The 72,089-nt window shown below is 40.6% G+C and overlaps 2 protein-coding genes across 3 annotated transcripts in view; one reads left to right on the plus strand and one right to left on the minus strand.

The window, feature by feature from the left end:
• Nucleotides 1-6,716, plus strand: part of zgc:63972 (protein CutA homolog) — a 13,224-nt gene extending 6,508 nt beyond the window's left edge. Inside the window, exons 3-6 of the mRNA XM_036529852.1 lie at nucleotides 5,582-5,641; nucleotides 6,118-6,163; nucleotides 6,268-6,317; nucleotides 6,546-6,716. Coding sequence (XP_036385745.1) covers nucleotides 5,582-5,641; nucleotides 6,118-6,163; nucleotides 6,268-6,317; nucleotides 6,546-6,648 — 259 coding nt within the window. The 3' untranslated portion in view covers nucleotides 6,649-6,716. The remainder of the gene's footprint in view (nucleotides 1-5,581; nucleotides 5,642-6,117; nucleotides 6,164-6,267; nucleotides 6,318-6,545) is intronic.
• A 7,682-nt stretch (nucleotides 6,717-14,398) lies between these two features.
• On the minus strand, nucleotides 14,399-52,419 carry phf19 (PHD finger protein 19). Of its 2 annotated transcripts, none has more exons than XM_036529749.1 (15): nucleotides 52,254-52,419; nucleotides 44,342-44,545; nucleotides 42,262-42,343; nucleotides 41,917-42,012; nucleotides 38,834-38,928; nucleotides 33,383-33,531; nucleotides 31,285-31,380; nucleotides 29,580-29,648; nucleotides 26,437-26,557; nucleotides 24,163-24,230; nucleotides 23,568-23,717; nucleotides 21,978-22,059; nucleotides 21,257-21,342; nucleotides 19,029-19,124; nucleotides 14,399-15,237 (listed from the first exon to the last, which is right to left on the minus strand). In XM_036529749.1, the coding sequence occupies exons 2-15, from the start codon at nucleotides 44,519-44,521 to the stop codon at nucleotides 14,904-14,906; spliced, it is 1,704 nt and encodes a 567-aa protein (XP_036385642.1). In that variant the 5' UTR covers nucleotides 44,522-44,545; nucleotides 52,254-52,419; the 3' UTR covers nucleotides 14,399-14,903. The 2 variants fall into 2 exon arrangements, with proteins under 2 accessions (XP_036385642.1, XP_036385641.1); XM_036529748.1 differs by having other exon boundaries at nucleotides 44,342-44,549.
• Nucleotides 52,420-72,089: the final 19,670 nt, after the last annotated feature.

Below are 72,089 nucleotides of genomic sequence, written 5' to 3' on the forward strand. Positions count from 1 at the left end.
AAGGATCCAGTACAACACATGACTAACACCACATTAACACTGCAGTCATTCAGGGGACAGGAGAGGCCTATTCTTCCACAAGGGGTAAACTATTTCAGTTGACCACATAACCCAGAAGACGGAAACCAGAAGTCTTCCTGCATCTAGCTTTGGTTAATCTTGTATTCTCATTTGTATGTTTTCACATTGCAAACCAGAGGCACAGGCAACAGATGTATGCTATTTACCCACAGTATGCAATGTTTGGCTGAATGAACAGGAAATGGCTTCATTTTTTAGACACAGTTTGTGTCAAAGAACACAGGCAGTGGTTGTTTTACTTGTAAACATGTATTTGTAAGTGCAATAAGGGCTTTCTACACTGCCCATCTACCACAGTTTCCATCTCGGTGAAGTTCCCAATGGACTGTTCTTGATGAAACTGTCTGCTCATGTCCTAGATTGATATTTGCATTCAACATTCAACATTCAAACAGTCTTTCTAAAAATTACTTTAAACTGGAATTAATTTGCATCTTACATTATTACAATATACACAGGCTGCCAACACCTTTTCAAATTTCCAAACCTTCCCATGACTTTTCATTGCACAAAATTTCAATCACCATTTCCTTGCAATCTTGCTAACCATAATCTATAGATAGAAAAGTGATAGTCACTGAAGACACATTATCCCAACTAGCTAGATAGAAGAATTTTAACTTCTGCATCAATACACAGTGGAAACGGTAGGCTAATGTTACAGTTAATTCCACCACAGAGAACACAATCAAATTCCATGACTTTCTAAAAATTTTGTGCACAACATCTTACTGTAAAAGTATCAGTAAGACCAGTTAGTTCATCAGATCATTATTATCTAAGTGAAAATAGGAGTGTAAAAAAGCTTAATAAACTAAAATTAAACGAAGCCTTGTTCCTATGAGAGGCAAGACAAAAGACCGCAAGCTAGTTCCTTTTCATTAATTAATGTTACAGCTAGGAAATGGTCAAACTAGCCTGCACTACCTAGCCATGGTGTAATTTGAGTTGCTCTGATATTCTGCTCAAACCAGATTTCAATACATGCTAGCTTGCTTGACAGTTTAACTCGAACTAGAGCTTGCCAGCTAGCTTAATGTAACAGTCAGCTAGCTACCAAAGACTGGATGCAACCTGCCCCAAACTATTTTGCATTAACGTTAAACTAAATCGAAACATTGTTTAAGCAGAATATCAGGGCAATTTACATTTTGTTATTATCAGTTTCTGACCAATTTTTCTCCCTACCTTGCCATCCACCTATCACTCTCTGCCATCTGTGCTGTCTGACTGACTGACAAGTGACTGAGGTCGCTGATCTGCTAGGTAGCCTTTAAAGCTGTGTTCACACGTAGCGTCTTTTTTATGAAAAACGCTGGCCAGAGCATTTTTTCAAGTAAAAAAACGCCGGCAGTGTTGAGCAGTTGAGAGCGTCTTTTGTTGCCATAACAACAGCTACTGCAACACCTAGCGATCTTGCTGGCTACATTGTTGCATAGCTAACGTTAGCTAACAGGCTAGTTTTGCTAACGACATGCAGTAAACACAAACACCAGAAACTCCTAGGATCCGTCCAATTTTACTCCAAACGGCCTGTTTATGATGAACGTTATGAGACAGTTTAACTGTCAGACTGTACAGTTCACTGTGCTCAGAAACTAGCACAATTAACTTCTCCACTGCTACCTTCTTTTTTGGTGGCTGTTATGGGAAACGACGGGTCTCACCACTCTGCTTCTGATGGGCCAGCTGTCAAAAAAGCGCTTGACGCAGGGCGTTTTTTTCTGAGAAGTTGAATTTTTTTTCAACTGAAAAAAATAAAAAACGCCCTGAGCTGCAGAAAAAAAAAAACGACGTCGTTAAAAAAACGCTCAGGATGTTTTTGAACAGTCTACTCCACAGGATTGTTATGTAAAACAGACGCTGACAGCTTCAAAAAGACTCTACGTGTGAACACAACCTTACGTGCGAGGGTAAAGAAACCCATTGACCAGTCGTGTACAGGCCATCGGGCATACCGGCGCAAATCCCGGTGGGCCGCCGCATTGGTGGGCCAGTGGAACGTCGAAAAATCCATTAAGTTTTTTTTTTTTTTTTTTTTTTTACCGGCCCTGTCTGTGTGCCTGCCAAATGGTTCAATTGGGAGGACTGAGAAGTTTAAGTTTAAATTTAAGTTTATTTCAATAACAAGATACCAACAAGATAATTTCACGAATGCTTTCACTGTTATGGCACGATGCACAGCAGTTTTCAGTGACACACGTTCGTATGTAATTCTTTACTTTGACACTGACAAAGTCACGTCACGATTACTTCAAACAAAGCTTAGTTGCGTAAGCTTACCAACAAAGCGCTCATCTAACCTAAGTAAAATATTGCATTGTCACCGCTGGTTTTTTAATTAACGCTAAATAAATCTAGACAAATTCAGCTGAATTTCTTTTCCAGTACACCCCTGCCATTGACAGAAAAAAGGGAAACCCCTTGAAAGTTCTGATGTTCGCAAGTTCTTACATCACCTCATTTATAGTCGCTACAGCTACGAAGGAAACGTGTTTTAGTCATTGTTTGAATTATTAAGAACGTGAAAAGTGTAAAAATATATACATTGTTGAAGATGTGCGAGGCTGAGCGTCCCCTGATGACACAGAAGAGCGTAGGCCTATGTGCCTGATTTAACCCCTGCTCATTCCTCATACTCAAGTGTTTCCTTTGTTTTGGCAGTTACCTGTATGTTGTGTTGTGAGAACATTATCTTTGAGCTGAAAAACTGTGAAAAATAGAACAGAGTATAACTGTAAGAAGAAAAAAAAAACATCCTCCTTGAGTGTGCGCATCCATAGCCCTCTGAAAGGTGGACAGATGCCCATGAGCCTTTTCACCACTGCATTACATTTTTCTGTGTTATTGGGGTGGGGGTTCAGTGGTGAGTTTTTGTGTTAGAAATGGTATAGCACGTGGCATTGGATGTGCATGTCGTGTGTACTGTGTACATCTGCACGTTTTCCTATATGTCTCTTTCCACTCAAAATTTTAATGGGAAGGTCCCTGCCACTTACCTTGTAGTATCTGTATCTATCCCTGCACTCCGTAATGTTGTAAAAGGGAACTTTTGAGTGACAGTTCTTTATTGCACTAGGTTGACTCCTCTTATAGGTCCTGTTTTTCCATCCTTCATACCACATCCATGTCAGACAGCTGAAGCATAATATAACAGTCCTCTGTTCACTCATGGTAGATTTCTGGCTGAGTAAATAGAAATATGGTGTGAGAAACCCAATGCCCTGCCATATGCTGAACCAAAACCTATTGCTCAGGCTTTTGAATTTATCCATATAAATGACATTTTTTAGGAGAGGATTGCATTTCGACTGCTTTGACTTTAGTGCACATAAGGTAGGCTACATGTTAAGCGGGTGCAGCTGAACTGACTTTTCCTGCTCTACAGTCCTCCAGGACAAGTATGCCTTGTCAATACACATTCTGTTTGGCACCAGAGGGTTCAGTGCACAACCACTGTCTATACAGTTTGTATCTGATGATTTTTGGATTCTAACATGTTCTAACATATTGTCACTATACTTGCTAGGGAAATTCTGTAAGCTGACATATGGCTTTCCAGAGAAAGACAGTACCACACAGCAGGCTACCCTACTCCATGCCCAGCGTACAGGTCCTGAATCAGTTTTAGCTTTTCCACATAATGTTTAGTCATGTTTAGGGTTAGGTTTAGTGCTGTGGGAGCTGATCCTGCATCAGAGGTTGTAGAAGGAGCATAGTCAGGGCATTCATGGTTGTGCAATAACATCACTGAATATTTTGAAAATCTCCTGAACCTCCATAAACCTGGAGGACCACTGTTTTCAAATGAATATGCCCCAGCTAGAACTCTGTGCCTAACCCCGAACAAGAATTCAATCAAAGTGGATTGCAAAGTGCAATCAGGGTTTAAGTCGAGTTCATCATTAAATCTTAAGAATTTACCATAGCAGAATTTTAAGGAGCCACAGCTGATAACAGGCACTACATGGTTCAAATTTTCTACAAATTCCTGCAATGCGTCATGTATTCAGACTTTGCGAATATTGTCCAGTTGTATTATCCAGTGTTAGCCTGTCACAGAGAAAGCTTGTGGAATGCTTTCTATGCTCCGGAAACCAGTAATTTCATTCTAATTCATTTCATTTCAAACAGGAAAAAAAAAAAAAAAATGCAAAGCTTGTGAAATAATGAGCCGTTGATTGTGGGTGCTGGGTTCTTGACGGCTGCAGTGGCTGACAGCTGAATGCAAATGAGTGCTGTTTCTTTTCGCTGTCTGTTAAGTGAAGGACTAAAGGGCCGTTACATCTGGGGCAACTGTATGTCAACAGCCAGGAGAAGGAAGTCGACCCCATTTCTGTGAGAAGCACTGGGGTACATATCCACAGCCTCATGAATTCATGTAAAAAAAAATGTTGTGTGTTTCCCTCTCATTTCTAATTTTAATTGAAACACAGCATGCCATATGTCAAATATGTACACGATTGCCTGCAGCCAGTTCCCCTTAAGAATTGGTCATGTGTTATGTCACAACAACTGCAGTATTGTGTAACCAGCTTGATTCCTCCCCTTCTGTGTAGCTAAAACACAGGGCATGAAGTGGGTTAGGACACCAAGAGCCTTTTCCCATGGAAACACCTGACAAAAAAAGATTGCACATTGACCCTTGAACCCTTTGACTACTTACAGCTACTCTCAGTTGGCTTACTTATATTTACAAGGTTGGCACTGTCCTGCAAAAGTCAGTAGTGTGTCAGTTATTGAGGTGAACAAATTTCCTCTTGTGTCACACAAATGCACAGCATATCAGTTAACTCATGTTGTGCAAAAAAAAAAAATCCTTAATCTAAATCCACTATGGCCTGTCCTATATGAAAATGAAATATATTGTGGTATATTAGGAAATATGTTGTTCAGCCCAAGAATATATTGTGAATACATTTAAAATATATTGGTGCATATAATATATTATATATTATTATAATATATTATACATATATTAATCTCTTTCCATCTTTAACTTTCCTTGTTTGTCATCGTCCCACTTCATTAATTAGCTAAAAACAAAACAGCTTCTATGAACACACTCAAAACGCCAAGGAGTAGCAGCAAAAAAGCAGAGCAAACAGCACTACAGAACATCTTGCATATCATGATTAATATAGCTAAACATGACACAGACTCATAACTTACTACAGAGGGGAGTGCTCACTGTCCTGTGGAGTTATTATCACCATATGCAACAGTTATTCTCTCTAAAAACATCAGTATTTCTATAGAGTAACTATTTCTATAGAGTAAACAGCCATGAAAACTGCTCCTGTAAAGAAAAATACAGTTGTTATAGCTTGAAAAATACACCCGCAGGGAAAATGGACAATGCCAAAGTAAGCAGGTATGTCAGAGGGTAAAAAGTTTAATTTTACATGCACATTTACAATTGCAGAGTTTATAAAAATCTAATATAATGGGGATTGAGAGAGCAAGCTACTATCCCTTTTTCTTCCTTGTTCACCTCTAGAGCCATAATGGAGAGGAGACTGGCCGCTTGTGTCAACATTTTCCCCAAGAGCGTCACCTTGTAAGTGAGGCAAGACCCGTGCCGTCTGAAATACAAATCTGTGAAGTTAAACACACTGAGCTTCCTGAGCATGCCCAGTTTCCTTGGAAACCACCCCCCTGTTCCACTATCAGAATGTTAATGATTTTCCAGTTTCTAAACTGAAACGTTAATATTAATTCAAAATGGGAAAGAGAGTTGTTTGAGATTCTTCAAAGAGGGGGTAGATTTTTTCCCCTGGTTTTCTCAAAGTTCGATCGTGCCAAAAGTAAATATCTATTGAAGTGTAGGACACTTGAATACAAAAGGGAAAAACAGAAAGAGGTTCTTGCCATGATTGTTGGTCTTGTACAGGAAGTGTTTATACTGCTGCTACCACAGGTGGCTGCCGTAGAACAATCTGTGTGGAGGTCAAACAGGTCACAGAATGCTGTCACAACAGTATTTTCAATCCCAAAACTGGATCAGCCCCTGACCCTGTTTGCTGTGTGCTGTAGGTACTTCTGGAAGGGGGAAATCCAGGACGCCACAGAAATCTTGCTGGTAAGTTTAAATAGCAGCCCCACCCAGACCTGGAGTCTTCAGAACTATATTTTTGTCATCACCAGCCTGGATGGACATCACAGCTGAGTCTTCTGTCTTTGCAGCTAGTGAAGACAAGAACGTCCAAAGTCCAGAAGCTTACAGACTTCGTGAAGTGGGTTGTTCTTGATGTCTTGGCACATTTTAGACATAAAGCAGCTTTAATTTAGCAGCGTTAAATTTCCCCAAACACTAACTGCCAGTTTGTCTCCGACTATTTAATACTGCCCAGTGGGCTGAGAAAGTCATCCATATGGTTGGTTTAATCATCCACATCTGCCTGAAGTGCATGTTGTTGGTCATTTTGGTGCATTTTTAATTGCATGAATATCCCCTCCTTCAGGTCTCTTCACCCGTACGATGTTCCTGAGGTACTGAGCTTCCCTGTTGAAGATGGGAGTCTGCCATACATGAAGTGGATGGATGATGCTGTCCCAGACGACTGACTCGTGAACAGTCCTCTGACACAATAACACACTGGATTTGGAACACGGCGCTCGGGGTGTGACTGCTCCGAGGGGGGCCCGTTTCCTGAAAGTGGATTATCAAAGTCAGGGCCTGTCTCAGATTATTAGGTTTGGATTGTGCAGTCAAGGATTGCAGGATAGCCTTGCTTGCTGGTGTGTCAGTTTTATGAAAGTTTTGTTTTTTTTTCCTCCATGAGCTTTTGACCCTCCATTTGTTACCCCTCTACAATGTGCTTCGTTTCCACACATGATGCCACCACTCTCTTCCTTTACAGCAAGGCCTACTGCCAGCAACAAACCATTTAATAAACCTGAAGGCTTTCTTTCCTGATTGAAGTGTGGCAATGTGTGAATTAAAACCATTCAAAGATTAACAGATTTAGACATTCACAGGTGTGAAATGCTTTCAGGTGATCAGCTGCACCAACCTTACACTCCTCTTTGCCTGACATAAAAAGCTACATTACAAACATTTTCACCTCAAGCTAAATTTACCATCGTGTTGAATAAAGATGTACAGACATGGTCTTAATGTTTCATTAGCTATTTTTAGGGGGTTTCTAAAAATGTCTTTACAATACATTTTTCAAACCATACAAATGACTGTTTTTGCAGGGTTGGTGTCGACTCTTTTAGTTTAATAATACTGAAAGCAGTATTTCTAAAATGGGACTTTGGCTTTGGATGTGCATTGAACCAGTCATGATATCTTTTCCATTTACTTGATTAGTTTTTCATTCATTATGTTCAAATGAATATTGCAATATAATTACTGGACATTTTTTACTGAATGTGTGGCTCAGTTAGATAAACCCCAAGATAAAAATGGACAGAAAGGATTGCCTTACATGCAGTATTCATTTTTCCTTTCACACCCCCTGAAACAGTTGTATATTACAATTTTCACAGTGACCAAACAAAGACATGAAAGTGTTGCAGATGTGCTGTCATTTGAATGCTTCACAATGAAGCAACTGTTGCTTAACAAATACTCTTTAAATGGGTGCAATGAAAAATAGCAAACTATATTTTGCGTAATATGATAATCCAATGTAATGGAAATGAAGTGATATTACATTTTTCACAAACACTGCAGTCTTTTATTACAGTTTAGTAGAGATGAGAGCAGAGTGGAGACAGTGCTGTCTTAAATAGTGCTCCTTTCTAACAGCCTGCAGAGACTTACTCTGCTGCAGAGAGGTGGAATCACTGTTTCACATCCTCATTTCAAAACTTTCCTCCCATGCTTCACAGCATCACAGTCCTCTGCTGTATTCAGTTATCAATGCTGGTTATCATATTTATGGATTAAGTAAATCATTACTATATTGATACATACATAATAGTATGTGCAATTGAGATTTATATGTATAAGGAAGCATTTTCTTTCATGAAAGATGACTAAACAATGGTAAACTGCAGCAGAATTAATTTGATTCATTATTAACTAATGCCACTTTAATGGAGTGGGGCCAAGAACTGGAAATCCAGACCACTTTGAACTCCGGTCAGCCAACTGCACAGATTGACTTGAGATCTTCTGGGTCCTAACTGCAGCGCCTGCCAATGATTCCTGCCCAAGTTCTCCGCTTTGCGGCCTCCAAGTTTGCCATATCAGAAATAACTAAAGCACTCCCCCTCACTGTCTGCCCACGGTCATTTAAGGCAAAAAATAATCCACAGGCAGATGGGTGAAGAGGAAGCTCGTATTGCACTGGAAAACCTTCTGTAATGCTGCACCGAGTTAATGGTGACGCTCTGTGTATTTCTACATGTTTATCCTTTTGTTGTTGAAATATGAATGTGTGTAAATATACCTTTATTAAAGTTATGGCTTTAAGTTTTAAAGAAATTGTGAACTTATTGAAACCTTTAGATTATCACTTGTACCAGTTTGAGTGTTGACACAAACAAGTAGGAGAAACCTCATTATAAATCCTTTTTGTTTTAACTCATGGCATTGTAGGCTGGTAAATTTTTGGCTAATAAATGTATGTAAAAGTGAGGAAAATGAGACGTTAGTATTGGGGAGTTCCCTTAGGTTGGTGGTGCTGGATCACGGATCATGGTTCACCGGTTTGCGTGGCTGGAGAGAATGCCTGTGTGCCGACCACAGCCTCTGTCCCAGGGCTCGCTCTCACTGGCTCTTTGTTACTGGGGAGCGGACACGTGCAGCCCGACTGCGCAGGCCCCTGGCTCAGACGAATAAAGCCACACCTGTTCTCAGCACCGACAGACAGGGCTCAGTGAAACCAGACCCAGTAACCAAGGCCAGCAGAAATGCCGGAGGGTCAATATTTACCCTACGCCGACTGACAAACCCCGTCCCAAACACGCTCTGTTCATTCACCACCCGGCTTCAGGGGAGGGAAGCTGCCTTCTGCAAAGGCACAGTCATGCATTCAGTTTCTGTGGAGGTAATGGATGATAGATTGGAAATCTCATTGCGAGTGTTTGCAATGTTCTCTTGAGTCAAAGGAGGTTAGCCTTCAAGTAGGAGTTTATTTTTTATGATGTCAAGAAAATTGTTTTAGTTAGCTTTTCATAAGTTTCATATTCACCACAGTATATTCAAGAACAGTGCACACCTGAATGTTAAGTGGTTAAACATTTTCACTTCTGTTTTGACCTTTTAACATCACTCTGAGTAATGCTGTACTGGTAAATTATTAAAATCTGACATCTACTTTTTTATAATATCTGCACAGCTGTACCTGAAACTGCAGTATCTGAACATATTGTACCGGCAAACACTCCCTTAAATATTTGTTTACCACACACAACAGCAGCAGCCCAGTGCCTGGTTAATTCGCTCACAGATTAGTCATGTGGCCTGATTTACTGGATGAGGAGCTGCTGTTGCAGGATGATGCAGCATGTCATGGAGACAGACACAGTGCTCCTGTATCAGACTGGACAGGGGCAGGAATGCCAAGCATGTTGCTGCTTGTGGTGTAATCAGCTGTATTGTGCAGTGATCTCACAGATGTGTGCGATTTCCTCATCCTTACAGGGAGACGGTATATATTCTGAACAGAGCTTGGCTGAATTATGAATCAGTATTACCAATGAAGACTGAATTCACAAATTCCATTTTGAGAATTAAATGAAATGGACCAGAATGGCAGAAATGGAAACTGAACCAGACGTTTGAAGGGGACTGTGGTGGTGAAGGCCACCTCTATTGCTCAGTGCGATCTGCCTGACCGTGCAGCCCTGGAGTTTAAACTGCCCTGACAACTGGTCAGTTGTGGGAAGCAATTTCCATTCCCTTCGATTTAGGATGCCACAATGGGCCTCACAGAGAAATGTGCAGACACGGGCAAGAGTGTTTGTTCATGGGAATCTGCAGCAATCCCCTGCCTGGCGCCAAACAATGTGGAGGCGGGGCTGTGTTTTTAACCTCTCTCCAGGAGCGGGTGAGGGGAGAGAGGCAGCTTCCTGCACAACAGCGTCCAGCATTTAGAAATGATGATTTTATTATTGACAGATATTTTACTTCAATCGCTTAGACAGTGACCATTTGGGTGAATAAAATTAAATAAATTATGTTTGACTGCAATTTTAGCACAGCAAAAAATGGAGGCATAGGCATAAAAGCAGATTTTTTTTCAGAAGAAGACAGTGTGCTACTAATTCTGTCCAAAGAGAACATGGCATGCAGCTGGGAGATACGGTAGCGCTTTCTGAAGTGGTTTAAATCATATCAAGGTTTTTGCTGACAATAATTAAGAAACCATGTGTTAACCATTAAAAACAAACGTTAATCAAAAATTTACCATCAGCATTAAACTGTAACCGCGACCACTGAAGATGCTTAGTGAGTCAACCACTTCTTCCCTCTCACAACATGCTTTACACAAAACATCTCCTGGTGGGCATGCTTCTTCCTAGCTTTCCTGTTGTGCTGTTTTTCATTGCCTCCCTTTGCTGCCTTTTAGTGCCTAACACTAACATTAGTGCCTTTGTTCAGAACCAGATGGGAGATGGGCAAGTCTGCCATATTTAATGCACATATTATTGTCCCTTTACCTCTTTGGGTATTGGAACAATGCATAGCAGTATTCAATGTTGCATTCTGGTGCCCCCTGGTGGCTATATCTACAGATGACTTCAGGGTTCAGGTGTAGCTCTTAGTGCAGACCCAATTCAGAACAGCCCCCTCAAGAATGAATTATATGCATATTCTTTAGATATATAATTTATTGATACACAATTTATAGGATTCTTTGCCACATAAATAATGTTCTTATTGTAGTCTATGTTTTATGGCATCCCTCTGTTCACCATTTCATGGTGCTATTAATAGGTTATTTTTATGCCAACATACCTACATCAGAATACCATACCATGCATTTCAAGCAACAATTAAGATCCAGGCAGAAAATAACCAAGAGAGAAATAAAGGAAAGCTCTGAATGTGAACTTTATTTGTGACTTGTGATAATAACAAAGGAAGACTACCTGAATAATAAACTAGTGGTTCTGTGATGACTTTTGAGCATATTTCACTGATCTTTGAGGGAAACCTGCATGAAAGATGACCAGTTATCAACTGCCATGTTGATGTGATAATTGTTAGTAATGGACAGAGCTGATCAGAAAATGACATTTTGTGAATGATGCAGTATTAAAAGGCTAACGCGGGCAGTTGTCAGAACATGAATATCTATACCTACTCATTAACTGTCAAAATATCTGTTAAAATAACACCGAACAGTATGTAGAGACAGACCTTTGGCAAATCTTCATTGATTATATTAAAATCAAATGTGTGCCAATGTGTTCATTTTTTTGGGAAAAAAAAACAAAAAAACGAAATTAAAAACTAACAATAGTAAGGTTGTTTTTGATGTGAAGATCCCATTCTTTTTTACTGCCATGATACAGACAGACTGAGGCTCTACACATGAGAAAACTGACAGATGGAAACAATTGTTTTTTGGCCAGGACTACAATGTAAATAATATTACACACACATAATATTACATGTTAGATCTTAATGGAGATCACTTTTGATTGACAACTACATGAGCTCCAACCCTATAGAATATCGGTTATAAATGAGAGAATGGTGTAAACAGCTAAATATTTGGTTAATTGTCTATCATAGCTAATGATACACATGTCCATGTCGGCATAACCGCTTCTTTTGATCAATACCCAGAAGATAGCATTTCAGGAAAAACATGCATCAAATAATCATTTGGATTTTCAATTGACAAGAGAGTTGCACAACGCATGTTTTCAAAAGTAATGGTTCACATTTTTTGAACAGTGCCAAAAAAACTATCAACAGTAAAAGAAATGAACATTCTGACTCAGCCAATCAATAGGTGTAGCATGGTTGCTAGAGGTTTAGCGAAGGTGGCAAACCTGTGAAAGCAGATGAGAAGAGTGGCACTCATATCATGGATAAAAAGTGCAAGGCCATCACTACACTGAACTTTGAACAGAAAGACAATGGGATGGCAATGAAAGGCAGACATAAGCAAACACTATGTTGCTTGTCAGATTGGTTGTATTTGATTGTGTCACTGGGCATGGCTGATAAACAAATAGAACTCTGGCTGCTGTGACCATAATGCAAATGTCTTTGTACACAAAAATACAGTCAAATCATCTCTGATGCACCAGGTTTGTCGCTTTCAATTAAGCTGTACTGGAGAGCGGTGTACCCGTCCCTGATTGGCTGTTGTAAGAATGCTCATAATTTTAGCTGCTGAAATGAAAATATGGTATGAAAAAAACTTCCAGCATTAACACTCCATATATAGCACTAGCTAATTTATTAAAAAGATAAAAAAACCCCAAATGAAATAAAGTAGAAGTAATACCTTTTGATCCTAATTTAAATACAACAAAACAGAGTTGAGTCAACGCTTACTGTGGACCCTGTGGAGTTATTCAAATTCAGGACTTACATCGCAATACTGCATTTGAAGGTTTTTCATCAAACACTGACCGACTGAAATACTGTATATCTGAAGAACCTTCTTAAGATGAACAGAATGAGCTCCTAAGATGTATTTCTACACTCTTTTGCTTTGAACAGTTGTACTGTCTTTTTTTTTGCAAATTAAGTGCTTACAAATTTTCAAAAGGAAAACTGCATCGCCATAGATGCACCATCATCCACCATTTTGAAAAGATATATACTGTATACATTTATTAATAATGACTTTGAGTCAACGCAGAGCTTATAGTATTTATACACAAAATAGTTTTGGTGCTGATTTAAAAACATACTAACAGCATATAATACTTTGGTCGAATAAGTATCATCAATTTACAAAACGATTACAGATTGCATAGATGAAGGCGTTTTGTTAATAGTGCAACAAAGCAAGAGAGTGGCCTGGTAAGAAAACGCTCTAATAACGTAACATTGTTAATAGGAAAAGAAGTATACCTTTAATAACGTATATACATCATATGTAAAATAGAAGCAGATTTCAATCTGGCCATTGTATCAACTCAAAGCTGAGCCATTCATTTTACAAAAACAGCGCCATCTAGGGGATCTGTCAATCTGCACCAGTCTTCAAGGGGACTCATCACAGCTAACTTGAGGTCTGGACCATAACTGTTAGTTTGAGGATGAGCGGGAAAGTACACACAGCTTCAGCCTATAATATTATTTCTGCCTGTAAACCACCGGTGGAATTTCCAGGACAAGGAAAGTCATTTATGTGAAATGTAGGAGGAATGACAACAGGAATGCTATCCTTACACATAAAAAAAACTGCTACCATATGAAAATTAAAACATTTCTTTGGAAGTGCTGGACGGGGGAAAGTTTAGATTAAAACTGATCTCTGCTGAATTTGTTCAGGAGGTGTCGTTTCTTCTTTACAAAAGAAAAAAGCATACAACAATCGAAATCAATGAAAGCAGAGAAAGAAACAGAGGACAAGCTACTATGGCGTCTATGTGTCATTTTCGTCTGAGACACACGACCTGCATGACATTAAATTATGCTACAAAGTGTACACTATAGGTGTGCTGTAAATGTCACTCCCCTGCACACACTGTATGAGGGAGGGCAGTCTGCTCTCTGGCACTAACAGACTGCTTTTCTGCTAACCTGACAAATCACTCCGGGAGGCTGGCTGTGAATTGTTTTATTGGCTACTCATGCCCTATCACTGCTGACCCTGTCCTGGTGTGAACCGAGGCAAATCGCTGACTAGCAGTAAATAAAAATGCAGATTCAATTCTCAACAAAGCAGCAATGGGGTGTGTGGGATTTTTGTTAGGGAAATAATCCATTTAGGAAAAAAAGAGAATGAAAGAAACAAATAACCACTGAGAGAGTAACCGCTGGTTACCTACACCTAGACTAAAGTGCGATTAAGGAAGAAAGCTACAGTACATTAAGCAGGAAAAATGTGCATGTCAGGTTTGTGGTGCAAGAAATTTGTCTTATGCGTGGACAGCAGGTCTGTTATTGTTTGGATTCATTATGGAAGTAGAATAAAGATGAATGAGAAACATTTTTTCCCCAAAAGTTCAATGCTCAACCTTTTCCAAAAACCAGAATGTACAACCTGGCTCCTAAAAGATGTACTTTTCAGAGCGGCTGAACCATTTAATGGGAGCAACCAAACTTTCCTTCCTTTGAAAAGTGCTGGTAACATCCTCGTAACCTCATCCTCATGTTGGTCAAGAGTCTAAGCTAATAGGAAAATCCAACAAGGTGAAACGTGATTCTTCACCCTGTTGCCCCTTTATGTACCGCACTGAAAGGTATGACTGGGATGCTATAAGACTCCTCAGAAATGGAGCATCCATGGTTTCTCAGAACACCAATAGTCCTTTTCAGGTTTATGCTGTCACTGTGAGAGAATGTGACCAGAGAAGGACAGGAAGGCGTGGAATGGCGTGCTACCGGAGAGCTCTGCAAAGAGGAGGTGCTGAAACTTTTCAAGGACGACCTGCTAGACCCATTATTGCTGCACTGCTCGTTTACCACTACAGTCGCTGCATTGATTTGAATTCTCTATGTGTAACTAAAGGCAAGCGCTTTCTAAACTTTTGTGCTAGGATTGGGAGGAAATGGCACTATGAGGAGAAAGACAGAGAAAGTGAGAGTGTGTGAGAGAGAAAAAGAGAGAAATAAAGACCCTGTCTGGCCCTGAGGACAAGAGTCAAGGAGTTTAGAGTGGTGAGCAACAGGACCCATACCTGCTGCCCCAACCTTTCCTTGCCCTCACTCAATCCTCCACTCCTGGTCAGTAGGGGGTGGTGCCCTCCCATTCCACCAGGTACTGGACCTTGCCCTCTGGCGTAACCCTGCGGGCCAGCACCTGGTACTTCTCCCCGCAGGTGAGGCGTCCAGCCGCCCCAAAGTAGCTGGTGATGGAGGACTTGAGGTGTGAGAGGGAGGAGTCGTCCTCGTTGATGCTCTCAAAGGTGTGGCTGTCGATGCCGTTGTCCAGCGTTTCAGGGGCCTCCTCCGCCTCCAGGCCGCCCTGTGCCAGGTCGCTCTCCGGCGCCACTGTCCTGCTCGCCAATGGCGCGTAGGTGGAAGTCCGCAGCTTCCTCTTCCGGCTGCCCACGTTCTTCCTGCAACACAGTTCCAGGGATGTCATGCCTCTGCACCTTTCAATGGCACCTAAAGGCAAGCGCATCCCAGTCACCCAAAGACAAGAGCATCTGGTCACCTAAAAACGAGCAAGTTTGAGTTAGCTAAAGGCGAGCGTACCCCAGTCAACTAAAGCGAGTGCACACTGTCACCTAAAGGCTAGCCTACTCAAGTTATGTAACGAGTGCACCCCAGTCACCTAAAGGTGAGTGTCATGGATTTGGTCGCTGCTTCCTGAGGTGACCACCAGATGGCCTCATAACTTCCTGTGTTCCATGTCTCGTTTAGTTAATGTCCCCCACCTGGGTTAGTTATTAGTTTCACCTGTGTTTTCTGTTTTAAGCCCTGCCCTTGGTCCACATATTTGCTCAGTCTTGAGTTGCCATGCCTGTGTGTGAACTCTTATACCAAACCCATTTTGCCTTTTCTTGAGTCCTGAGTAAAGAAAATGTTACCTTCTTTGAACCAAGCTTATATTGGTGTTCTATTTCTGCACTTGGATTTACCCTGCACCTTGTAATGGTGAGTGTACCCCACTCACCTAAAGGCTAGCTTTCCCCAGTCAACTAAAGCCAAACGTAGCCTGGTCACCTAAAGGCTAGCCTTCCCCAGTCACCTAAAGACAAGCGTAGCCCAGCCACCTAAAGGCTAGCCTACCCCAGTCACCTAAAGGCAAGCGTAGCTCAGTCACCTAAACGCAAGTGTACCCCAGTCGCCTGAAGGTGACTATGCCCAAGTCTTAAAAAAGAAAAGTGCACACCGGCCACTGTTTTTCAGTAAAAATGCCTCATGTCCGAAGCCTCCATCCCTTCGGGACCCTGGTGCACCTCTCGTCAGATACGGTCAATAACAGCACATCTATCATCGGCGTGCGCTTGTGTGATCACACCCCCAAGCTCTGGGCAAAAGTCTGCACAGCTGTTAATGGACTCCCACAGCGCAGAGACCTAGTGGGGGCCATCTCCAGTTCAGCCCCTGAGTGTTTCTGCAGCTTCCCAACAGCTCCAGCAAAACAATCCCACTACCTGCCTGCAACAATCAGCAAAGGACCCCCATCCTGCAGAACAGCAGTTCATGCAAATACACAGGCATCGCGCATCAGCGTGCTTTAGGAAGGCAATCAGCCTCTAAAAAACTAGAATTTCTCACACAGGTTCTTCCCTGTGCCTCAGCCTGTCATTTCTCTCACGCTGCCGATCGATAGATCGATGTCAGCCCCTCCTCCGCCGATTCAACCACGTCATCTGACACAATGTGCAGCCGGGTCGATGTCCAATTACTCTTCAGAACATTATTACACAACGCGACGCTGCGAGCCTCACTCCTCAGAACGTTCAGCTTGTTATGAGCGCTGGGATACGCATCACAGAGCAGAGAGTGGATACTCTGAGAGAGAGAGAGTGGCTTCTTAATCAGAGCAAAACACTTCCTGTATTCATAAAGACTGCCTCTTCTTCACTATGGACCACTTCCCCAGCCTCTGGCCAATCTGTGCTACAAATTTGCTGAACACCTTGTCCTGCTGGAAGACTTGGAACATAAGGCATTCTGTCAGCCAGACTGTTTGGTGATGGCCCTAGTTGACAGAAGGCAAAACCAGGTCAGTGTGAAGATGAGTTCACTGGTACCTGGACTGATCTTCAGCATGAGAGAAAGGATACAGTCAATCTTCCCTGCTCTTTATTATATTTTCCAAGCCTGAAATAACTGCAAGCAGGTACACAAACAGCCACTGGTATCTGAATGTGAGATCTTAGCTGTATTTCTCTGTGAAAAAGATGACTACTATGTTATTAACAGACACTAGATGGTGCTGTGGTTTGTCTTCCTATTTGAATTCACTCCAATTGTGAGCGCTTCTGGTCAACCAAACTTGAAAAAAATCCTCTTAAAAGCTGAAATAAAACACACACTAAAACAAACTAGTGTAACCTTCCCATCTTTGGTTCCAGAGGAGTGTTTTCCCCTGTGCAGGGGTTGGCAATTCTAATCCTTCAAGCAGTTCCCCCTAGGCTGTGACTGCGCAGATCAAGCCGCTCGCAGCAGGGGGCGCCATGGGGGCCGTGACCACAGAACAAACGAATTTATTTTTTCCAGCATTAGGAGTCTTCATTTGAGGAGCCATTGGAAATCCCAAATAGACACTTAAGCCACGGCGCTGCGACATGAAAGGCGAGGGAGAAGAAGGCAGGGAGAGGAGTTCAAGCAGCGTGTTTGATCTGCTCCTCGGCGGTGTCGCGCAGTGGGGAACGCTCCCCTCGCACAGGGCTACATCCGCCTCCCTTGGAATTCTTATCCACACAAAAAATATGTACTTATTTCTTCTTTTTTCCCCCCTTTTACTCCATGCTAGCATACTTTGAGATGGTAATGAGAACACAATGCTAAAAATATAAATATGGAGGCGAACGGAGGGGGGCTGTGAGCGGCGTTGGGGAGTTCGGCTGAAGCCGCCCACGCCCCTCGGTGTTGCGCCGGGCCTTTCTTTCCCTCCAGCGGCCGGTCAGAGGGTCAGTCAGCTGGGTCAGCAGCCCTAATGAAAAGACTTCCCTGGCGGTGATTGCAGCTGATACCCCCGGCGGGTCCCCCTCAAAGGTTAATTAAAGAGCTGTTGCTGGGAGTTTCTATCAATCCCACGACCTGAATGATGCGCAGGGAGACAGGGAGTGTGGGCGGCGTACATCAGCCTGTCTGTCAGCCTGTCTGGGGGCGATCTGTCCACTCACAATGCAGGCCTCGGCTTTACTGCCTTCCCGGAGAAGACCCCCGCCCACCCAAAACGTGAAGGGTGCAATTTATCACTTTGTATACAAGGGAACCTGTGAATAAGGCCTGGGGCTGGACCCGGGGGACTGGAAGAAGGGACTGGGATACAGGAGAAAAAAAGGAAAGGAAAAAAATCATTGATCATAAAGTAAACCTTCGTTAATAGGCTTAAATCGAATCATGGTCGATCGGCAAAGCAGTGAGAGGCTGGGCTGTAGATCCACAGCTGCCAAAATGAAAAATCCATAATCTCTCATCACACTTCCGCAGTGCCAGTGTGACCAGAGGCTCTGTTCCCCCCTCGCCCCCCCACCGCTTGCAAGTGGCCCTGTCGAAAGGTAAGCATGATGGGAGAAATGGCCTCTGACAGCAACTGCTGCAAAGTTTTCACTCTGCTGGGTTATTGATCATTTGCAACGTAACTCTGGGCAGTTGAGTAAAATGAGATAGAGGGGGAGAGAGACCTTTCTCACGTCTTCATTCCAGAGTTAACACCTCTGAAATGCAGGGAATTGGTCAATTCATCCTCTGCGCAGATTCCAAACCCCCCACCCCCACCCCATCTGAGCAGAGACACACGCACACATTCACTCACATACATCCACACTCTCTCACACGCTTACACGCACACACACACATACACACACACCACAAGATTCCTGACGTTTTAACACCTGCGCTGCAATGTCGCAAAAGCTCTCGTCTATCCAACCTCTGTGGCTAGCGCACATTTGTTTGTGTGTGTGTGTGTGTGTGTGTGTGTGTGTGTGCTGTGTGAGACTGCGTGTGTCTATGTGTGTATGGTGTGTGAGACTGAGTTTGAGTGTGAGAGAGTGTGGATGTATTTGAGTGACTGTGAGTGTGTGTGTGTGTGTGTGTGTGTGTGTGTGTGCGCGCATGTGTTTGTGTGTGTGTGTACATGTTCGTGCCTGCCTGCATGTGTGTCCTGTGTGTCCCTCATCTGTGTGTGTCGGTGTGTTGTTGGGGCCCTCGTGCTGGATCGTACCGGAAGTCGTAGGACACGCTGGTGGTGGCGGACCCAGAAGTGCTGGCTGCATCTGTCGAGTCCTGGTCCAAGCTGAAGGTTCGTCCCGAGCTGGTGCTGTGGAGAGAGGGAGCTCGGATCAGCCCCGGAAACACGGACCCCAGAGCGCCGCTGCACAGATGGTGTCCCTTTCTAAACCTGCGGAGTGCTGCATGGCCACATCAGCTGTTCTCACAAATCCACTTTAGCCCTCCTTCTGGCTCCAACATCAAACACCATGTCCACCAAAACCATGCTAATCAGAGTCTATAAAATCTAAAGTAGTGTTAATCAGTCGTTGTGAGCCCTCTAGCACAACATGTGGCCAGGCTGAGCCTCGAGAAGAGCTCCAGCTGTGGGGGGGAGATACGGCAGGGCCTCACTGAAACATGCCATAACCTCTTGTAAACACTGAACTGGCATTGCGCCCTTAACTTTTCTTATAATTGGCCATCAACATTGATTCCAACAAAGTCAGGATTCCCCCTCTCTAATTATCGCCCGCCTCTGGAAATGCGCTGTTAGCTCTGGGTACGGAACTCATGGACAGGGGGGTTAAGGATCTGAGCTGGCTGTGAGTGCCGTAACCGAAATGACTGTGCCAGAAGACGCACCGCTCATCGCCTTGAGCCCACCCGAGGCACTGGGCACGTCCCTTTCCATAAAACGTCACCCCAAGACTACCTCACTTTATATAAAAGCCTTTTTCTAGTTTTAATTGTCCCCAAAGTGGCGCATTTGGCATTCACTTATTATTCAAACGGAGCTGTTTAGGGGCTGATAACCTTTCTGCGGTGTATAATTAAAACACTTCACCTTCCTCTTTGAATGAAAATAACTTTAGAGGGGGTGGAAAAAAACGGGAATCGCTGCAGGGCCTTGCGTAAAGTTTTTTTTTTTCAAAGGGAAATCAATGCAAATGCGTGTGTTTGTTCTACAGCCAGCAACAAGAACATCGCCCACAGAGAAAGCAGGCATCAAAACGGACAAGACAGAAAAAGACAGAGCCACAGCTTGGACCAAGATACAGGGAGAGATGGCATTAAGATACAACTAGCACCGGCATTTGTGTATCACATACTCTGAACAGTTAAAGCTGTGCCGGCAAATAGCTACAAAACTCCTATCAGGTGTGTAATCTGTAATAAGTAGATCTGGCAAATATTAAATTATGTAAGGAAAGATACACAGGTACGATGATTAATAAATCCAATTTTAACTGCGCCGTCGTGAAATACTGCGCAAATAAATTTGCTTGACTGTAACTATCTTTAAGCACAAGATCTTAATACAAACGGAGCAAAGCACACGAGCTGGGGGCGGGGGGGCGGGGGGGGGACACCAAAAAAGATCAAAAGATTTATTTCTGTTGTTACGGGATATAGCGCTCATTTCTATGCTATTTTCTCTCAGCCGTCCGGGAATTGTGCTCCAGATTTCGATATCCTTTGTATTTGTTTTTTACTCCTGCCCTTTTGAAATATTTATCGAAAGAGGGTCCCCTCAGCTTGGTGGAGTATTGTCTTGAAAGACAGCATGACATGAGACACTAACTGCATCATAAATAAACAATGGGAATCAAGAGGGCAACTGGAACATTTAGGACAGTGTTTTTCTGAGTGATCCTCTTAAGGGCGTTTGGACATGTCTAATGGCCTTCCCTTCTAGATTTCAAAGGCTTGACCCAAGAGAACTACATTCAGACGGGGGCCTGTAGCTCTCTGTATCACCCAGAACGGCCTTCCCTTTCAACCTGAACAGGCCTCTCTACTTCCAGTAAGCAGTGAAATAAGTGCTTTACGAGCTTTTAGACTATTACTGGCACCGCTGTTTTTCTAAGCTAGCTGACTCACCAGAGGAAATGCCAAGATGTTTGAAAAGGGGGGAGTGTTGCCTCGCCAGGAAAGTCGGAATCCAGAAATGAAAGTGGAAAAAGAAAGTGAGGAAACGGGACCGTGCAGAGAGGGTTAAGCCTCAGAGTTAATGACCACATCCTTTCTAGCAAACCGACTGCGCGGGATGCCTTTCCCGTTAACACTGAGCCAAGCACAATATGGTTTGACCAGAGCGAGGTGGATTTGAGGTTCGTATTTGTTGACTTTAGTAAAACCAAATGGTGACAAAGTAAGATGTGTGCAGGCAGATGGAGCCAAAGGAACTGTTCTGGTTACAAGGAAAAAAATATATAGTCCAGAAATAAAGAGGCTTACCTTTTTAAGCTCTGTAACTCATCCAGGGTGAAGTCGAATATACTGGCCATGTGGTGGTTTGTGCTCCAGGAAGTAGTCAGGTCGTTCTGCAGTGACAGCACATATTGTTATTTTTCCTGCCTCTCACGATAATCGCATGTAAAACAATGACACATAAAAAAGGGCACTGCCATCTTCCTAACTCATTCTACTGACATCATTACTGTATCATTTGTGTGTTGGGCAGATGCCTCTTTCTGGGGCCAAACAGTTGCTCTTCCTCATTCTGAAACATATCAGAGGTATGTTGTTGTGAAATACGATCAGGTCTGGAGACCTGACTGCTGGGAGGGATCTGTCAGTTAAAGGCCTCTGTGGCAGAACAGAAGAAAAGAAGGCAAAAGAGCAATCCCTTTGAGTGGAAGCAGAGAGCGAAGAGCAGAGAGCGGTGACGCACAAGGGCCAGCTGAACCTACAGGCTGACATGCTGCCTGGTGTCACACAGACAGACTGAAGTGCAGGACAGACAGTAGGGAATGTAGTGCAGGACAGGGGACACATGGTGGGGAAACTCAGATATGGGGACAGACAGGAGCATGTAAAGATGCAGGAACAGGCCTCAATGCTGAGACTGTAGTGGGGGGGGGGCAGATGGACATGCAGGCTGACAGGTATCAGTGTCAAGTATGAGAGAGGAGTCTGGAGATGAGTACTACGTGGATGCTGAGGAGGCGGGGCTTACATTGGGAATGGCATCCTCCAGCAGCCACTTGGACCTCTTCTTTTTCAGCCTTTTCTGGGGCAGGAACTCCGGGGGGAGAGAGCTGTGCCAGAGAACAGGACACCAGGTCAGACAGGACAGCTTCATCAGGGAGAGGCAGTCGGTAATGATTGCGCTGTGACACAACATCAAAGGGCACCGATTCATACAAACGTTATACCTGATACAAACTATATATTCATACAAACTACTACATTAACAGATATGTGTAGTTACCATGTAGACACGACACACTTTCACTGCACAACGCAAACAGATGATGCATGTTTTCCTCATGAGAGGTAATTCTTTTTTATAATCATCTGTAAGAGGATAATGACAGAGAGGCATCCCTTTCCCTGAGATGGGGTACACGTGTCTGCTGATGATATACCAGGGCACCTTAAATCTCTGCATCCCGGCTGCTATTTCCTTCCTAGAAAGATCAGCCTCAACTATTTACTCAAAGGTTAAACTAACATCACAACGGAGAATGGCAGTCTAGTTAAATTTGCAGTAAATTCCCTGTAAATTAACTATGATATTGCATCGAATTACTCTGGCCAATACCAGCCTGGATTTAATTTACCCATCCAACGTTTGGCAAACAAACACCCACGAAGACACGAATCATCCCTCCTAAGAATGCTCTACTTATGTATGCTCAGCGTGAAATGAAAAATGAAATGCATGCCAGACGTTCAACACACATAAATACTGCACTCAAAGCTGTAGGTAGTCACAGACACACAAATACTGCACTCAAAGCTGTAGGCAGTCACAGACACACAAATGCTACACTCAATGCTGTAAGCAGTCACAGACACATAATACTACACTCAACAAACAAATGCTGCACTCAGTACTGCAACCTTTCACGGACACACAAATACTACACTCAACACTGGAAGCAGTCACACACAAATACTGCACTCAACACCATAACCTGCCACAGACACACAAATACTGTACTCAACACACAAGCGCTGCACTCACAGCACTGAAACCTTCCACGGACACACAAATACTGAGCGTGCATTGTCAAAGTTTTTTCTCACACGATCTCTGCCAAGATAACTCAAAGCCAAAGATGCTAATAAGAGATAAACTTGAAAGCTTTCTCCAGTGCTAGGAGCTGTCTGTAAGTCACAAACAATGATGAATGTGAATCTGTCTTGGGGTGGACGCCTTCATAGCAGAATGAGCCTGTGGCAATGTATCCATAAGGTTGCAATTTGAAATTTTATTTTCAATGACATTAATATCATCCAAGTGAGTTATTGTAAAAATAAAATTTCCATACTGAGTAAGATTGGGATATTTCCATTTTTGGTTGCAGATTGCAAATAATAATATAAGACTTGGCTTTATGACTGCGTTAGCAGTAGGAACTGCATGGTCCATGTGCTTTTTATCCTGATACACTCTGTACTGTGACCCTGTGACCCCTGTATGGTAACTCATAGAACTGAGAGCAACATGCTGATACACGGGGGGTGAGGGTGTGGGGGTGGTGGGTAGGGTCGTGTCGTCAGCGAAGGCGTGAGAATGATGCCCAGACAGTACACCGACCTGTTCCTGCCCCGGCCCCTCTTGCGCCCATCCCGTCCCTCGCAGTTCTGCGCCCTCTCCGGGAAGAGCTTGGACGGAGGGTTGGGGGGAACCCTCGACCTCAGCCGAAAGATGCATTTCCTCTTTTTGATCTCCTTCCCGCAGAGAAACCTGAACAGATTTAACAAGAGCAATCTGAAAACGCATCTGAGTGCTGGGAAGAACTGAGCTCTCTTCATTTATCATTCACCACAGCGCTGTTCTGCAGTCAAGCCGGCAGGATTACCAAACGCAGAGAAATCGGAGAAACGTCAATTACTTTGCAACACCTATTTAAGTTCCAGACAGTCCTTAAAATACCCCTCTTGCAGGAACATTCTCCAGGGGAAACACTAGCAGCAATATATATATATATATATATATATATATATATATATATATATATATATATATATATATATACACATATATATGCATATATTGCAGGATATCTACTGAAAGTGGAGCAATCCATTAGGGCAACAGCTCTTTAGGCAGAGAGAGCACCTGAATAGGCTCTCCCCATTACTGCCCTCAATATCTCATCTAAAATCTGGGAGGAGAGAATTTGTCTTACTTGCTTTTGTAGTTGTTGAGAGCATCCAGGAGGTACTGGCTCCTCTCTTGAAGGGGCGTATTGAAGAGCTGTGTGGAAGAAGAAAGAAAACTTCAGCGGGCGGATAACAAGCTACAAACGAGGGAGAGCCTTTGTTCTCGGCATCGTGCAAATTGGCCTCCTTCGATTGGCCGGACCCCCAGACCGTCTCCGCTGAATGAAGATGAATGAGGCTGGGCACTGGTCCCGCTCTCCGCGGGTTTGCAGCCTTTTCTGCAGGAATGCCCGTTTAAATGTAGCCATCAACCACAATATTTTTCCGGCGCTTCTTGGGGACATGAGGACAAATGAGGGGTAGGGACAGGCATCTTCACTGTGCAGGACAGCCACAACAGAAGCTGACTGTTTATCTGCCCTGACAACCCGCCGTTACTAAGGCAGATATTAAAAACCCAGGGGCCAAGCACTTTGGCTCTGCAAACCAGTCACCTGTAACCATACCATCTGGGGGTATTTCCCAAACAAACACAAATTTACAGCTGGATTTTTACCAGGCAATTAACTCAACGTGCACTGGACAAGGTTACAACACAGGGACGAACAATACGGTTTAAAGTACCTTTTGCAATATGCAATCCATTAGTCCTTCTGTACAATAATGCTTACAGTGCAGTTCTGGATCACAGATGTCTATGCACTTAAATACACATCAATACCCTGCATTTTCAAAGTGGGTCGACCTGACACAGAGAACCCATACAGAATGCTTAAACTGTGTAATACTGTGCCAGCACATTCATGAGCAGAGTGCATTTTATCAGTATAACATCTGCAAGCTGCCATTTGCTGTAACAGAGCGCAGCCTTTGAACTCGAGGATTGACGCCTCAAACTAATTATTGAGATAGCAATTTCCTAATGTACATGTAAATAGCTGCTGCATAAACAACACACCAGCTCATTAGTCCGAGAGGTGGCTGAGCTCAGGTGATAAAGGTGCTGTAACCAGCTGAATGTCAAGCCTGGTGAGGATGCCAAGTGTTATAACCAATGAACTAGAAAGCATTTTCCAGTGTTAAGATTTGTTATTGGGCTTTTATTGAATGGTCAATCTGTCATGGATGATAATGGGTGTAGGTAGAGCCAGACGGCGGAGTGTGGCTGTCACAATTTTGTCATGGATGCAGACTAAAGCACACCGCTGCAGTCTAGACGCAGCATGCTTACAGTCCAATCTGCAACACATTGCTGGCAGGAAGGTGTCGCTCCCTTGGTAAGTGGGGTGCGCTGCTTTCTTTCAGTCACGCTGCCATCGAACACCTCATCCTCTGTGCCCAATTACCTCTGACTAATGAGCTGATGTAAGGCTCAGGCAATAACCAAAGTCACTTTCCCCCATCACCATCAATAAATCATACAGATCAATAAATCAATTGGATGACAAACACGGGGGACCAGGGCACAAACTCCATTCACTGTCTAACAAAACACACGTACGAATGGAGTAATACGTTTCCTTTGAGGTTCAGTATAAATGTTATCTGTCTGCTTTTTAAAATAGGCCTTTAGTTAGTTTAGTTCTTTACTCTGACGGGTACTCCTTTATAGTGCAACGCAGGGAGTCTGACTAGCTGGCATTTCTAGCATTGATTTCTCCCACATCCTCAAGGCCAAATGGAAGTGTTCTAATTTGCAGCTGTGGTTCACGTGCCAGACGCAGTGGCAGACAGTGCATGCAGTTTGGAACTGCACGTGTCTACAGAGCGCCATTCTGTGGAGAGAATGTGGGAGCCAATTCAAATGGCTCAAAGCTATGCTGAAGCAAGGCAAATATAGAAATCCTATAGTTAGTTTTATAGACGAAGCAGGGCTTCCACTGAACCTTGAATCAGCTGTCCACCTGTTTACAAAATTACATTTCTGAGTCATTTTCAGTGATTACAGCACAAAATAAATATGAACGTAAAATAAACCATAATACAACTGTAATCTTGGACCTCATAACACACACACACACACATATACATGAAATATAAGCCAAAGGAATATAAATATATACACACCTTACCTTATCTGTTTTTGAAACTTTATCTTATTTACAGTCAATAAATGGTTTGAAGGACTAGGCAGAGCTAAGAACATTCAGACTCTATACAAGGCTCATTGGTACACATGTTGTACAGAAATCCTTCATCTAATTTTAATGCCCTGGTTACTTAACACTGGTCATTTGTTACTATATGATGTGAAAAGAACATGCATTCACCCTGCTTGAAGGATAAACAATTTCTCTGACCTTGCCCAGCTGGAAGTGCTCCCAGTTGTTGGTGACGAAGCTGAGGATCTCCTCCAGCTCAAAGTACTTCTTCTTACTCTGAACCCCCAGGTTGTAGAGGGCAAGATGCACTACATCCACCCTGCAGAGACACAAAGATGTTACACATGTACAGGTGTCGACAGAAGTGAACTTTCCCCAAAGACGCACAGTAAAACAACACCCCAAAATTAGCTGAGAGAACAGCCAGGTGTTCAGCAGTCGGGTGTGAACTCATGTAAATGTAAATGTGACTCTTTTTGGATGCTTTTCATGGATTAGGCCTGATCTACAGCAAAATCACAAGCTTAATTTGCAACAACTGAAAAGTCATTTTAATTCAACCCCCCTGTCCTGCATATCTTCTATCTATCTTTGCTCCAAACACACCTGATTGAAATGAAACATGCTCTTGATTAAATCAGGTGTGCTCAGCTAATCAAAAGTGCCACTGAGTTCAGTCAGGTAGGTAGAGCAGGGAAAGATGGAAAACGTGCAGGGCAGGGGGGCCCCAGGAGCAGGATTGAGAATCAGTGACCTAGGGGTTTAATTATCACTGCATTCCTGTACTTTGTGAAATAAATAAGTAAATGAATCTGACCAACCCTTACCCAGGACCAAATGACACATTTAGTAATACATACACAAAAGGGTGCTATCTGGTTAGCGAACAGGCTAAAACTTCACTTGTCCCCAATGAAATCTTGTCTTCACCAAGAAAGGAGTACTGGCCTACAGTTATTGTTCTGTTTCCAACAAGAAAAATGAACAAGATTTTTATGCAAATACGGGTCAGCAAAGTGTGACTGTATTCAGAGGCACAGGAAGACGTGGTCTGTTCAGGCTGATCTCACTGAAGCTTGTCATACAGGGTTCAGTTTTACACAGTCACTTGCATTTCAGCACAGAGGCTGCCCTTCTGAATTACGATCAATACTGGCTCCATTCTCTCATTCAGCTCCTGCCCATTTCTATATTAAAATGGATAAACTCCAAGTCAAACGTTATAGAAAACGCTCTTTTTAATAACAAAAATCATCTAACTGATGTGTTTCCTTCGACAACAATCTATAACTGAGCTTTAATGAGGTGCTTTGCTGATGAGGTGGAGGTCTAATAATCTTTTACTTTTGTGCCAGTTAAGCAGCTGCTAGTGTCAAACTGGGCTCTGAATAAGAAAAAAAGACAATGACAATCTAAACACCACAATCATACATACAGAATTTCCAATCCATAATGAACAGAGATTACCAGTAAACATATTCATTAAGACAACACATTTTGGCCAAAAATTGGCCACGTGTCAGCTTTCAAAGATGGAGGCAGATGGCAGAGGCTTATTGTCTTTTTAAATTAATTCTAACCCTGTAGACCCCACCATGTAAATGGCATCTTAAAAGCTTCAGTGAGTGCTGTTGGAACATACATATGACTCATTATTGTTGATTTGATAGAATAATGAACTGTACACACATAATCCCATCAGATAACCAGGCCGTAATCCTTTCACACATTTGTATACAGGCAGTGTCTTGTTGTTGGCCAGCCTGCCAGAGAATGAAAGCCACTTATGAGTCGGGAGAATATTATATGCAGATGTAGTCTTTTTTCCGCACTTGGTTTTACTATTTGTAGCCTTATTTTCACACAGTGATGTAATGTCTTCTAACGAACCGAAAACTGGGCAAGACAGCGCTGTTGCTGAGCAGTAAGTCTTTTTGGTAATAAACACATTTTCTATGGAATTTTACAAGTTTCTTTATATAGGTGCCAAAGACTATGTTTCAGTAAGCATTAACACCTTGTTCTTCAAATAAACACACCTGGTTAATTAGTGTATTCTTCAGTCTGATCTGTGAGGCTTTTTGCATATTGTTTGCTGTAAGCCAGGTGCCAATCATTGTTGGCCCAATTGAAGCATTTTGCTAATACCGCTGGCTGCACAGATGCTGCGCAACAGACAGTATCATCAACATCACCCTCAGTCTCATCAGCCAGACCCTTGGTACAAATCGGAAACAGTACTAGCCCCAATATCAACCTTTGATGGACCCAGAGGAGAAACGGATTGGAATCTCCCCCACTCTGAGATACTGCCAAACAAATACAATTTAAACAAGGCTAATGATCGCTCATTAACCCCATACAGAGGAAGCTCTTCAGTGAGGAGGGAATGATCAACTGAGTCAAAGGTAATCCATGAAACACCACCCCACCCATTCAGCTCTTGTCAATACTCTCCAACCTACCATGTGACTGAATGAGAGCAGAGAAAGTAGAATGCATGGCTCTAACAGCACTCTTAAACACGTGGGATATGCATATGCCTACCTTAACAGAGAGCATTTGGTGATATCTACCATATATTGCATTTAATAAAAAAAATTGGGCCTCAATAACTCAAAAATGTGGCAGCACCTATAAATCAGTACATAAGGAAATCAGGTCTGAACACATTAGCTAGAAAAAAAATATTTCTAGGGGATGGAGGGTATGGGGTGAGGGGGTATGGGAAAACTATGAAAGCATTTCACCCATCATTGGTAATCCACACAAAAGTGATCTGCAATCATTCATTCAATAAGAAGATGATCAGAATCATTCCCTCCTGCTTCCAGACCTGTCAATATGCACCTAGTGAGCTGAGCTGCCTGCAAATGTATTAAAATAAGCTCAAGACAATGCTCACCTGGGTCACAGTCAAGTGTGTGAGGGATCAAAGGAGGAAATGTATTTTCCAACTCCAACACAAAACGCTGTTTCAGTGTTTAAAGAGGGATATTTTTGGATACTATCCCACAATGTTTTATAGAAACTGCTAAGTGACCTCCGGAATCTTTTTACCTCTAATGAAAAAAGCGCTATTCACCAGCTGAGCCAGGCCCACTGAAAAAAGGACCTGCATTAACGTTCTGAACCCTTCTGTCATTTCCCCTCTCTTTTTTTTCTACCTGTATTGAATATCACATCAACCTGTCAGACTGTGCATGTGAGAATTACGCCCTGGACTCCCGTTACACCACAGCAATCAATGTCCCGTCTAGACGCGCCACACTGGTATAGGTGCAATTGGGGGACTGGAATTATGGGGGCTAATGGGAGAGAACAGGGAGGCTGTTATTTACCATCTGAGGGCCAGGCGCTTGATGTATTCCACCCCTTTATTGCACACAGCGCAGATGAACAAATAAAACCTGAAAGATAAAAAAAAAAAACAACAACAAAAATAGGAATGACAATCTCATTCAACAGGTATGAGAGGTTTGGCGCACCTGGCTTAACGCCTATCTTATTGTCAGGCATTTCAACAGGTGGCCAATGTTGCAGCGCTACCGATTATATTCTGGCTCTGTCACAAAGCATTCATTCAATCAAACTTGTATAGCCTTAGCTCGACCTTTGCACCAATCCATGGCCTTACAACACAAGTGCCAACCCCCCCTGGGAACTCAAAACAATTAATCAAAGGATCTAATTTTCATTCTCTCGGCGACACTTAAAAGTCAGTCTGACTCTGGAGAATGCAGCTGTGTTTACCCTCATTAAGCAGAAAAAAATATTCAGTGTCTTTACCCAGTTGTTTCCTGCGGGTTGTCAGAAGTACATCTTTAACCTCAGTTATATCCCAGTAAACAAAATTAATAAATAATGTGAACGGAAACTCACAGCACCCCCAAAACATGCACTTTCTTTGATTGTTGCTGAACTCGGTTAAAACAAACTCTGCTAATGACTATCGTATCACATGCACACAAGTATGTTTTTTGATCATGTAGCCAGAGGCTTTTGTAGGGGTAGCATACTGTAGGTGTAGAGCCCCTGGCCAAAAGAGTTTGACATTAAACATTTTCACAAAAGAAAAGAGGGAGACCTTCCTCTTTTATTAATATAAAGGTATTTATATGCTAGAAACGTACAGTTGGAGAAGATCAAGTTAATGTATTACTGAACAATTCACGTTTCCCCGATAAACCACAAAGGCGCACACCTGATTAGCACACTGTAAACAGACTCACTACAAGAGGTGAGCTGATATTACTGGCATGACAAACAACTGGCCTGGTGCAGCATAAAAATACTTTTATTTGGTATGGGAGTAAAATGATTTCCTCCTGCTGATAACATGGGCTAGTGGATGCTAATAGAGAATGCAGTTACTGTGCTGGAACCTTGTAAAGTAATGACAAGGGAAGCCTGCTCCTCATCTTTTTCAGATGCTAATATTCTTCTGTCAGTTACCGTATGATTCTCAAAGGTCTCTTTAGCAGAGAAAATGAGTCCAATCATAGAAAACAAACAAACAATCAAAACCCCCCAACAACTGCTATTTCAGGAGAAAAAAACAAGTCTTTCACTCAAACATTGCTAGTCTAGGTTTGATTTTCATGCACATTTATTACCACCTACACAGAAGAATTGTGTAAATTTTAGATACCTGTTTCGTCGGCTGCTTGTTCCTGAAGGAAAAAAGCTATGTGCTTATTTCCCTTGTTTTTGTTTGTTTGACTTGTGCTGACAGGAAATAAGATCATAGAGCAGTTCTCTGCTTACAAACTTACTAGCTAATTGCAAAGTAATTAACTATATACCTGATCCTGGAGCTGCAGCTACCAAAGTGAGAAGAGAATATAAATTTTAAAGTAAAATTCAGATTTTTCAGGCATTGGTACAACAGAGGTACAAGGGGTAAGTACCTCCAGCAATGACCACTAGTCAGCACTGGCACCAGTGTCCATAACTGGCCAGAGTATGAGGAAATATGGCTGTGAACCTCTATTCACAACAAGGAAAAAAAAGTTTCTGTCCACTCTCTGCTTGAGTCGTGTGTACCTGTCTCCAAACATCATGGACTCCTGCAAACACTGGATGCAGGCCTCGTGAAACCACTGCCGGCACCGAAAGCACTGGAGCATCTTCAGGTACCACCTGGATGGGGGAGGGGAGGAACCAATGAGAACCCAGAGGTGGGGCCACCTCAAAGCTTGACGCTGCAGTTTAAGGCCAAGTAATTTACGGTAATGAGATGCAAGATGCCTGCAACATCACAACCTACCTGGTGCTCTGTAAAAATAGTTTGCATCTGTACAGTGAGCATGCACAGTGGCTTCATAAATACATGCTGTTCACATATATCAAACAGAAGGAATATGTACAGTACACCACAGTTCAAACAGACCTATTATTTCATCTTAGCAGTGCCTGAGGAAAACAGCTATAGGTTCTTTTTTCCTATATTGGCTTAGGTCTTTGCATCGGTTTCCTAGAATCTTTTTGCATGTGGTTTATTTCAAAGCAGAGTTCAAAGCACTTCCCTGCTTTGCAGTGCTTGCATTAAATTCTGGTGCAGGTGCATACTCCTGTTTGCAGGACAGCACACTGTCTACTCGGTGCCTTTTTTCTGCTGAGTGTGATTAGGGAACCAGGAAACAATCTGAATAGGTGTCTCTGTGACTGCTGAGGCATTGCGGCATTGTCAGTGCTATCTCTCTTAACACTACTGCAATGAAGATTTTCATGACATTTGGGTGCAGTTATGTAACACAGTCATACAAGTCACTAAATGAAAATTAGATGTGAGTGAAGATATTATAAATAAATAATTGTGGCTCTTGTATCTTCAACAGAATATTCTCTTTTATAATTAACAGACTCAAAATTAAACTGTCTGAAATAATTGAATCCATGATCTTATTAAGTTGGCCAACTTCTTGGTGAAGTTTGAGGAGTTACTGAAGTGGAATACTCTAGGTGTGTGAAAAATTAACACTATCAATATCCAATCATACACTATCATACACTATTGTGCAAATAAATAAACAAAAGCTAAGATTAATTTATGATGCAAAAGAAAAATATGGATGCTGAATGGTTAGTAAATTAAGCATCGTGTAACTAGCATGGTTCATCACAAAGTGTAGTGCACATCTAACTAGCTTGCTAAAAAACTCCCAGCTAATACTACCAGACTGATATTCAGACATTATTAGAGTGATTTATTGCTGTAAATCTCAAAATTTGACACCCATACAGAAATAATGGGTACTACAGTAAATAACACTGCTAACTGCATCAAGCTAGCTATCTATTAATACTGATGAAGACACTAATAAAGTAGATATCTGACTGGCCAGCTACGTGAAAAGGATATTAATGCTTCTAGATCAAAACATTTAATATTTTCATGAGGCTTTTCTCCCCTTGGCTGTATTTATCTCAGACCTTGCTGCTCCAAAGAACAGTAGTGAATGCACATATTAATGATGCTTATCTGCTTATTTAAATGAGGTTTTTGGCTAATCTCTAACTTGTGTGTTTGCATGTTACAAAGGTTAATATACCCATTCCTCTAAAAATAAAATTTCACTGGAAGTATTTCAGACAGGCTTATTTCTGTCCTCACTTACTCAGCTCTTACAAAAGATACTATGGAAAATTTCTTGTAAAATGAAAAGGTACAATTTGACAATTGGTGTAGCATTCTTACTTGTGAAAATTCACTTTTTCACTGAGCTTTAATGCTGGGTCCATTAAAAAAAAATCAATGTTTATTTTTTTGTGTGTCAATCGATAAAATTCAATGCATTGATGGATTTTTTCCAGCTCTAAAGACCATATTGATCTAAGAGTCTAAACAGACTAAACTGCTCTTTTCTAAGTAAGTCCCAAGAAACGAGCCTGCTCGGTTTTAATGGAAATGGAAACTTTTCAGATAATCACAGGGTTTACACTGAACTGATTAAAATACTGCACAACATTGCTCTTCCGCAATCACATTCCAACAGGAAAAGGAGTGATAGATATGAGGAGAAGAAAAGGAGAGGAGGGGTACAAGGGGTAGGGAGCGAAGCGGGTAATATTGCCTAAGGAAGGAAAGATGGAGAGGAGGGGGGAAGAGACTGAGTGAAGGAGTGCAGCACAGCACACTCACTCTCCAGGCCCACCGCAGTAGCAGTAGCACTGCTGGTGGTTGGTCCGGTGCAGGGAGTCCCACTCCAGCTCATCTGGGTTGTAGGTCAGCACCTGCTTCATGGCCTGCAGAGCCTTGGCAATGGGGCCCTTCTTCAGAGCGCCCCCTTTCTGCAATCATAGAAAAAACAGGGAAGCATCCCCCAAAGATAAATTCTCCTTATCAAAAGTGGGAGCCAATCAAGCAATGAACCAATCAATCAATCAATCAATCAGTCATTTATCAGACAAAGAAAATGTTTGTATCACAGAGCATGTCTCAGATTGGAAATGCTCTGTATTACAGTGGTTGTTACAATGGATGTAAATGTTACAGTGAATGTAGCTTGAAAGGCACAACACCAACAGAATACAAATGTACTGGAGTAACAGCGATAGAAGCAATGAGATATGATCATTTATGCTACTTGATCTAAGAATAGTGTCTTAAGGGGACACTTTACACACAGGCAGGTATAATATAGCTAAATTATGTGCTCCTCAGAGGATGAAGATACAGCAAATCTCACACAACAATGATGAAAAGAATAAAATTTCCCCTCGCTCCATTAATGGCCACCAAAGACTTAAAAACCGCCTTTACCTAAGCAGCACTCAACCGAAGCAGAGGTTTTTGATCCAAAGTTTCTCAAACCTCATAATCAAAAATTACAAACTGAACAGTCAGCGGTTTAAGCTTTTGACAGCCTTTTTTAACTTCTAAAATATAAAACAACTGCTAATTGTAACAGGTTTATTTTCAGTCATTAGCGGATGATTGCATTTCTAATCAATTCCAGAAAATGGGCCACACCAAGTGCCGGTTTTCACTCCAAATTCTGCTCTCAATGACTCAAGCTCTCTAGATTAATTACTGAATTAGATCCACAGAGGAGTAAAATTTCAGGCCTGTATACTTTTCATCTGATATATAGAGGTATAGACAACAAAACATGTCCACTGCCAAATATAATGGCAGGAGAACATGCTGAACCAGAGCCTGCCAAAACCTCTGTAGTCAGATGGACTAGGGTGGTGAAGTAGCTTGTGGAATGTAGCTGTATGTGAGGTGCATTCTTAGACCCATCCTAAAACTGAATACACAATAAAAATAACCTTAAAAAGAATGACAATGCATCTGCACCTGTCTCATAAACAAACCATTACACATTTTCACATAAAGGATGCATTGGGAAGTATTTTAAGCTATCAAGGTGGCACTGGTAACTTTTATTACTGTGCGGGGAAATGTTTCCAAAGTTTTGGTGAGGAAATGTTAAAACAAATCTTCAGTAGAAAAATGGTGAAAGAAGGTTATGTTGTGTGAATATTTAACTGCACCATACATACTTACCTTCCATACAGTCATTTTGTATACACTATGCAGAAATTACAATGTCACACTCTCTCAACTCTATCAACTGTAATTTTTGGACAAATTAACAAGTGAAAAGAAAAGTGAAAGAGGCCCCAAACATCATCTCACCTTTAGCGTGCAACCACCACCACTGAAGGAACGTTGCCAAATGTTAAATGCACTTGAAACAGACACAGAAGCAACTTCCTACATCAGGGTCTTGGCCTTTTTTTGTTTAATCACTAGTGGCTGTCCTCTTTTGTATTTGTGTACACTCTGCTGTGCTAAAAGAAGTTTTCTTTGTAAGGCCGAGGTTTGGCAATGACCATCAAATCTGCCATGATTTGACTGTTAAGGGAATTTCTAAAGTGAAACATGTCTCTTTTCTAGTTCACAGGTAATTTTAGGATTTGTACTGCCAGTAACTCTGCTGGTGTACCTAAATGTCAAGGACATTTTGTAGGGTTGACTAGTAAACTTCCCAGTCATACCGTCATCTTTTTAGCACTGTTAATGCGTCCTAACTTTAGCCAGCCTGACCAGAACTCATCATTGACCCTTACCCTCTGTGCTGTCGCTCCTACCCCCAGGCAGAGCCGCTCAGCCTGACTCACTTCTGGGCATGCTCGTCTCAAAGAGAACCACCTGACTGCTCTCTGATAAGTCTTCAGGGTCTGATTAACAAGTGGTGAATTTCTTTCTAGTTTTGTACACAGAAAGCTCCCTTTGCATATGTTTGTGCATGTGGTTGTGGTGCTGATCAGGTCCTTTCAGCTTTCAAACATGACTTTAAGGGAGTAAGACGGTATAGCTGCATTTCAGTTATGGAGTCTAAAAATACTGCGACAGAACAGAATGCAGTCTACGACATCCGTGTATGTGCAGGACATTCTCACACAGCTTTGGTCTAACACGATCCTCACAAACCCACACTAAATTGCCTTTAAACATGTATTAGCTGACAGCTGATATCAATATTAGATTCTTTTTTTAGAAAACAACTAAGCATACTAAGCATAACTAAGCCTCACGTACACAAACATAATGCAGCTCACACAGCCAGCACTTTTTCCTTTAAAATGAATACTTACTAAATGAATGAATGTGACAAGTTTGTTGTTCATGCTTTTTGTATAGGTTATTAATGTACTCTCCATGTGTATCTGTGATACGCAATTATTTTGTTTTGTCAAGACATCTCCCACAGACTCACAGAGCTCAGCTGGCCCCTTTGGCAACAGGTCTGCAGCAACTGTGAACACTGTGAGCAAAATGGCTCTGATTCAAAGGCTCTCTTGCTTTTTAAAATAAAAATCTCAAATGCCATTTGGACTGTCTTCAACAGTTGTTACGCTTAATGTGAGATCATTATGAAGTCATGAGGTGAAAATTGGCGGTTTACCGCATTCTTCTTGGAAGGCAGGTGAAAATCTACTGCTGGCTGGACTGTTTCCAGCGATTTCACTGATCGCCAACTGAAAATGAACTTCCTGTGAGTCTGTATTAAATCTCTCCATCTAATTACATAGTTAATGTAGTTATTAACGGGGTGGGTTACTCTAAATGAAACTGACTGGAGGGGAAACTGACTCTCTGGGTCTCCAGGATCTCAGTCACTATGCTCCCTACTGGGCTGAACACAGCAGTGTAGGAGAGCTGGGAAGTGTCAGTCTCCTTCCATTCTGGCTCCAAATTAAGGAACTGAGTTGCTGTTTTTATTAGGGAAGTTAAACCCTTGTCCTTACTCTTCAGAAGGTGAAGATATAAAAAACAAGCCAGATTCTAGCTCTCCAGGACCAGATTTGTGCACAGCTGTGGCAGACCCTCAGTATCATTTGTCCTGGTGTTCAGACATTATCTTCCTCCAATTAATGAACTACAGATGATGGTATCTTTACCCAGGCCTACAACATGTGCAACCTTTGCATCTAATTTCAAACATATTGGTTATGTGGCTCGTAATCATTACAAAAAGATTGGATGAATAAAACTTTTCCAGACACTGTCTACAGTTATAAGCAAGTTTTAAACCTAAATCCTTAAGGATTATATGGTAGCAAAACATATTGTGTTCAGTCATGTTCATGAATCTTCTACTAGGGCCATCTAATACATTTGATTCTAATGACTAGTGACTCTAACATTTAGAATTGTTTCCACACACAGAATGAACACAATGCATGTGTCAATTGTCACCCCTGTTCTAAAAAATGCAAGTTCCCAGAAGAGAAAGATCAAATTCTTCTTCTGAAAGCATTAGCAAGTCGTTTGTGAATTTCAGTGGGAGAAATTCTGTATCAGCATGACTCGAAGCACTACAACACTGAATGTAATTACAGCATGAAAAAGGCAGCTACAATACTGCAGTATGGAAATTCAGTGGAGGAAAATAACTTGAGTTTGTTTAACCCCCAGCAGTACAGAAAGGAAGAGGACACACATGGAAAGCCTCCTTTTCCTACAACATCCTCTCCCTGCTCTATTTCATACTAAGGAAAGGACTGGCAAAAAAAGAAACGTGTCAAACATCAAACAAAGATCTTTCCCCTATCTTTTCATTTCACATGAAATCTCTCTTTGACATCTGCTCAAACAATTCATAGATACACTATATGGACAAAAGTATTCAGATGCCTGACCATTACATTGTATTCAAATACATATACTTTAATATGGAGTTGGTCCCCCTTTTGCAGCTATAACAGCTTCCACTCTTCTTGGAAGCCTTTCCACAAGATTTTGGAGTGTTTCTGTGGGAATTTGTGCCCATTCATTCTGTAGAGCATTTATGAGGTCAGGCACTGATTTGCAATCTCCGTTCCAGTTCATCAAAGAAGGTGCTTGATGGCTCTGTGCGGGCCAGTCAAGTTCTTCCATACTGAACTTATCAAACCACGTCTTTATAGTCCTATTTGGCCACCCTGAAAAACAGGTGTGGCCAAATACTTTTGTCCATATAGTGTATGTAATTATTTACATGACACACACAAACACTGCTTTGAAACGTTGGCAAAAAAAAACCAAAAGAAGTGAATGCCAAAAAAAATGCATCTGTCGTCACACTCATATTTACTGCTTTCTTCCTGATTCCTTTGTTGCTTTATTCTGCCATCCCTGCTGTCTTCATTCTGTTCCATTAGATTACCAATCCATCCAGATTTTGAATAATGGTGAGCACAGGTAAGACTACATTTACCCTGTACAAGTTCTTGGTGACATGTCTTTACTAATGCTTTGAATGGGAAACAAGAAATTTAGTTGGAGAAGCACACAAAAAAACAAGAAAAGCATGTCTTGTCACCTTTGTAAATAGAATGCAATACATTAGCATTCAAATAATGTAATGTATGCATATTAAAACACTAATGTATAGTCTGAAAGAAGTAATTGTGGCAACCATGTTTTCTGTTAAATGTTGAATTGAATTACTTCAAAATGCACAATAGCTGTCAATCAGGGTAAACATTCAGTACAGGGACTGACACTTGATTATGGCCAAATCATCCTTTTTCTCTCAAAATTTAAGGGCAAGGCACACTGGATTCAGACTGTATGTGAGCTTTAAAAACAATAAAATACATGTTCTTCATTTAATCTTTCTCTGACTGGACAAACCCAAGACAGTCAACTACCTTTCTTCAAGGCAATTACACTGCCCAAGAAAAAAAAATTAATATACCGCAAGTAAATGCAGTACTAAACCCATGTTTATTTCACTGAATGGTTGCTACCTTGGCTTATTAATTAGAGATTCTACCTGAAGCCAAATTAGCATGAATAATTAATATTCAATATGCTAATTTACTTCTAATATACTCAATACTTATTGGTTTTTGTAATTGCTTAAAAAAAAGGTCATGTCCATCACTGATTCCCATATTAGTCCAGGACTCCACACTGTGGTTGTGCTAATTAAGCCTACACTTAAATAGATCACTTTCATGCGCACTGCACAGACTGGAATCGCTGTACAGGTGAGCGATGCACTATTGGGGTTGTAATACTTCAGGTGTCAGAAGTACAAAGTTCTGGAAGGTCAGAGGTGTGGGGTGGAGGGTAGGTGCAAGCTGAACTCACCCGCACAGCTAGCGCAAAGATGCACCTCCTGCAGAACCACGGCGACGAGTCCAGCGTGCTCTCCACCTGGGGCAGGTGGCACTGCTGGTGGTAACCTGGCAGGGGCAGAGAGAAGCAACAAACATGGGTTTTAGGCGAACCGCAATACCTCCGGACCTGGGCGGAAACCACGCGCCTGACACTCCGTGGCTGCTGGCTAATTTACACTCGAGGGGATCAGAGCGCATCCTTCACGTCCCCCACTCAATCACTCCATTGCTGCAGCCTCATGAAAATTAATTACAACCATCAAAGAGTCATCTCAGCCCATTTTTCTTAATTTACTGGCGCGTCTGCTGGGAGCGCTCAGCGCTGTAAACTGCTAACTCCCCAGGCATCCAGCCTGGCACACATAAACACAGGAGAGGGAGACAAATGTTACCACTGCCTGACAGGTGCTACCAAAAACATGCACTAATGTGGAGTCTAATTTTGTGTTCCGAGTCAATTATCCGCTCTCATCTGAAACCTGTTCTTTGTTTTGATCTGGAATTAGGGGTTTGATCAAAGCAGTGGGCTCGGTGTTCTTTTGCTGGAGAGTTGTGGACTGTTAATGGAAAACAAAGTAGAAATGCAATCTTCTGTTTCCATTCTTAAACCTGGGAAGTCTTTCCTCCCCCCTTCTCGTCCCACCAGTAATCCTAAACGTGCTATGGATGGAGTTATCTAAAAAACATAAAGGCGAACCCCGTGCAGAAACGATAACAGATAAGATGTACGATAAAACTGGAAAGGGCAGGAATTTACGTCTCCCACCTTTTTTAATAAAGCATCTTTCTTTACAATGGTACAAATATAGCAGCATTTACAAGACTGACATAAAGCCATCTCTGTCATTCTCTTTTCCCATATTATGGTGATGTGCTCCTGCAGGACTCAGTATTCTCAATTCAAGGGTAATCTCTATTTATTAAACTGTACAACAGTGCCTGCGCCAGGGTGTAGGTTGAATTAGCCAGTATCACTCTTCAGGAATGCATTACTCTTCCCTTGTATCATGAAATATCAGAGGCTGCTGTGCGTGTAAGATTGGTGGAGTCGATGTGAATGTTAAACAGACTAGTTAGATCAGTGGAATTGCTAGAACAGGTGAGGCAGCCATTCTCCCTTTCCCTGACCAGTGTAAAAAATGTGCACCAAAGAATGCGTTGAGATGTGGAAGGCACATTAGTTTGTACTGTAAACAAAGAAAACTGTCTTCATCCTCCGTAAAAAACATTTTCCAAAAGCTTTGGTGTGTTTTATGCATGTTTGTAATCCCGAAGGGTTTGGTTGAATGAGGTCCTATCTATGCACTTTTTGTGACATAGTAACAGCTTGTGACAATTTTTCTTATCATTGATAAATTATAGACCTACATAAATTCTCATAACAATAGGCTCAGAATCTGAGACAACGCCTGACATAGCGCTGTGAATCAGAAGTGCAGAAGCGCAGAAACAGCATACTAGCTACAACAAATTTAAGATTTGAGATTTACACTGGGGTCCAAAATTATTGGGACACTCGCTTTTTTTTCTGAAAACCCACAATATGTTGCTGCATATTCCATCAGACATTGGGAAAGTCATATTTATGTCAATGTCAACTTCAGCTTCATCTTCTGTGACCATGTTCCAGCCTTAGGCTGGTTAGGTTTATATAGGCTTCAGTATGAGTGTTCAATTACGGGGCAGGGCAACGTTCAATCAGGCCTAATTGAAGTGATGGTCATTTTTGTTCACTTGTCTGCACTCAATAAGTATGTAGGTACCTTTTAAAATTAAGTTAATGTCATGGAATTTGTCAGTTTGTTTGGCAGAATTAATGTCATACATATTCTTAAAATGTTGGAAATAACGGTAGTCATCAGGCAATCCTGTGCCAATCACATAAAGAGATGTTTTGAAAATGTTAATAGTTGCCAAAACATGTAACTGTTTTCGCCACACCATAAATTAGGTTCGAGTGATAAAACTAATAGCTACATGGACACATCCACACTTAAACACAAAATGCCCAGGTGTCCCAATAATTTTGGACCCTAGTGTATAATTTCTTTATTGTCATTTCTCAGTGCTCGCATACACTGAAATGAAATTTGTCCTCTGCATTTAACCCATCCTATACACTCATTGGCATCACTGCTTACGGAGCTGCGGTATTTAAAAATGGTCTCACGCCCCACTGGAAGCAGAGAGAAGCATGGCATCGATGCAGCTAGCATCCTCCCAGGGTGACAAACTTAGCTAGGGTCGGTCGAAACAATTAGACCCTCCATTTGAGTCCCAAAGCACAAGCTCGGTGATCGCCGGCTACTTTCCCATCACCGTGACGTTCACTACTGTGAGTGAAAGGGATGTCAGGCGCCCAAGCTGAGATGGTATATATTTCCACATTTTAACAGTGCAATTAAAAAGTATAAACATAGTATAAGAATGTGCTGACAAAATGTATTTTGCAGTTCGCCTTTATTGATAGCCTACATTTAGCAAAAAAAAAAAAACGAATATCCGAATTCCAAAATTGAAAACCGAATACCTACCCAAGGAACGAATATCTGAATAGTCGAGTATTCAGGTCCAGCCCTACAGACTTGTATGGGCTCGGAGAAAAATGCAGTGTTATGTCCCGGCTCTCCCCTGCATGTTTCAGATGATAAGTCATGTTTGAGGTCGACGAATGATAGGTGAATCTTTGCATGCAGAATTTGCATGTCACCTTCTTGGGGTCATCCTTTACATGCTCAAAATGATCCCACACTTTGGATGATTTCCTGCCGGACATAGTCTAATAACCTTTTAACGACAAGGCGCAGCTCCCAAATGGAGTTTGAGGGATTGTTTTTTCTGTGATTAACCGACCAATGAAAACTTGGTTGACTAAGACTCTTCTCATCGACTAATATTTGGTCAACTATTAGGGGGCAGCCCTACTCCACACATCTCCACACATCCAACACTGAACCACATCAGTCGCTGTAACTGCATCTGAATCGGTTTCCTAATCTGAGTGTGTTTTAGTGTGACCGTGACATCAAATTTTCCAAGCATATGTCAACTCACCTATCCCACACTTGCCGCAGATAAGAATCTCATTGTCTGGCAGCAGTGAAATCCCAGAACACACAGCACATTTGGGCTCTTCCCCTGGGACTCCAGCTGCAGACAAAGTAGGAGGTCAAGGAGTCAAAAGATTTGGGAGGCCTTCAAGGACTACCTCAGAATGGCCGATGGCCAAACTATCAACAGTGACCACAAATGTAAATCAATGTACAAGGCTGGAAGACTGACCAGCATTCTCAGTGTGTCTACCAGGCTGCAGCACTGACCAATGAAAAGGAGCGCATCACACAAATAGCATCCAGGCCATGACAGTTATCTGTCTCCATGGAGGTGCTCAACACTCACCGTGCTGGATGTCTTTAAAGAGGACCCAGAACTTGGAGTTGTCCTCAAAGGTGACGAAGCAGCTCTGCTTAGAGGGGCTTACCTGCTCAGAGGAAGTCAAATGTAATAAATTGGAGCAAAAGATAAACAGAGATAAACAAAGTCCTATCACTTCACAGATACCATCAATGGTTTAACCTGTGGTCATGCATAAAGCTGCCCTTCCTAGCTAAAATCACATTCATTTAAAATATAGCCATTGCGATACATCAAATAGCTATTTTTAGCTCAATAACAACTATCCCCAGCATGTGGCGTTAGGTTTCCTCCTGTATTTTTTTTTTCCCTTCAGTCATACCTGATGCGGGAGCACACCTCCAGTGTTCCGAGGCCATGTGAAATGCTTCTGGGGGAAAAAACACCACTCGTATCTATTCAATGTTGATATCACAACAACAGCACTATGCTGCTTCCATGTGGTAGATAGAAACACATGGCTACAAAGATAAAGAGTGAAAACATATGCTATGTGTTTCTCAAAGCTAAGAGGTACAAGTGATATTTTTCTGCCCCGGAAGCATTTCACTGAACTTTGGAGGTGTGCTCCCGCATCAGGTATGACTAAAGGGAAAAAAAATACGGGAAGAAACTTAACGCCACATGCCAGGGCTGTTATTGTGCTAAAAATAGCTATTTGATGTATCGTGACGGCTATACCGCCCAGCCACAAGCAACTCCACCTGCTTTCCATTTTCCCATGAACACATAAATGCTTCTTATCCCCGAGTCAAAATACATACAACTACACAGACACCATCTTGACCATACAATATGTTAATTAGATGGACACTGCTGTAACTAAAATGACTGGACAATGATGTTGTCAGCTTGGTTGCATAGTTTATTGTGTAGGGTGCATTTCTTGAACAAGAAAGAATAAGCTATTCCCCAATTGCAGTAGTTCCAGGCAACATTTACAGATTTTTGTCATATATGCTGTATAAAATGTATGAACTATCGGCTGCTTCTTCATTCATTCACAAATTATAAAAAATTAAGGATACACCGCGGAAAGGGTACATAAATATATTTTATATGAATTATATTAAATAGTTTTATGCTCTGTGAGGATGTGGAATAATTCCCGAAGCACAGCTGCAAAATGCACAGAACCAGGCAGATTTTTGTTCTTTTCTCATTCTACTCTCTTACAGCTGACTTAATATTTCAATCTGTCCTCAGGAACAGATTTTAATTGGCCATGGGACACAAAACTGACTAACACATTGGATAACTACTACAATAGGTTGTAAGTGGCAGGCTCTATTCCTAGAAGAGTAGTGGTCTAACCTTTATACTTTAGTTACTTAATTAGCCCAACCATTTACTGAATGTCACATTAAAAAAATACTCAAAACAGCAAACCATTACTGAATACTGTATTTTAGCCCTTTGCCCAATAAATATTTTACTGGAGTGCTTTGGAAAAGGCCTTTCCGTAATTGACTAGGAGGACAATTAAGCCCAAGAGTCAATGCTCTTTAACCTTTCAATTTCATCTGAAATGTTTATATTTCATTAAAACCACAAACAAGTTGTCAGGGAATTCTTATTTCATATTTGAGCCGGAAGGCACTTCCAAGTAAATGCAGGTTTGAAACTGATATTTGGTGAAAATGTGTAAGGCCTCCTCCTCAGACTGTTCCAACACAAAACATTCAAAAACATTTCTCTTTTAATTTCCTATGAAAGCTCTGTATTTCAACTTCAGATTGTACTGTCTACATTGTGTGACAGACAGATATATTTTGAAATAAGTAAGACAATTCATTTTAATACATTTTAACAGCAGCTAAGGGGGGTTTCAACAGAAGCTGCAGTAATAAGACTATCAGAACAGTAACAACATTAACAAAAACAGGAAAAACAAAATGCAAAATGCAGAATTTCATACAGTACAGTATTCACTGTAACTTAATTTTGACTTACCTGACAAATATGAGGTCATTTTCATTGAGTTTTGTGAGACAGCCATACTGAATACACAGAGCTAAACATCAGGTGATGATTCCAACTGACCGGAGAAGAGCAGATGACTTACTCTCTGTATCTTTCCCAGGTAGTACAGCCCGTCTGACCAGCGGCAAAGGACATACTGTCCCTCTGTCAGGTTTGTCTCCATGTCAACAGAGCTTCTCCCCCGTTTCTGTGGAGACCGCTTGGGATCCAGCTGCTCATGACCCCCAGAGCAGTAGATATCCCTATACGATGACTCCAACATGATGTCTGCTCACTCTTACACTTACTTCCTGGTGGAGAGAAGAACTGAATTTTACGGGGCAAAAGGAAAGATGAAATGAAAAGCCTATCAATCAGAAATGGAAAGCTGTGGTCTATTCCAGTGTTGCACAAACTTTTTCTTTAGCGATGCAACTAGTTAACTAGTCTCACTGCAATCCATCCCAGCTAAAATCATGACAGTTTCATAATTATGCATAATGAAAATACTACCATGTGCATTTGTCCACCTATAAATACTTAAGTATTTCAACACTTTAATTTCTTTCACAGTAGTTTGCCTTTTATAGAAAAGCATTCCTTTAATGGATTCATGCAGGCACACACAACCTACTGCTATCAATGGATGCTGCTCGATACTACAAACAATAAAGGAAGAAATGGGGTTGGGGCCCACTGTTAGTGCACCAGTGGCCACCAGTATTCTGATTCACATTCAGCCCAACTGGAAAGCTGTTGTTGCACGACATGCTAGAACTGCAAAATAATAATAAAAAAAACAGCCAATTCTGATGTTTGTGGCAGTTGAATCAATATGGAGATTACGTGCCTTCTCTGCTAAAAAGTAGAACTGAAACCTGAGCAATAATTTACTTACAAAAGTCTACTTTTGCACATACATCAAGAAAAGCTGATTTGTGCTGACACTTTAATATCAGGGTTTTTCTTTTTTATGTGCTATGGTAATTTAATGGTCTAAATACCAAACAGCTTACAGTATAACAGCCACAGATGAGGGCTCCTGAGTGGCTCAGTCAGTAAGGCATTTGTCTTAAGAGCAGACTTAACACCATGAACCAAGCTCAAAACCGGCCATATCATCTGTTGATGTGACCAAGAACCCACAAGGGAACAAACTGGCTTTTACTGGTGATAAGGATGGATATGTTACCTGTGGTTTTATTATTAAATATGCAATGAATTAAAGCTAAATACTGCTCTCACCTGTAACTGTACGTAAGAGGATGATGCTATCCATCAACGGGCTACTCACAACGAACACAGGTGAATAAACTCCCGGTTAAGTTTTCTATAACACACAACAAATTTTAATTATTAGGGACGCACCGATATATCGGCTGAACATTGGTATCGGCCAATATTCACCTTTTTGACTGCCATCAGCCTATCAGCAAATAAGATGACATTCACAGATGGCAGAGGCTGATGTTTATCTGTTGTGTCACATCAATTTTGCGTGGACTAAATGTTGTGTTGGTTATTTGCGGTCTGACTCAGACAACAGTAGCCTACCCATCTGCAGATTTGGAGAAGATCCAATAGGTGGTACTATAATTAGCCTTATTCACATGGTGGTCATTATGCTCTTACGTCACGCTCAGTGTGGGAGGAGGGTAACTCTTCAGTCAGCATCTATGGCAAAGTGAACCAAAAGTTTGACGTGTGTCTGTATCTACCTTTTGAAGAAAAAAAACAAAAAAGTAGCTGGTTTTAAGGTTATATCCATTACATTTAAAGAAAGACCTGGCACACTTAGCTAACTAGCTAAGATAGACTACCTAGCTAGCTAGCAAGCTAACTATAACATTAATTTGGTAGCTGGCTAGCTAACAGTACTAAAGTTCTCAGAACAAGTTGCTTGCAGTGTCTGTGGTAAAATTTACTATTTGGTCAGAAGAGACGTGATAAGGCTTAGATTAGTTTGATAGCTAGCTAGCTCTTAGTAATATGACAGCTGAGCAAAGTACATGAAAGCCAAATTAGCTAGCAAGCCATCTAGCTTTCCACATTGTTTTTATTGTAGCTAGCTAGCTATGTGTTTGTCTGCAAGGTGATATTTGTATTTGTCAGCGGAATGTGATAGTAACTAGCTAGTTACATTTATTGTTATGTTTGTATTGTAGCTAGCTAGCTAGATTTGTCTTTGTAAGGTGGTATTTGTACTTTTCAGCTGTATGTGCAAGTAGCTAACTAGCTAATCTGGCTTTCACTCACTTTGCTAGCTATCAAACCAATACAGTGTCATACAGTTAATTTTAACATTTGTACTGCAAGCCAAGATATTGACTTCTGATCTTAAGTACCGTTTGCTAGCTAGCTAGCAACTTAACATTAGTTAGCTAACTAGCTAGTTTCCCTGGCAAAAAAGGGGGAATAAAAAAACAACAAAAACAAAACAACCAAACAAAAAAAAACACCTGTATTGGCATCGGCTATCGGCCAAATTGTTATTTTAAACATCGGTATCAGCCCAGAATTTCACAATCGGTGCATCCCATTCATTATATATGCTAAACATTCCCAGAAATCATATTTTGTCATTTGTCTGGCTGTACTAGTATTGTTTTCACAAAATAACATAACTATGACCTATCATGAAAATTACCAAGAATAAAACTTCAAATCCCACACTCACAACTTATCACCAACATCTGTGTGTCTAGCCAGACCTGGTATGTTTACGTGTCTTTGTTTCTCAAAGCTCTATCTGGAGTATGAGCCCACTATACCATGCCATGCAAACACACAGGAAAAACAAGTACCTGACACTGTAGCTTGAATGTCATGATGATAAATGCTTAAAGCTTGACCAAAGTGTGTTAGTAATGCATTCATTTGTAAGAAAGGCAATACAGTGTGTTCCTTTAAAATATTATTCTGACCTTGTCATACATGATCCGCCCACAACAGTTAATGATCATAACAACATTAAATGTGTAGCTCCCATATGGGTGATGCTCAGCAGCCTTTTCACACCCCAACACTAACCACACATCAGCTGAGAGGGACGGATTTCTTCTGATTAGACAAGGAGCGATTGGGTAGCCAGAGCCAGAGGGAGAATTGGACAGGACACTGGGGAATAGGGTTGTTAACGATTAATTGACGATCGATCATTTGCCGCTAAGAATTTAGTCGATCAAGAGTTCCAAACTAAATGAATAAATTGCAAATCTCGCGTGTTTTAGTAACAGCGAGTAGGCCTCTTTTTACTGTCTATGGGCCTACTATGATAGCATGCAAATCTCGCGTGGTTTCTGAAAGCGCAATGATGAAGCGGGAGGAGTGTGGTGTGGGACCATTTCACACAAAAAAATGAAAACATGCATTGTAACAACTGTAACACTGTGCTTAGGTTTAATACAACAAGTCCTCTTATGTACCATTGAAAAATCCAACATCCAACCTTACTGTCAGGCGAAAGTTCCAGAGGATTCCAACCAACCATTACTGTTGTATTGGCTAAGAGAAATTGCGATGACAGGCGAGCTAACAAAATCACAAAACTAGTATGTGATATGATCATTAAGGACATGATGCCACTCTAAGTACAGCTGACAGTGAAGGTTTCCGTGGACTAATGAACTTTGTCATGCCAGGATATCGCATCCCATCCAGAGGCACATTGAGAAATTGTTTGGAAGAACTATACGCGGCAAGGAAGGATAAATTAAAAGTACAGCTGGCTATGGTCGATGTTGCTATCACATCCGACTGTTGGACCGCGTTGACTACAGAGAGCTACATTAGCCTACTGTTATGTGCCACTACATTGAGGAGGACTGGCAGGTGAAATCAGCGGTCCTGCTCACAGAAAGCATGTCAATTCGACATACTGCTGACAACTTAGCAGAAAAATTGAACCAGGCAGTGCATACATGGGGACTAGCTGGCCGAGTTGTCGCATGTGTTCATGACAATGCTAATAATATAGTTGCAGCAAACGACCCCACTCGAGTGAATTGGCAGTCAGTCCCGTGCTTTGCACATACTTTGCAGTTGGCCATCAACGATGGGTTTGCTCTCGATTTGTATAAGGTTATCGCGGCAGCCTGCAGGTTGGTTAAACATTTCCAACACAGTACAACCGCTGCTAAAGCACTGAAGGCTAAGCAACAACAATTGCGACAACCAAATCACCGCCTGATCCAGTCATGCAAAACCAGATGGAATTCGGTCTGTGAAATGTTCGACAGGTTGATGGAACAACAATGGGCTGTGACCACAGTACTCTCAGATCGTACGGTGACCAATCTCCAAGACGCCAGGGTTCTCAAGCTAAAGGATGAATATTGGCAGCTAATGGAAGACTCATTGCCTGTGTTAAAAGCACTCAAATGTGCCACCACGGTTATGTCTGCGGAGACAGAGGTGTCCATCTCCAACATGTACCCGATCACATTCAGCCTGATAAATACCCATCTGATGAGAGAAAAAGGAGACAGCCCCAAAATAGCAGCGTTCAATATGAATATTGAAAATTCTGCTTGTGTCCCTATCGATTTTGCATGAACAATAATAGTCTGGAATGCCTGTCATTACAAAAAATACCCACAGGTGACAGATCTTACTGATTGATTTTTATTATGTGTATCTGACATAGGTTGAATCGGATGACTTGTCATCAATACCAGCAATGATTGCATCGATGATGGACCCTCGCCATAAACACTTAGGATTTCTCACGCCAGTGAAGAGAATGGCTGCGAACACCAAACTTCTTGAGTTACCAACAGCAGTGGATGTGACCACCACAACAGTTCAATCGAGTCATACGACTGGCAGCATAAACGAAGGGGCTAAACAGATTGCGCGCACGCCTCACGCCAGAGCATGTAGATATGTTGATCTTTTTGAATAAAAACAAATAAGTAGGCTAACCTTTATCTTTGGAAGGGCTTTAGAAAGTTGCAGTTCAGACAATTGTTTAATTTAGCAGCTGTTATGTTTTGATTTTATATCAACATAGGTACGTGGCCTAAACAGCCTATTAGGCTAATCTTCACAAGCAAGATATCGCGTAAGCCTATTGCCAAATTATGCCTGTAACTGCGCAAACGTGATCATTGTTAATATGCTTAAAAGTTGAATGGAAAAGGTATTTGTTCAATAAAGTCCTTTATTGAGGAATGTATTACTTGCGTATTTGATGTCAATATCGTGTGTGTGTGTGTGTGTGTGTGTGTTTGTGTGTTGGGTGGGGTAAATGAATAATCGATTAATTGTTCATTAACGTTGGCAACTGTCAATCAAGGAAATCCCTTTAAATTTGCAACCCTACTGGGGAACCACCAAAATTTTGCAGTAAGCGCCACGTGTTTTCTGTAATAACCACACCAGGTTGGGACATTAGCTTGACAAGTCATACAAAAGATGGCGTCGGCTACAGGACAGCACCTGGGTACTGGGGCATTCGTTCTGTTATTTGGTCCAAAGGGAAGGCTGCTCCCAGCTGGCAAACTGACGCCATTTCCAACAGCAGCACGTTATTCCCTGGAAGTCTCCCTTCAAACTACTAACCAACTCCAGCCCCACTTATCTTCAGCCAGCAGACAGGATAAAACTTTAAGGGGGTACTGCTGCTGCCTGAAGATTGTCCACAGAATAACAACCTTCCCTGATGGAGGCAGTATGTGTGTATGCATGCATACACACACCCAGACACTATATATGTATATGTATGTGTGTATATATCCACATACACACACATATATGAACACATACAGCGTTTAAAGGCTGGAAACATTTTTAAATGTGGTTTCTGTTTACTTGTTTGATGTACACACCTGTGTTTTCACTCTCGGTCTGGATGAAAACAGTACATTTCTACTCAAAATGTACGTTACTTTTTGGAATTGCTGGCAAGATTCATGAATGCATTGATAGAGTTACTGAAAATAGAGTCACTAATATACAGTTCCTCTATAATGAGTTTTAACACTTGTAGTGAGTAGTGTAGTGATTTTGATGCCTGATCCACACCTGTGTTTTTGTTAAAACAAGAACATAATACATTTCTATTAGAAAGTCTTTTGTAAATGACACTTTAACCAAAGTGCAGTTCATTGAAATTTGGTCAAATATCTAATATATATCAAATATATAATGAGGTACTGGTGTTTTACCCTTGACCAAGGTAAATAACCTGTATTTTACATTTAAAATGATCATATGTACAATATAAGATACTATATTATTTTATAAGTTATAAGCTACTATCAGTCATTCTGTGAAGAAAAAAAAAGTGCCACTTTTCACATCAGTAGTGTAAGTGTGAGGTGACAACTAAAGAGTCACCAAATACAATAGTTTCTGATTTCTTGAATTCACTCTGACTCGCTGCTATGAGAAAATGCCTCCATATATATTCACAGGATCAAAGAGAGTATTCCTTTGTTCATTCGTTTTATGAGGAACATGTGCTATTATGTAATGTTTTGACCATAATGAAATAAAGTAGCATCTTATTTTTAAATGGCATGCAGACTGTGGTGGAAATCACAATGAAGACAAACACATGTCTTGTATGACAAATGCAAACTGATACTGTTTGTCAGTTAACTTAGTTCAAGTAACAAAACCATATTTTAAAAAGCATGAATACATCGCGTATATTATGCAGAAATCGACAAAGAAAGCGGACGTTAAAATTGAATCACAAAACAGAACCCACCCATCGTAGCCTACGCCACAAAATAAAAAAAAGAAAAAAAGGCCACAATTTAACTGCACGGAAGGCCTGCCTCGCCTCAATAACGGTAAATTACTCATTTAGAAACCTTGCCTTCTTAGTCAGTGTTGCAGAACCCCCCCCGGCCAGTTACTGTTGCTAAAATGTTAACACACTGGATAGTTGTGCGCGCAACGTTTCTAACGTTACACTGTTATTTGTTACCAGTTGTATGTCAGCAAGTGAAAGTATTTGAACGTAGTCGATTTGTAAGGAGCCGATATATCCTGTAAATTAGTGGCCACAGTTTGCGGGAACCCCGCCCCTCCGCAGCTCCATCCAGAGGGGCTCTGGAAGTGTCAATCACGGCAGCACCAAGGGAGCAAGAATCACCGCGTCGCACACTTGTCAACCCTCACCTTCTAGAAACGGTCTGAAATACATATCCTTACAACGTGCCAAAACTACATTTCAAAACTTTTTTCTAGAAAACAGAATTAAGTCGGGTGTACTTAGCCCACTCCACACCTAGCTAGTTGCTACATTTACGAGATTGTGCAGTTCATTCTATGCATCCACAAAACCCCAAGAGATTTTTCTTTCATGCTATGTTAGCAATCAGCGAAAGCTTTAGTACACATTGGTGACAGTATGTTTTGTAGGCAGCGGGCTAGCTACTCTAGTCAGTCAGGCTGCTGCACGCACATTAGTCTGAACCTCTAGCTAGCAAACTTAGCTACTTAGTTACACAATATCGTATAGTGTGAACGCCACGTTGCAGGCTAACTTCCAACTGAAACATGCATTAACATACAATAACACAAATTCAACCGATGTCGCGCATGCTTAAGTTAATACGATAGAGAAACCCTTTCCCTCCGATAAATACAAACTCTTTCTGCGCGGTAGCTAGCTGGCTAATGTTGCATCACTTGCTTGCTCGCAGACTAAAGTTTGCAACTTGGCGGCTCACTATCTTGCATCCGCTCTGGCTACCTTGCTAGCAAAGTGGTCAGCAACTGATTGCTAGCGAGTTTGCTAGCTATTTAGCTACTCACTGACTGTCAGATATCAAGCACGTTGGTGAGGCAAATTAGCTAGGTATGGATGACGGGTTTTCATTACCCTGACTTTCTCTGTTTGTTGTCATTATCTGTGCACAAGGAAGCTGTTAGTTTGCTTGCAAGATGCAAGTCAGTTTGCTAGCTGCAGGAACAGTGAGAAAAAACAGCTTCAGCAGATGAGCTAGCTAGCTAAATGGCTAGCACTTGTTGCTAGCTAGATAAGTAGTAGCTTCACTTACCGCTCAGATTGGCCTCCAATGCGGGACAAGGAAACAAACAACAAAAAGTTTTACTGTAATTTTAGTGTGGTTGCATTTGTTTAATCGCTCGTGTTCCGACTTAATACGGAGGAAAACGGCTACAGCTGGCAAGCTCTCCCAACTTTTAAGATGTGCATTTCGCCATTTTTTTGCCTTTTCCCGCGAAGCATTTACGTTTTTGCCCCGTCATAATTCAGGAAGTTAGCTAAATAGGTACGTCTGTACAGTACCGCTAGCAGAGACGGGGTTTAAGAAACCTAGTGTGTGCAGTGGGTTCTACAATTTCCAGAGTTTTGCAAAGCTGAAACCATTCTAGATATCATTCTAGTTTTACACACACATTCTTGCGCAAGTATTTTATCTGTAACCACGGTTATTAGATACATGAATTTTCCTCATGAAGATGATGAGATTAAAGAATACGGGTGACTATAAATATTAAGTATTATCGTTGCAGTGGACGTGTTTTTATTTTATTAATATCATTTTAATTATAGATAGAGGCCTGTTGTAAACAGTAGTAGTGGTGGTATTGCCGAAATCATATAGCACTTCCACAAAAATGATAATGTCCTGCTACCAAAACAATCACGAAAACATATGCCTTGGGTACGATCAAAACGTCTGAATAGTTATGAATAGTCTATTCAGTTAATTTTTATTTCATTTTCTTGGTATTGTTATTTTGCTACCAATTAAAATGTAGTAATCTTAACAAAACATTACCTATGCGTCAAACAAGCCTTTTGTAAACCTTATCTATACCCTACCTTATGTATGCTCGTAGGCAAAAATTAAGCCTGGCAAATGTGATTATTGTCCTTTCGAATAAGCAGTTTTACATTGGTTTCTTTTATACACGAGGCTGCAACCTTTGTTTCGTTTTCTGGGGTATGCTTTTTAATGGCATTGGAATTATGTTCTCCATTATTATTATCATTGTTATTAGTGTGCTTGCAATGCGAAGCAGTGCAAGCAAGCTATTGTTATCCGATAGTTTTATTCTTCTTATTCTTATTCCACCAAATTTTGGACCTCTTCTCCTCCCACAGTTTTCGAGATATCGACCCCAAACCAACTGTAACCCGTCCGGTCTGACCCCGATCGGGTTGCTTGTATACAGCTAAGCCGTACCCGCACCCGTTCTCCGGTTTTTGTCGTTTTTCATCCCGTTTTTCCCATAGACTCCCATTCATTTTCAAAATCACCCCCTAACACTGCATGGCCTTCCCACTCTGTCACTATTCACCCCATAGCCCCCATACCTCACATGTTGCATCGGGACAAATCAGCCAACACTCATCCAAGACCGTCTTGACCCACACTCGTCTTTTTGTCATTTTTTGAAATCAGTTTTTTTACTCATTTATTAATCTCTCCATCCTGCCATTGACTTCAATTCATTTTTAAAAGCCCTATCACACGGTCACACTTAGGCCGTCAGCAAAGCTACCTCATATGCTGCCTCAGGTCATGCCACCCAACACTCACTGAAATCCATATACTGACCTGCACTCATCTTTTACTCGTTTATTCATCTCTCCATCCTCCCATTGACTTCAATTCATTTTTCAAAGTCTTACCGCTCGGTCACCTTTGGCTCGTCAACCACCGTACCACATATGCTGCCTTGGGTCAAATCACCCAACACTCACTGAAAGCCATACTGACCCGCACTCGTCTTTTTGTCGTTCACTCATCCCTCCATCCTCCCGTTCACTTCAGTTCATTCTTCAAAGTCTTACCACTCGGTCACCATTTGACCAATAGCCACGGGACCTGATTTGGTGCTTTTGGTCATGTGACCCAACACTCACCAAAGGTGGGTATGTCCCTGGCTACCATATTCTTTCCCTTAGCAACCACCTAGCAAACACGTAATAACACCCTAGCAACTGCCTAACAACACCCTAGTGACCACCTAGCAACCACTTAGCAACACTTTGGGAACCACCCAGCAACGCCCTAGCACCGCCCAGCGATCATATTGTTTACCCTAGCAACCACTTAGCAACACCCTGGCAACCGCCCAGCAACACCCTAGCAATGCCCCAGCGACCATATTGTTTACTCTAGCAACCACCTAGCAACACCCTAGCAACCACTTAGCAACCAAATCATATACCTTAGTAAACATCTAGTAACACACTAGCAACCACCTAGCAACCACCTTTTATACCTTAGCAACCACCTAGTAACACCCTGGCAACCACCTAGATACAGCCTAGCAACCATCCAGCAACAACCTAGAAACCGCTTAGCAACATCCTAGCAACACCCTAGCAACCACCTAGCAACATCCTAGCGATCATCTCATATACGTTACCATGTTTTCGCTGCTGGGTGGCAAGCACACTGCATTTTCTTCAGGAAATGCACCTTTCTAGTTATTATTATTATTGTTGTTGTGATTGCTCTTTATTTATGGTGTTAAATATGTGTAATCACTGCTGTCACTTAGCCAACTCCTTTACGGAGCACAGAATATTCTAACTGAAGATGTAATTGCTGTTTTAAGACTACACGCTATACAGGCTAACTAGGTTAAGCTTACAGAGAGAGACACACAGAATATTGTATATTGTTTCATGCCATGTACAGTTATCCCTGTATTCATATACTTCACAAGTAAATTGATTAATAGAAAAAGTGGTAATTTTCTCTAACTGAAAAGTAGAACAAATACCCCACGCTTGTGATTGATAGAGCAACATAGACATTACAGCAATAGCTGTTACCAATGAAATATCTAGTATTGTTATAGTTCCATTTGTCCTTGTAGAAACCATTTTTTTTCTCTGGTCTCAGATGTAATTACATTTCTGATTAAAATGATGACTATTAATGAAAAAAAAACATCTGGCTTTGGGAGTGTTTGAAGTTTGGTAATAAGGGTGCTAATATATTAACATCAAGTAATATCCTGATACATTAGATACGAATAGCTTAAATCTAAATATTTCTTCATTATGCTTATTTATACAGCCCAGTTAATTGGGTGGTCTCCAGCTGTGAACATATATTGGTTTTCATATGAGTACTGACAAGCGAGGCCTTGGCAGTTTTTATTCTGCTGACATCAGTTAAGACATCTTTATCTGAGTTTACGATTTTCACAATATAAACCTTGTACATGTTCCTACAGCAAGCTTTACCATTTATTTTATTAAGTGGTTCAACATTTACAAGTTATATCTAAGATCAACTATATAATTTGGCAAACGCGATTGAAGGGGACAATAGAAAGTTTTCCTTGTTTGTGGAGAGTGCCGTGATTGTGGAGGTGGATGGTGAAAATGCCACATCACAGACATTTGGCCTTAAAAGCCACAAACTGTCTTGGTGTTCTTGTTGAAAATAACAGCAGTAGAGACAAGCTTTCTCTCAAAGGTTGTTTAAGAATATAACTGAACAGTCTGCTGTTGAGTCTGCTATATAAAGCTACCCAATGTCAAATAAGTTATGTAGAAAATTTGCAGGAAGATCACTGACATAGAAGACAAGGGTAGTTAGAAAGCTTTTATCTTGATGATGATTATACAGGCACGAATGAATCCTCAGCAAAGTGACTGAATGTTTACAGAAATGGAAATCATTCTTTTTAGCTCAGAATGAGGAAAAACAGATCTGAAATTATTGGTGATTCTTTATTTCTCTCTCATGTTCACTCTTTTACAAATATGTTATTAATGAATATCATTAAAACATATCTTCATAGTTCATATAAAATGTGACTTCTGTGTCTAATCACAAATGCAAACAAACTTCATTTTCAATCATGTCATCATGACTGAGCCTTTTGTTAATGCTGAATCAAGTTCCAACATACTCTAGTCTGTTCAGACAGACCCAGGCAGGAACCAGCCCTAGGGTGCACACCATGGCTGCTGTCAAGATTTAGGTCAGTTTCTGTCATGGGTTTTCAAACTTTCAATCCAAAACTACATTCACTCATTAAGGTCTCATTCACTGTCCAAATCTGGAAAAGGAAGCTCATTACCCCAGACATAAAACCTTACTGACCACCATCATACCAGAACATTTGAAGGGATTCTTAATGCTTGCTTACAAGTTAGTATTATATGTGCATAAACAATATCTATAAACAAATATATAGTATGCCTATTGAAAATTATGTAACAAAATGCTTGAATCCTCAATACCTAACAGCCTTGCTCCAGCTATATGTTAATTTCTTTATTATATCAAATACATGAAACACTATTATAGGTAACATTGAAAAGAGGATACAGCAACACAAGTAAACATATTGTAGGCACAGTAGCTACTGTCATTAAGTTTTGGTAACAGTCCACAGAACATTTTCACATTTAAGTCCATACTGTCAGGCACAGATGGCTAAACACGACAGGAGAAAACATTTTTATCAACATAACTACAATGCATCAGAGGCCTCTTATGCTTCTTATACAATCCTAAGACTCGTCCATGTCATTTTCACTTACAGTATGTACTGTATACTGGAGGTGTATGTACACTCCTGCTGTATCAAAGCAAGTTCTGGTTCTTTTCTGACTGACAAAAATCTTTTAGGCCGGGTGCTTAATCATTTTAAATGCCGCACAATTGGTCATTTAAGTTGAGTATTCATATAAGGAAATGCTATTTTTTTCCTCACATAGCATTTGTCATTAATTCTTTGAGAAATTAAGGAACAGTAGATGCAAAAAATTGTTACCCAAAAAAGTCACATTTTGTTTAGACTGAGTAGACACTTTTAATTCATATTTGCTCGACTTAGGAAATTCAGATTCCTTATTCACATTTGCCATTCTAAACAGAAATCAGTTACACAAAATATAAAATCCTTACACAGATGTGTCGATACATATCTTCAGCTGCATTTGAATGGAACTTAACTTGAAATTTCAAACACTGTAAACAAATGGAGGTGCAATACCATTTGGCAAGAGAGGGAACATATCAATAATGTGTTCAAAGCACTTAGTTTCCTCTGAAAATCTAATTTAATAGTTGCAGGTAACAGGGTGAGATCTCAGCTGTCAATGACTGAGAGAAACTGTAGTTAATAATTTGCGCATAAGCAGTAATTATCATTATTTGAACACAGAGCCATGTTTATTTTTATCTATCATTATTAAGATTCCAACAGTCTTAGTCACAGGGGAGAGATCTATGCAGTGAAGCATGATGGGTAGTGCTGAACACCAATTAAGAAGCAGAACCCATATGCAAATGAAAATATTGAAATATATTGAGAAACAAAAACATAAATACATAAACAAAATCTCCATAAAACCACAGACTAGATGGCGCTTCAACACATCATTACTGCAAGATTCAGAATTCAACACATACCTGATACAAGAGTGGACATCCTTTATTGAACTGAATGACTCCCCATTCACCTCATCTACATTATTATGGGAAACAGCTAAGGCAGTATTAAGAGGAAAAATCATTTCATACTCCACTCACAGAAAAAAGAAAGAACAAGACTTGGAAAAAAAGCTTGAGCAGAGAATTGGTGAGCTTACTCTGTCAGTAGCTGAAAATCCATCTGATGACCTTCGTAAAGAACTCATTGAAACAAAATACGAACTTGATACCATCATAAATAAGAAAACCCAATTCCTTATACAGAGACTCCGGCATAACCATTTTGAACAAAATGACAAATCTGGACAGTATCTGGCAAATCAACTAAAAAGACAACAAGAAAAAACAATCATACCAGTCATTAAAAACTCTGAAGGGAAAACCGTGTCCACTCCAAATGATATCTCAGCAACCTTTCAGTCCTTTTATTACAACCTTTACAAATCCAACTGTACATGTGATCCCTCTGCAATTCAAACTTTTCTTGACAATATCAAACTCCCCAGGCTAAATAAAACTCAAGTAATAAATCTAGATCGACCACTTTCATCAGACGATTTTAAAAAAGCACTGTTTTCAATGCCAAATAACAAAGCACCTGGAGCCGATGGTTTCCCAGCAGAATTTTACAAACATTTCTGGCCAACAATATCACCATTATTCATAAAAATGACCGCTGAAATTCAACATTCCTCTGTCATTCCACCCCATATGAATACAGCACTTATATCACTCCTCCTTAAGCCTAATAAAGACCCAACTCTCTGCTCAAGCTATCGCCCATTATCTCTCATTAACACAGACATTAAAATCATCAGTAAAGCACTAGCTATGAGATTAGAAACAGTCATCTCTTCTATAATACACCCTGATCAAACAGGCTTCATTAAAGGTAGGCATTCATCAAATAACATGCGCCGTCTATTCAATCTAATCAGTATAGCCAAAACCCAAACAAACAATACAGTCATCCTGTCATTAGATGCAGAAAAAGCATTTGACCGTGTTAACTGGACATTCTTATTCTCCACATTAGAAAGATTTGGTTTTGGGGATTCATTTATCCAATGGATTAAAATTTTGTACAACTCACCCACAGCATCAGTAATCACAAATGGCATAATTTCACAACGTTTCACACTTCACAGAGGTACAAGACAAGGATGCCCACTCTCACCCCTACTATTTGCCCTGTTTATTGAACCCCTAGCAGCTGCCATCCGCCAAAACACCCAAATCACTGGTATCACCACTCTGAACACAACCCACAAAGTCAGTCTATATGCAGATGACCTATTACTATATGCACAAAACCCTCTTACATCACTCCCAGCCATTTTCAATCTGATTGGGACATTTTCTGCCATCTCAGAATATTCAATCAACTGGTCAAAATCCATTATTCTCCCAGTTAACCAGGACCAGTGGAATGCTGTGACACCCAGGCTCTCACTAAACATCCCTACAGGTAACATTCGATATCTTGGCATTGATATTTCCTCCAACCTTTCAGATTTGTTTGAATTGAACTTCACACCAATTCTTAAAACCACTGAAAAGTGTTTAAGTTGTTGGAATAACTTACCACTCTCACTTGCTGGCCGCATAGCTGCAGTGAAAATGTCAATCCTACCAAGAATCAACTATCTCTTTTCAATGACTCCCGTCTTCCCAACACCCAACTGGTTTTCTACTCTAAACTCAATAATCACAAAATTTTACTGGAAAAATAAACAACCAAGAATTAAACTCTCAACACTCCAGGAAAGCAAACAGTTTGGTGGCTTAAATGCCCCAAACTTTCTCCATTACTTCTTAGCTCATCAGTTACAGTACATAATGAAATGGACATATTCAGACATGCAACAAGATCCTTGGCTTGAAACTGAACAGTCAGCTTGTGAAGAATTCTCTATTAAAGACTTGCCATTCTTACCCCAATCAATCAAAAAACATAACTGCTATAAGGTCATCACCATTTCAACAACCCTGGAAGCTTGGTGGAAAACCAATAAGATCACAAATCACCCACTTAAACCATGTAAACTCACACCAATTTGGAACAACCCCGATTTCTTAATCAATAAGACCGCCTTCACATTTAATACCTGGAAAAGTAAGGGAATCACCCACTTACAACACCTGTTTGCAAATGATAAATTCTTAACCATCCATGAACTAACACAGAAATATAACATGACCCAACCAAACTTTTTACAGTACCTCCAGCTTAAAAATGCACTAAAAAATAAAATACAACTTTCCAACATTGATCTACAACCACCACCATTAATAGAAAAGATAGCATCCATTTCAACATCTGAGAAACCTTTATCTAAAATATACAAACACATATCATCACCAAAAGAAGAAGCACTACCTATACCAATAACAAACTGGGAAAAAGATTTAAAAATTAAGACTGATCTCAGTTTCTGGAAACAAATATGTAGCAACATCTTCTCCATGACAAACAACTCCCAACTACAGCTAATCCAGTATAAGGTCATGCACAGAACACACATCACCACCCGTAGAATGCGCCTCATGGGCTTCACCAATACAGATATCTGTCCACAATGCACCCTCAACACAATAGATTGTTATTATCACTCTTTCTGGCAATGCACACCAACCAAAAATTTCTGGCAAGCCATAATATTTGAACTCTCCAAATTTCTGGGTCACAGCATTCCACTGTCCCCGTCCCTTTGCCTTCTAGGAGATCTCACACCCATCAGTCATATTCACAAATACCACAAGATCATACTTGTCACCTTAACAATAGCCAAAAAAACAATACTCCTAAACTGGAAATACAGGCACAAACTTTCAATATCACAATGGCTTAATCTGTTAACAGACTACCTCTCAATGGAACGAATCACAGCTAAAAACAATAAACAGACCAAATTATTCAGTAACACCTGGGAACCCATCCTTGTAGCTCTGAACTTTCCAACAAATTGACCCCCCCCCCCCCCCTTTTTTTTTTTTTTTTTTTTTTCTTTTTTTTTCTCTTTTTCTTCCTCTCTCTCCCCCTTCTTCCTTCTTCTCCCCTTCTCCTTTAATAAAAGAAAAAAAAAAAAAAAAAAAAAAAAAAAAAAAATATAACCATAGCAGTTTCTGATTGGTACAGATGTAGATTGTGGAAAACCTTTAATAGTCTTTCCTTTTTTCTGAATAACCTGTTCATAGCTTTGTCAAATGCTAGTAAAAACAAAATCATTTCTTTGTATTAGTTGTTGTTTGTAATAAAAAAAAAAAAAAAAAAAAAAAAAACATGATGTCTAAACCATATTTGCTGGTTGTAGATGGGAAATGTACAAAACAATCAGAATATTAAGAATATAAGAAAGATAGGACAAAACAAATGTCTTTTATATAGTGTTTGTTGTGTGTACATTTCTATCCATAACAGTTGGGGATGATTATGATTTGTAATTGAATGTGATATGATTGAAAATGTTTCATCAAATTTCAATGAGATTCAATGCGATGAAGTGTATGGTTTTAGTGTTTGCCCACTTTGTGTGGCATACAATGTTGACATTGTGAAACACAGCAGGCTGGGTCTCTGAAGCTGCATAAGTTTAATGAGTAGCCAAAGGTTAACCTGGGATCTGCACCAGCAGGCCCCTTCAGCACACAGTAGCCACAAACTCCAGCCACTCATATTCCAGTAAAAAAAAAAAAAAAAAAAAAAAAAAAAAAGAAATATATTGAGAAATATGTTGTTTAGCTTATTCAATTAAAATGTATTAGTGGAAATTGATACTGATTATCAGCTCAACATTGACTGAGCTAAAAATATATTCTCAAAAATATATTCTTAATATATACATATTGTGTGTGGGATGGTATGATGTGTGGACTTGTGTGGACTAACACCATCTTATCCTCAATTTGTACAAAGTCTACCTTCACCTGAGGCATGCTAGAGCATCCACTGGACCCTGTACCCAGGAGCAGAGCTTGCAATATATTACCATGCACCTGTTTGGTAAGCCTGGCTGAGAAATCATTTTAGTATTACTGAGAAATCATCACAGCAAGCATTACTGACAAATCAATTTGGTAAGTTTCAGTGGGAAGTCAGTTTCTGAGTATAGGTAAGAAATTAATTTGTAACGTATCACTGAGAAACCGGTTTTGTGGGTATTAGTGAGGAATCAGTATGGGATGTTTCACTGAAAAATCAGTTTGGTAAATATTACTGAACATTAATTAAGAGAAAATGTGCACTTAGACCATAAATCTCTATTTCTAACCCCTCATTTAGAACCCCATTTTTTAAAAAAGCACTTTGAAGAATCTAGTCTTTGCATTGCTCACTGCAGTGTGAAAAAGTCATGTTGAGGTGCAAGAGTATGGGAAGATTGCATTCACCATACCCAGTGGACGTGAGGACAGTGGACGCTGGGCTGAAAGACAATGCTTAGATGGCTGTTCCAAAAGGGGGGTGAGAAAAAAGGGGGAATCAAAAAAAAAAAAAAACGTCCTGTAAACAGTGACAGGGCAGTTGTAGAAAAAATCGTCTGCAGAGAGGAAACAAACCATCTGGTCTCTTCTGTTTTATTTTGTGCAACATAGAAAGTTTAGCCCTAGAGAAATCATTTTGCACCATAAATTTAGTTTCTTATTTTAAAAAATTACAACCAGCTTAAGTAAGGGTTTGGACTCTAGCATTTTTCTTTAATCAATGGGTTCTTTAGATGATGGACACATCCCTTAATTTTGTGCAGCTGTAGCTCAATCTACAGTATCACTTGAGATAAACATTCGTCTTACTCTGATATTACCTGCAGCATTATAAGTCAGACCCTCTGTAAATTTATGACAACTCCAAGATAACATCTCAAGTGTTATCTGGCAGCTGTTTTATTTGCAGTATTTGGCTTAATGTTGTGATGGTAATGAATTCCTTAATTTATTTAAACAGGTCTTGTACTTGTTTGCAGTTGACTTCAGGTTCTCCTGTCTGTCTTCGAAATCACAAATTCAGTGATTGGCATTGTTGTTGTTGTTTGCTGCGGGCAGACCATGTACTTCTGAATTATTTATCATCGAATAATATCTGCTTTGTTTTTCATAAAAATGTGCTGTCTTCCTTTGTTATTGATAACACTATTCATCTATTTTTCAGCTAAGACAAACAGTTTTACATATTAGGTTTGAGATGGTATAGTATGGTCACTATGTGCCACTTCATTTCTCCCTAATGTCACAGAGTTGTCTCTGCTTTATCTTTATCTTTTTTATAGACATACCAAGGATTTTTAAACATTTTTAATAATTAGTAGTCTTGTTTTGGATATTAAACTGTTAAATGTACACATGGGTTTTTCTATGTGCTGTGTCATTTAGCCAGTTTCTGACTGCATGCTGCACGCAAATAACTACTAACCAGTGCTAGTCGACTTTATTTCAGTGAAGGGCTATCTGTGCCTGAAACATTCATCCCCTCTACTCTTTCAGAAAATACACAATATGAACTGTATTAAGATCATTATTTCCACTGGGAACAGTGGGATTATGAGCAACTCATTGAATTCCAATTACCATTCTGAACGTTCTCAATGCTATTGTCCATCAAAAGCCCCAGATTTCAGCTACATTATAAATAAAATGTTGATGTGCATCCTGTCATCTTGAATTTTTGTGGCCCTGATTTTGTTTGTATCCTCAAAAGGACTGTGCCCCTTTCCTTCAACCATAGTTTGAAATATGCCAGGTGTCCTTGTAATTGACAGCTGATAACTGAAGAAGGTAATGAGCTGTGATTAAGTGATAATTAATAACATAAACTGATCGTTTTGATATGATCCTTTATATCATTTTGTAAACAGATGGGTTAACGAGAGGTGACAACAGAGATACAGTAGAAACTAAAAAGCTTGTACAAAGTCATGCAGTTCACTGTGTGTCTGGGTTTTAGATCCAGCTCTGCTCTTCGTTAATTACGTTTCATTCAGTTGTTAATGTAAAACCCATCTGGTTTTGACATCACTTAACAAGTGTCATGCTGTTAGTACTTTGTCACAGATGGATTGCTGCAATATTGGAAGTGTGTTTGTTCAGAAGGACACAAGTAAAGGTGATTCTGTAAGTTACTTCCAGTCATTTGGGACCGGTAAAGAAAGTAATAGCCTGGACAAATATTCAGCTTTATTAAGATTAATTGTTTGATCCATGGAGTCCAGAAGAATTATTTGAACAACCAATTAACCTTGATTGAATCAGATGCCTCAGATTTGTTCTAGGGATGCATAACAAAATAAGTTGAATTACTTTATATTTTTTGTAAGCACAAACCCACCTTCAACAGTACATTTCACAAAGAATGTATATCGATTTACATGTAGAGATGTTGAATGAGAAATCAATGTTTAGTTAAGTACTAAATCAAACCTAATTGACATAGAGCACAGACGGAATGAAAACTAGAGTACTGCACACAGTGTGATACTTGCATGCCCCATGGACCAGGGTTGGGAAAAACTACGCTATACCTACCAACGGTTAATATGAAATACTGACCCTGTCTTTAGTCTCTATCACTCATTTCACAGGCACGCAAGTATGCAATGAGTGGTAATTAAATGACTAATTGAGGTCATTAAGTTATCCCAACTGTGTCCAATTTGGTTTTATGAGGAAACTATATCAGCACCTTAGTGCAGGAGGGCTACATTGCAGGTGTCAGAAGTCACAGGATAGGATATGATTGTAGTAAGTATTTCCTAATATCAGATCCATGAATCAATCAATCAATCACTTTTAACCGAGAGAGCAAGTAAGAGACAGCTGCAAACCAAAGATACACATACTATTGCCTGATAGGGCACCACTACAATAAGCCTTTACTGAGGTGTACTTTTGACCACAACAGCATAATTTGATAGGTTTTCCTTATCAGAGAGATTCTGTTGGGAGAGAAAAAAATGCTGGAAGGCATACAAGCACACACGTGCTTATGCCTGATAGGACACCACTATAGTAAGTATTTACTGTGATTTACTTTCTGAACACAATAGGATAGATGGTTTTTCCTTATGGGGACTTCAGTAGAGGAAAAAATCTCACTCTTTCAATGACATGCAAACACACTCATGCTCACTCACTCACCCACACAGATGCGAATGCATACCACACAGAGAGGGAAGCAAGATAGCTGCAAAGCAAATTCTTTTTCCAGGCCTTATCAAATTCCATATTCATGGAGTGGCTACACTCTGGACATAACTCATTCTAGGGAGAGGACTGTATACCCTGCTGTGTTTCTTCTTGGCGTAGTTTTGTTTTGTTTCTGACATTGTTTTTGCTGGCATGTCCAATTGAAAGTAATCTGGCTGAATCTTTTCTGGTTGTAATAGTGTTTTCTCACAGATATATGGCCTGTGATTCAGAGAAGCAGAGCAGAGATGTGAAGCCCTTTTGTCCATCCTGGAAGATCGGGCACTGGTCTTGTGCCCAACTTTACCAAATTACATTCGAGTAGTATCTCTCTCTGCACCCAAATCCTGTCTAATGCGCCAATTTCCAGGCCAGAATACATGTCATAGATGGCAGCAGCTGAGGGCTGAATATACTGGAAGTAATGATATGGGAGATGACAATAAATATGTACGCTGTTGGCTTATGTTGGCTGTACCCATGTTTCCTATGGGTGGCATACCCACAATGCCTGCAGAGTTCACACAGATGATACAGGACCTCAGGGGCAACATGCGCTCCACTTCCATGTCCTCACAGAAGACTCCATAGGCTGCCACTTTTTCCAAGGTTTAAGACTTTCGAGTCAAAAACAACAATTTAAATTACCAAAGATGGGAAACGACGTGCTTCTCAAGTAATGGAAATAGTTTAAATTTTAATCATTTGCTTTGATGAATTAATACTGCCAAAATCCACTCACAAGATTGAGCCAATGAGAATTACTCCAGAGGACAATTTAAATCATCTGGACTTACTTATAACACTGAGTTTTCATCTGTAAACATGGTTCGAGGTGGATTTTGGCAATTAAGAAAACTATTCTCTTTTGGAAACTCCAAGGCTCATTTAAGTAGCTGTTCATAATAACACAAAAGGAAAGAAATGTTGAGATACCCTTTAATTTCATGCTTGCAACTTGTCAAGCTGAATCATAACTAGCTTTAAATTACCCAATTTCAAAAGTGGAAGCTTTCCAGCAAAGTGATTACAACAGGTGCTTAGAAACGAAGCAGCTGCACACAGTGAATGAAGAACGAGGCCAATTCTGAGCAACGTACACAACCTTAGACACAAAGTTCAAAACAAGACACTTAAGTTATACATTTTATGTGAATTTACAATTTTGTTTCTGTAATCCTAAACTGAGCATTTAAGCATAGAGAAAAGCCATGGTACTACTTAAGAAACCAAAATTATTTTGGCAACCATTCTAGTAATGCAGCTTGATTCAAACCACATGGTATTTATGAAAGTTGCATTTTGAATAATGTCTTCTGTTATGTGGCTGATGCTGGCTCTGCAAAAAATGTGTCATAATTAATGTCCTGGGGTACATTTTGTGCCACAGTGTCACATATTCTTTTGTCTCCTAAAAAGAAATAGTGGTTGAAATGCTAAAGAATATTTATTTATTTATGATTGATGACAAAGAAAATTTAAACATCCCCACAGGATGGCAATGTCTGCTATGTTCAGTTTTTTCCTCTCAAGAAACCATTTTCTAAAATCTCATTGTGAGCTAAAAAAAGAGATCCAACAGAAAACTAATTTTATCTCAACCGCAACGTTTCAAGCATGCCTCAAAATGAGATGGCTGGGAGATCTCAGGAACTGATCTCTGAAACCAGGAAAATCTCAGTTAAAGTCTGATAAGTTAAATTCCTAGGTTTTTCCTTCAGAATTATGATGAAGCAAATTACTCACTGACTTCTTATTTTAATTTATTATGATCTGATGCAGAGCGATTTCAGTGACGGAGCCCTTTCGCCACTGAACAATCTGACAGATTAGAAAACAATGTATGAAGAGTGATTGTGCTGGCTCTGCCTTGTTTTTATTTATAAATACATTAATTTACAGGGTGGAAATTCCATCTTTGGTAAATATTACAAACACAGTAGAAAGTGGCTTGTAGTATCTGTGTTTTTCTGCTAGCAGAGAATGCATTATAGTACCCAGATGCATTTCAAATTCAATGACAAGCTGGGTGTATATTGGAAGCCTCAAAATATCAATACAGACAGCATATTTTGTTGCCATTTTCTACACCTTTGTCTGGAAGTGGTTTGTGAGTGATTTGATGTCTGGACCTAAAAGTGTCACGTGTGTACCTACTGGTGTAGACTGTATCAAGTGTCTGAATCCAGGTTTGGGGACACATGACTTTTGGGGACATATGACTTTCAGGTCTAATATTTCTCTTGGAAATTCAAAGAAAGCTCTTCTGCAGATTGGTTAAACAAATGATTGAACCCATTTGCAATAAGCACACTGTGAATATCAACTGTCTAACTATTTAAGAATTATCTTCAAGCATACCTTGTGCTTGACACTTTGCTGAGCAACTAATCTGTTTCCATATCATTGAACTGTTGCCTTCAAACTATTCTATAACAACTGAGAGGCACATTATGCTCAGCAGTCCTGAACAGAGTTTGTGTTTTCACCCTTTATAAATAAACAAATCAGTGCCATTCACACTTTTTAAAGGGATCAAAACTACCTACTACAAGAGTATGGATGTAAGTGAACATTCACAGCTTGACCAGTGTAACACTGCATGTTCGACATGCATTGCATGTGGGTCTTCATGCCTTTTCTTTTCAGCACAGGTAGCTTGCCCAGTATGCTGTAATTTGTTTGACTGGAATCTGACATAATTTCCTGTTGCACATGCCTCCTGTAGCCCGTCCAAACATTACCCTTAGAATATTTGCTTGCATGATGAGGGCACTGTGTCAACCCTCCATTACAGTTACCCATTTCTTTACAAACTATAATACACCTGCATATTTACTGAGGTGGTTCATGTTGAAAGTCACAACAGTGGTACCCAACCTGGGAATTGAACCTATAATCTTTCCATTAATGATATTATAATAGCATAAATATTATTATTAATCATTAATGAAATAGAAGAAAAAATCCATATGCCCGTATAATATGTTGAAGCTAAATGGATACTTTTTGACACTCCCGCATGGCCCTATAAATAATCAATAGATTTTCAGCTACAGCAAACAAAAGCTCCATTCATAATTCAGTCCATCCTTTTTTCAAAAAGGAATACTGCCAACCATTCCTGCCTGAATCTTGTTCACTGAAGCAACCTGTTGCAGAAACAATTGCTTAGAAAGAGCACAGTTTAACGAGACTGATAAATTTGTATTGTTTGTGATATGCTGGCTACCTTACCCAGAGCAACTGAAGACCATTATCCCAAGTAAGTGCTTTTATGACAGCTGGAGCACCTTTCACACTTGGTCTATTGTGGCAAGCAAGATTCATTGTCCAATTATTCTTCTGCAGATGTAATGTGCCTCCTAAATTACCAACTCTATGGTGCTACTAAGATGTAGAGCATGCTAATAGGTAGTGATTGATATAGCTGTGGACTACATTAAATCTTTAGGTCCCTGGCTTGATGGCTTTGATTCAGCTGCCATGCTGTGAGTTTATATTCCATTTAAATTGCAGCTGGAGAAATGGTTCATTGTATTCATGCCTAGCACATACATGCTGTGATAGCAAGTTGTGTACAGGAACAGTGTGATAGTAAGCTGTATATGTGAACATTGTGATAGCAAGCTGTGTACAGGAACAGTGTGATACCAAGCTGTGTACGTGAACAATGTGATAGCAAGCTGTGTACATGACCAGTGTGATCAGAAGCTCTGTACATGACCAGTGTGATAGCAACCTGTGTACATGAACAGTGTGATAGCAGATGTGTCTGATGATGACATTTGATTATTGCAAATGCTTTAGTTGTATGCACTATTCTGAAGAGCAGGTTGCCAGCTAACTGCACTACAGAAAAGCTAAATAGCTACTTTTCAATGATGTGACAAGTGCCTATTGGTGTCTCTGTTGGTGACTGACTGTTGTGTAGAACACACAGACAGACAGACAGACACACACACACACACACACACACACACACTGCACTCTCACCAGAAAAAAAGGAACAGCAAACAAATTGCTGTAATGGTTAACTCCAGTAATATAATAATGTACTTTACATTATATAATTACTTAAAAATATGAGAAGAATAGGGCTGTGCTGTGCTTCAGTTACTCTATATGTACTGGACCTCAGTTATTTACTCTTTTCACAGTTGCAAACTGAGCAGTGAATCTTGTGAAAACAAAAGAGGGATTTGACCTTTGTGTCTAAAAGCAACTGTCCACAGATGACAAACCCTGAGGTTGGTTTGAAGGACCTCACAGGGTTAAGAGTAGGTCTGTGCAGGAGGTGAGTCATCTGCTGCTAGAGTAAACCTCCCAGTGTAGAAACTGGGTGGCTGTCCATCAAGTGCCTGTCACTCTTTCAGCCTGTTCTCAGGCTGCTGCAATGAAGTGAAATTCTCAAATACGGAATGTGAATAGCTACAGATGGCAAATGATATCGGAAGGGTAAACTGAGGATTGATACATGCGCTGCTGTTGTAATGCAGCTTAACATTTACATGTCCTTATTAAACAAAAAAAAAATCCTGTCAAAAGCATCAGAGCAGCAGCTCACATGCTCACAGCAGCTTCATGTTCGGCCTTCGATTGTGAGCCCTGCTGTCTAATGATCACCCTGGTGTGAAACAAAGTGTAAGGAGCTCATCCAGCTTCATGTTGGTAAGTGATTTGTTTTGTGCTGCTGTTCTGAACAGAAGAACATATAGAAGTCCTTCTCAAAAACCTACCACATATGTGTGTCGCAGACGCAAACATCACTTTCACAATTGACATTGATTGCCTGTCAGTTGCCTTGTGATGTATTGACTTGGTGTGAAATGAGGTGTGGGGCGCTCATTTGGTTTCACATGGGTTAAAGGTGATTCATTTGGGGACACAGAACTGTGTCGAGCAGTGTATTGACCTTGTCTTCCCAACACGTAAATACGCTGCTCAGAGCCACATCAGTCCTGTACGGCCTAACTCTTCTCTTTCAGACTGTGGAAATCATCCTACTGAAGACTAATTATTCTGTTGAAAATAACAATGGCCCCACAAAGCCCCCAATTAATAGAGGAAAAGCAGTCAAAATCATGTTGTGTGCATGCTCCACACTATATGTCTGGGAAACTGTAATACTTCAAGCTCAGGTTACAAACATGTACAACCACACAGCTAATACTAAATGTCAGGAACTGTAGTTCAAAAATGAGTAATTGCACATCAGATCTAGAGTTCTGCATTTTCCGCTAGCCAGTGGTATAACAATCTGCATAGATAACATGTGTTTCAGTGTTTTTCAGCTTCCCACAAGCAAAACTAATTACAGGTAGCTTTCTGGATGCTAGTTACATTTTTTCAGTGTTCAGTTATGATGGTGGCTATATCAGCATAACTTGCAAGATGTAGCAAAACACTTGAATTAAAAAGCAGCTCAGATTCCATCAACCAGGCATTCAACATGGATACATTAAGCGGATCTCTCCAGATTACAATATTATGTCCTCTCCGTGGTCTCCACAATGTTTGTGCTGAATACTACCTTGACTGCACTTGTTCATTCACTGGCATTGCAATACATTTTAAACACACTGCACTTGACTGAATTCAATCTATGTTCTGTCCTTGCACAGGCATCGTGGCATCATAGGCAGTCAATCTCAGCTGGCTGTCCCTAATTTGCACACTATTTCTACATTTAGATTTCTTCGCCTTAATAATTCACTCAAAGGCGTAGCCCTCAAGTCTTCCCCTACATATTTGCTCTTAAACTAGTGTCTCAAATGCGCTCTCTTCTCCTCTCAGATTCTAATGCTGACTCCATATCTCCAAGAAATCAATGCAGTTTACTCACTGTGTGTTAGCAAAGAAGATGATGACTTCTTGACAATGGTTGGAATGCCGGGAGCAGCTTGATGCTATGACGTGGAAGCCAGATGGTAGTGGCCTCTTAGCTGGATTGGTGTGTATTTCTGAGATTCCTCTTGAGCCAGGATTCACTCCTTGCACTCACTGGTGATCCCCTGCATTGGTTGTGATATACTGTTTCTCTAAAATGATGACCACGTTCTTTTCATTGCCAACTTCCTCTGCTATTCTTTGACCTCCCTGGGAAACAGAAATCTCAGAGGTTTAACAGAGTCCCCAGGGAGGTTAAGCACTGGGTGGAAGAGTAGGATAGAGCTTAGAAGCTGGTGGGTACGACTTTGAGTCCAAGGGGACGACTGTCAAATTATATCCTAGAATTATTCCTGCACTGCACTGGGTTTTAGAATAACAACCAATTTAATTTATACTGAAATCTAATGTCATTGTGTGGTTTTCCAGCTTTTTAAGGCTACTTCAAAGAAGCCACCACTTCCTTCTCATCCATTTTCATGTATTTGGACCCCTTCTGGGAAGCTTTTGGAAAGTTATTTTCTTTGATCGCAGGCAAGAAACTGTCCATAAAGTGAAAAATACCGTAAATTGGCCAGATTGTCCAATGAGACATTGTATCACATTCTTTATATTACTTGAGAAAGTTCCAGTTTCCCTTTTCATTTATTTCACTGGTCTGAAGAAAATGATCGGGAAAAAAACGGCATAACATATCTCCTTTCTGCTGTCTATTCTGTCTTCTCAACTTTTTTTCCTGGGATTACATCATTGCTGGCCAGTTCTGCCAAGGTCAAAACAGCCCTCATCCCAGTCTTACATTATTGCGTGTGCTATTCAGAGAACTCCAAGAAAAAAAAATCAGTACAAAACAAGGATTATTCTATAACCATTTGAGCAGGTTGTGAAGGATATAGTTTGACTGAACGGGTTTGGTCTCTTTGGACTTGCAGAATGGAGAAGAAAGCTGAAAAATAAAATGTAAACATTGTGCAATCACTTTCCCAGAAAGCAGCAGGAGCACAGCATTACTCATTTCTTCCCTGAAATGGAAGAAACCCTCCTGATCAGGATCATAATACTGTGTCTAATTTTAGAAATGGTAATGATTGCTCTTCACAGTCATTTTGTTTCATTTTTTCAAGGTGAAGAACAATATACTCTCAGAAACTCATCAAATGGGAGGGGGGCTTTCTGAAATGATCAAGGTGTCAAGAATGTGTGGCATCATCTCTGCGTGTCAGTGCTTATTATTTCTACAAGCAATCAAATTGCCACTTTCTCCTGTTATTCAGAGCCTATTGCAGTCATTGTCCATGAGAATGGTGCTTGGGGTCAACAGCTAAAACACTGTCTCTGCAGGCTACATGCTGCTGACTCTTTAGAGTTTAGGCCATTGCAGCTCACAGG

This window comes from Megalops cyprinoides, chromosome 5 (genome assembly GCF_013368585.1).
Source record: "Megalops cyprinoides isolate fMegCyp1 chromosome 5, fMegCyp1.pri, whole genome shotgun sequence".
NCBI classification, from domain to species: domain Eukaryota; kingdom Metazoa; phylum Chordata; class Actinopteri; order Elopiformes; family Megalopidae; genus Megalops; species Megalops cyprinoides.

What these genes read in the sequence shown, in the direction of transcription:
- phf19 (XM_036529749.1), bottom strand. Translation starts at nt 44,521, where the DNA reads ATGTTGGAGTCATCGTATAGGGATATCTACTGCTCTGGGGGTCATGAG. An exon ending in CTCAACAACTACAAAAGCAA is followed by an intron (nt 23,718 to 24,162) that starts GTAAGACAAATT and finishes AAATCTGTTCAG; the next exon opens with GTTTCTCTGCGGGAAGGAGA. An exon ending in TGGAGGATGCCATTCCCAAT is followed by an intron (nt 21,343 to 21,977) that starts GTAAGCCCCGCC and finishes CTGTCACTGCAG; the next exon opens with AACGACCTGACTACTTCCTG.